The following is a 57,500-nucleotide window of genomic DNA, read 5'->3' on the forward strand; positions in this document are numbered from 1 at the left end:
GCTCCGACCGCGTGATCAGTCCCACCTCCCCCCCTCTCCCCATCCCTTGTTTAAACACCCTGTTGAGTTTGATGCAGAGGTTTGAGGCGATGCCACAGAAGCCGTCAAGCGGAACACCTTGTCTAACCAGTCGGCGCTTACGCAGACCCCGAGACCCACAGTGTTTTTATGAGATCGTGAAGAGGGAAGAGAAGTGACGAGGAGCCCCTTAGCTACTCTGGGAGCGACCGGGAACCAGCAAGAAGCACCGCAAGTCTCCGACTATGTTTTTCTCTGTATGGGTGGCCAACTCGAGCGCCTATTAGCCATCCCTACTGCAGCCATTAATCATCCATGGAAAAAGCCGACTGTGTGATGATTACGGGGGGTTATTGTGTAAATTAGGCTACTTAGGGCTAATCATCATAATGGTAATACGAGAACTCATCGCTAGCAAAGTGAAGAATGAGACCTCTGTAAGGGTGTGGTGGCCAGGCTGCATGCCCGGGAGATCAATCATTGGTTGACAGCCTTTTATTCTGTCTGTTCCTTGTGTGACGCCACCACCGACGAGCACACACACGCACGCACACACCTGGTAGCCTGTGAATACAACTAGGTCAACTAAGTGAACACACATACACTCACACACACACACACACTCATAACACACACACACTCACACACACACACACACACACACACACACACACACACACACACACACACACACACACACACACACACACAAGGGGGGCCTCGCGGCTGAGTGGATAGCGCTCGGAAGTCGTAGTCCTAATGGCCCGGGTTCGATTCCCGGCGGAGGCTGAAACAAATGGGCAAAGTTTCTTTCACCCTGATATCCTGTTCAACTAGCAGTAAATACGTACCTGGGAGATAGACAGCTGCAACAGGCTGCTTCCTGGGGATGTGTGTATGTGTTAGAGAGAAATATATATGTAGTAGATATAATAGAGTAAAAATTGGTTGGTTAGAAAGGTGGGGTCCAAGAGCTAATAGTTATATTCTACAGAGACAAATGGTAAATACAAATAGTAAATACACACACATCAGGCTCAGGAACCTGTACACCAGTTGATTGACAGTTGAGAGGCGGGACCAAAGAGCCGAATCTCAACCCCCGCAAGCACAACTAGGTGAATAAACACACACTTGCAATCCATCGACCCAAGTTCGAGTCCCGGACGAGACAGAAACAATCGGGCAGAGTTTCTTTCATCTGGTGCCTCTGTTTACTTAGCAGTAAAGTAAGAACCGGGGAGTCAGACAGCTATTGCGGCCGCCATCCCGCGAATATGTTTGTGTTTGTCTGTGTGTGTGAGGAACAGAAATACACAGTAGATATGACAGAGAAACATAAGTCGTATGTCATTTCGTTAAATAACCAACTGTTAAAAAGGCGGGGTCCAAGAGCTACCACCTCGCCCCAACAGGCACAAACAGGTATATTAATAAAAAAAATTGCACACGCGCACATAACAAATGCAATATTTCCGTAGGGTTCAAAGGGTTTAATATAGCAAGGGAAGGGAGGGGAGGACGAGAAGTGACCCAGCTTCATAATGCTAGTTGTACCGAGCTGTCCCGGGCTGTCCCGGGTAAGGGACAGTGGCAGAAACAAAAGATAAGATTAATGTAATACATACCCCCCCCCCCCCACACGACACCAAATGGCAGAAGACCCAGACAGGAGGTGGAGGATGATAGAAACAACATGGCCACCATTAATATAATAAAAAGGGCACCTTCCGTCGCCTGCAGGGATGGACCAGACTGTTACTCATTGGGAATTTCAAGCATAGAAGGACAGACTAGGAGAACAGAGAACCACACGAGGGTACAGATACGCCAAGAGCTAAACTATTGAACATGACAACAAGAAACCTTCTAAGCCAAAGAGTGCCGGACCAACCGGGCTGTGGTGGGTATGTGGGCCTGCGGGCCGCTACAAGCAACAGCCTAGTGGACCAAACTCTCACAAGTCAAGCCTGGCCTCGGGCCGGGCTTGGGAAGTACAAGAACTCCCAGAACCCCATCAACCAGGTATCAACCGGGTAAGCCAACATGTCAGGTGACCTACAAGAATGAAAAATAATGATGAACCAGCTAGATATGACCTGATATTCACTCTGAACGAGTCTGACACAAAGGAAGTCTAATTGGAAGCCCCCCATTACCTCAGCTTTGGGAAGATGCCTTAAGGGTACCTCAAGGTTGCCAACTTAAGAAACAATGTGTCACAGCTCTATGTAAGGAGTCGGCAGTCTTTAAGCACCTTCAATACGTCTTCCCTAAGTTGCTTGAGACAAGGGTCACAGCAGTGTTTGAGTGGAATGACGACCGTTTCCTACATTGAAAGCATAAGCAATCGGGAAATAACACTCATTACCCAGGACAAATTTTCGTGGCAGTGTATCTGACCCGGCACACACACTGAAGCAACCAGGCGATGAAAGTCGACTTGAGAATGGTCCAGGACGGACCGAAACGTCGTCGTCCCTTCACCTTCCAGTGTGTGGTCTGGTCAACACTCAAGTGCTGGACTACACAGTGGAGTGCGTGACGCAACACGCAACTCTGAGAGTGAAAAGACTCGGGCAGTGGCTCCCGGTGTGAGTGCAGGAGACACTGAACAGTGACGGTGACTTAGTTGAGAACACATAAATCGCGCTTAATCCTTACAAAATTTATAAGAAACTAACACTGCCCATTGATCTGAAACGTATGAAGGACAGTGACAAACTGAGCATGGGACTGAGGTGGAGGTTCACTGTGAACCAAGTAACGAGGCGTTACCTAACTTGCGCTAGTAGGGAATGGTACAACCAGTGAGTGGGGAGCTGCTTAATACTCATCAAGATAACGCGTGATGGGATGTTGGACAACGTGATCAGAATGTAGTCATTAGATAGAATATTAAAATTAATATTTGAAAAACAACCACTGAGACTCTGGCTATTGAAATTCGACCCTCAAGAGATAACAGTTCCACGGACATCTCTTGAGGTTATCTTGAGATGATTTCGGGACTTTTTAGTGTCCCCGCGGCCCGGTCCTCGACCAAGTCTCCACCCCCAGGAAGCAGCCCGTGACAGCTGACTAACACCTGCGAAAAAAAATATACAAACATACCTTAAATAAACCTTAAATAAAAAAAAGACTTGTTAATGACGAATGAGATGATAATGGATAAAATGTTTTCCCCTTTGCTCAAAAATGCTTATTGGAGGCGAGACTGTACTTCTGCCTAAAATTAATAATCATACGCTTACAGACGGTCTGGTCAAAGTACTTCACCTGGTGTTGAGTTAACGATGCTATTACGGGCTCACCATAGCCCGTGCTACTGGAACTTATTGTTCTGAGTAGCGAATCTTAAACAACATAACGATGCTGATACTGAGCATAACTTTGCCAGCAATTAATTCATTTCCTCACAATATTTGCTGCTATTAATCGTTATCAGTTTGCTTGTATAATGTTTGCTCTACGGAAACCTCGCTAGTTATTAATGATGTCAGCACAATATTATTGGAATATATATAACACATCTTTTCGGAAAATTATTATTTTGTATTGTATTGGCGTCTCTATGTAAAAACAGAAACTGGATTTTTTTTTAGAAGAAACGTGATTACGTGCCCACACACGCACTCAAAAGGCCACGTAAACACGCACTCAAGCAAATATATATGAACATGAAGGGATACATGCAGAAAGTTGAGAGGTTCGCTATCAAACCGGTTCTAGAGTTAAAAGACATGAGCTACAAGGGGTAAGCTGTAAGAACCTGTTGGGTCTCATAGCACTGGAGATTAAAAAAGAAGAAGGCATGTTCATGACGTACAAGATTTTTATTTGCATCAACCATGTTGTACACAGATATGATTAAGATTTGAAAGTGAACTAGAAAACAACATGACATATTGTGTATAAAGCTACTGGGATATTAAGACAAACTTCACCCTAAGTGTAAACAGATGATAGAGTGAACTAGGGAAGAGAGTCATGGAGGCAGACTTGGAACACCTAACTCTAAAGTAAATCTAATCAGACCCAAAGGGAAAAAGACCCGAAGGTAAGTACACTCAATTACCCTCTACTCCCCCCTCCCTCCTCCCCTAAACACACACACACTTGCCAACACAAACACAATTACCAACACTTAAGTATAACCTATGATGATCACTTCATTTTGATCAACAACAAATTGCTTGTTTTTTTTGGACAAGGTAGAGAGAGAGAGATCGAGTTGAAGCAATTTTTATATCATATATTTTGTATATTTTGTGGTATGAATGTGATGCCTAGCGGCCTTGCCCTGCGCTATGCTGTGCAGCTATGTGCCAAGGGAGTATGTGTGGATAGTGACCGCTAATTTATATTTAATACACAATCATGTTTGTGAAAAAAATATATAATAGAAGTAATTATAAGCATAATTTCAGGACAGCTATTGCGTTTGTGTCGAAATAATACTTACAGTAACGTTTTTTTTTAGCATTAAGAAGCATCATTGATGGGTCCTAAACTTGAGCAGCTACCAAGATAGTGACAACTCGAAATTCGAAAGTGCTTCGTTATTTTTTTGGGCCATGGCTAGCAATGAATGAACATCTGGAAACGTCTTCCTAACTGAAAAATACCCAGCCAATACCAGATGATTAGTTTAATGCAGAGATAAAAAAACAAAAAAATAAAATTGGAAGCGGTACCAGAGTGACAAGCACGTATATATCCAACAGAAAAGTGGTATTTATTTTAACGAGTTAAATTAGCCCTTTAGAATGTTCTTAAGAAGGAACAAAAAAGGGGCTTTTTCTTATCTTGAACGTGAGCATTATAGAGAAGATTTATGTTGTATTTGACAGTGAACTAAACCTCAACTTCCGGGCAAACATCTAAGACTTAACCTGTACGTGAGACATTGTTTCCCCTCAAGGTACGAAATAAAAAAAAACACTTAAACCCCTTAAATATATGTTGACCACACCACACACTAGAAGTTGAAGGGACGACGACTTATCGGTCCGTCCTGGACCATTCTCAAGCCCTTAAATATATGACAATACTGCAACCATTATTCATACTCATTAAGTGTTACAAAGTGGTCGGAAGAGTTATATATTAAAAATTCGTCTAGGCCAAAGTAATTACACCTGTGGGCTCAGGCCCACCAGCTCACCTTGGTCAAATAAGGACAAATACCAATAGCCGCAGGAGACGCTATGGGCCAGAGAATAATAGTTGCTGCTGCCTCTGATCGCTTGTGATAATCAGAAATCTGAGCCATTAAGCGTTTGTGTGCGTGTGGTAGCTTCTTGGCGTGCGTGTGTATTCACCTAGTTGTGCTTGCGGGGGTTGAGCTTTGGCTCTTTGGTCCCGCCTCTCAACCGTCAATCTACTGGTGTACAGATTCCTTAGCCTATTGGGCTCTATCATATCTACATTTGAAACTGTGTGTGGAGTCATGCAGCCTCCACCACATCACCTCCTAGTGATGTATGTGTGTGTAGGCTTGTATTCGTCTGTGCGTGTGTGTATGTGTATGTGTGTGTGTGTGTGTGTGTGTGTGTGTGTGTGTGTGTGTGTGTGTGTGTGTGTGTGTGTGTGTGTGTGTGTACTCACCTCACCTACTCACCTAATTGTGCTTGTGGGGGTTGAGCTCTGGCTCTTTGGTCAGAGCTCGTGTGAGTACACACACACATAGGTGTGTGTGTGTGTGTATGTGTGTGTGTGTGTGTGTGTGTGTGTGTGTGTGTGTGTGTGTGTGTTTGTGTGTGTGTGTGTGTGTGTGTGTGTGTGTGTGTGTGTGTGTGTGTGTGTGTGTGTGTGTGTGTGTCCACGTTATCTAGTTGCACTTTCCTACTTATCTTTGCGAAAGTTGGACTCCAGTCCCCAGGACCCACCTTTTAGCTGTCGGTTAAATGGTCTACCGTTTCCGAATCTCTGACTTAATATAAAGAATAGACTCATCTACTTCGTCTTCCCCGGCCGAGTATATTCCAATTATTATCTACCCGTACGATGAAGATATACTCTATTATATATCTACTCTGAAAAGGTAGATAAGAGTAGGTAGATGAACATGCGAGATGACAAAAGTCTAAGTAGATGAACATGCCAGTTATTGGTAGGCAAAAATGTAGATAGATGAATATGCAAGTAGATTGAGAGGTAAACTGCTGACTGGTAGACAGTAGAAAATTAACGAGTTAGGAAGCAATATAAGATTTCTTTCTGGAAAATATACGCCAAGGTTGAGCTGGTCGGAGTTCGCTTAATTGAGCTGGGTGGATCTGGGTGGATCTGGGCGGATCTGGGCTGGGCGTAGCTGAGTTAGACTGGGCTAGGCTGGGCTAAATTGGACTGAATTGGGTTAATCTCAGTTGGGCGGAACTTTTGGGGATGTGTTGGGCTTGCGTTTGCTTGGATGAGTTGGGTTTGGATTATCTGGGCTTGGCTTAGATTATCTAAGCCGGTCAGGGTTAGGCTGTAGATGGCTAGGCTGGGAGGAGCGGGGCTAGGCTAGGCTGGTGACGAATTAACACATTAACAAGGTCGTTGCACGCGCCAAAACTGATCCAATCACCTAACCTTTCATGTGGCAATTAATTCACAGTAATAAATCCTTTTATACCGAATGAGTTTGACTTTGGGCGATCAACTCCCGGTCATAAAAAAGCCCCATCATGAATATTAATGCCAATACCAAGATAGCGTTTTTATATGCTGATGGTACGTTCACAACACGTAAAAGCTGTCGACTGTGACAGATTTTAGAAGAGCTAAGAGGTGTGAGTTATATTTATTGAAGAGTAATATTGAGGTTCCAGTACTGAGACCAAGAAACGTTTTTTTCTTAATAGGAGAAAAATGTAAACAGGTTCTTTATGTGCTTAAGACCAAGTCACATTGAGTACACAAAGCGACATTGATGTGACGGGTGAAGCAAGGACAATTGATGTGCGCAGAATAATTTGTAGCTACCATTTAGTAAAATTGACGACAGTTTTCTACGGCGTCAATGATTAAGGAATTAATGAATTCCTGAGTTGATTTGAGGTCTCAAAGTCTCCTCCGGTTTCACCTGCTTATTTGAGTCAGAGGAACATTGGTTTATGTGTTGTATGTTTTCTTGGCCTGACCTTGTGCCTCGTGACCTGACCTGGTGCCTCGTGACCTGACCTGGTGCCTCGTGACCTGACCTGGTGCCTCGTGACCTGACCTGGTGCCTCGTGACCTGACCTGGTACATCTTGACCTGACCCGGTACATCTTGACCTGACCCGGTACATCTTGACCTGACCCGGTACATCTTGACCTGACCCCGGTACATCTTGACCTGACCCGGTACATTTTGACCTGACCCCGGTACATCTTGACCTGACCCGGTACATCTTGACCTGACCCGGTACATCTTGACCTAACCCGGTACATCTTGACCTAACCCGGTACATCTTGACCTGACCTGGTACATCAGTGCTAGAGGTGACCTGGAGGAGCTCTCCAATCTGACAACCTCACCCCCCCCTCAACCGGTCCTTGTTACCCTGTAGCGGCCTCTGCCAATTATTGTCAGCTCATTACACCAGTCATCATAGCAGCTGTCAGCAGCCATTACCAGCAGCTCACTTCACCAACTACCACAAACTGCCACTATCACCCCGGTACAACTTGAAATTGGTTGTACCAGCGCCTGGAACAACCAATTCTCCCCTCAACCACCCCTGACTGAAGCCGACAAACAAAACACCCATTACTACGGAGCCAAATGATCACACAGCACCTCATCACCTCTAAGGAAACCACCCCCATTACTCCCGCCGCCTTGCTAACACCCCTCATTAACACCCCACCCCCACCCACGCCCACACCCACACCCCCCTCCCACGCCCACACCCACGCTCCCCCCCTCACACACACCCCTAAGCTGAAGCCAACAAGAGATAACATCAAGAAATTGTGTCCCACTGCATACATGATGGTTAGATAGTGGGGGATGCTAAGTCGCAGATGTTCCTGTTATGCTGGCTGAGTCTACTACCTCCTTAGGGGAGGTGGTGAGAGAGGTGGTGAGAGAGGTGAGAGGGGAGGTGAGAGAGGTGGTGAGAGAGGTGAGGGATTAAACTATGATAGGTGTTTATTCACAGGTGTGTTTGTTGTGCTGGAAAATAATATCTGCTTGATAGATTGAGGGGAATATCGAGGTGGTTTGTCACTCTGTCTCACCTGTGGCCTTCGGCACCTGGCCACACCTGTGGCCCTCGGCACCTGGCCACACCTGTGGCCCTCGGCACCTGGCCACACCTGTGGCCCTCGGCACCTGGCCACACCTGTGGCCCTCGGCACCTGGCCACACCTGTGGCCCTCGGCACCTGGCCACACCTGTGGCCCTCGGCACCTGGCCACACCTGTGGCCCGCCATAACCGGTTCCTCACCCCCACAAGACCTGCCATAACCGGTTCCATTCTCGTTAAGCGAAACAGTTGCATCTTTTACGGAGTGGCAAATCATAAGAACGTCTGTACCTCGGTGGATCAGCTTCTACAAGATCAAGTTTACTCTTCAACCTGCCGTCTCTACGAGGCTAACATTTTTAATAATGGTAATAGGAAACAGCTTCAAAATGGGGACACTATTTCCTTATTTCATATTTATCCTTCGTTGCATAAAGGTAGAAATAGAGATAGAAAATGGGACGATGGAGAAATAAGAAATAAATATACGTAAACAAAGAGAAATAAGCGCAACGATATCGAACGATAGCAATTAAAATAAGAGTAATAAAGAGTGTGGAGCAATTGTAACCCTTCAATCCCTAATGTTGACAAGGCAAAAGGAATTATATGATTGCTCAAAGGTAAACAAACTTGAAGAACATATTCATCAAAGCTGACGGTGGCCAAGACGGTAAACTAATACTGTATACTTACGGGAAAACCCCCTCTGGAAGCCTGAGGTTATCTTGAGGTTATCTTGAGATGATTTCGGGGCTTTTTAGTGTCCCCGCTGCCCGGTCCTCGACCAGGCCTCTACCCCCATGAAGCAGCCCGTGACAGCTGACTAACACCTAGGTACCTATTTTACTGCTAGGTAACAGGGGCATAGGGTGAAAGAAACTCTGCCCAATGGTTCTCGCCGGCGCCTGGGATCGAACCCAGGACCACAGGATCACAAGCCCAGCGTGCTGTCCGCTCGGCCGACCGGCTCAGTGGTGGAGGTCAACCTCCACCACTGACGAATCACTCAGGAAGCCTGAGGATGACCTGAACCACTGACGAATCACTCAGGAAGCCTGAGGATGACCTGAACCACTGACGAATCACTCAGGAAGCCTGAGGTAACCGTCCACATCCCCTCCACTGACAGAAGAACCCGTCTGGAAGCCTCGGGTAACCCTCCACCACCAATAGGCTACCGCTCCCTCCCTCCCCCACGCAGACTCCACACACTAACCATCAGATAAATACCACAGGAGCTACAATTAAATAATTAAACCAATTATATAAATATAATGGAGCTAGTTCTTAACAAGTGGAGCGAGTTCACACCGAGTGGAGTCGGTTTATACTAACTGGAATGGGTTTCAGTGCGAATAAAGATAGTTTATATCGAATACAATTTGTTTACAATTTGTTTATGTAAAGTGAAGGGGAATTTACTTCGACTGCAGCTGAAATATAGAGAATACAACAAGTTTACATTATGGTGCTGACTTACACAATGTGGTGCTGACTTACATAGTGTGGTGCTGACTTACACAGTGTGGTGCTGACTAACACAGTGTGGCGCTGACTTGCACAGTGTGGTGCTGACTTGCACAGCGTGGTGCTGACTTGCACAGTGTGGTGCTGACTTACACAGTGTGGTGCTGACTTACATAGTGTGGTGCTGACTTGCACAGTGTGGTGCTGACTTGCACAGCGTGGTGCTGACTTGCACAGTGTGGTGCTGACTTACACAGTGTGGTGCTGACTTACATAGTGTGGTGCTGACTTACATAGTGTGGTGCTGACTTACACAGTGTGGTACTGACTTACACAGTGTGGTGCTGACTTACGCAGTGTGGTGCTGACTTACGCAGTGTGGTGCTGACTTACGCAGTGTGGTGCTGACTTACGCAGTGTGGTGCTGACTTACATAGTGTGGTGCTGACTTACACAGTGTGGTACTGACTTACACAGTGTGGTGCTGACTTACGCAGTGTGGTGCTGACTTACGCAGTGTGGTGCTGACTTACACAGTGTGGTGCTGACTTACACAGTGTGGTGCTGACTTACACAGTGTGGTGCTGACTTACACAGTGTGGTGCTGACTTGCACAGCGTGGTGCTGACTTACACAGTGTAGTGCTGACTTACACAGTGTGGTGCTGACTTACACAGTGTGGTGCTGACTTACACAGTGTGGTGCTGACTTACACAGTGTGGTGCTGACTTACACAGTGTGGTGCTGACTTACACAGTGTGGTGCTGACTTACACAGTGTGGTGCTGACTTACACAGTGTGGTGCTGACTTACACAGTGTGGCGCTGACTTGCACAGTGTGGTGCTGACTTACACAGCGTGGTGCTGACTTACACAGTGTAGTGCTGACTTACACAGTGTGGTGCTGACTTACACAGTGTGTTTTTCTGACTTACACAGTGTGGTGCTGACTTACACAGTGTGGTGCTGACTTACACAGCGTGGTGCTGACTTACACAGCGTGGTGCTGACTTACACAGTGTGGTGCTGACTTACACAGTGTGGGTGTGACTGGACAAGGGACTGGACAAGGGACTGGACAAGGACTGGACAGTTAGCTAATTGTGTCTTTAACTGTTTAACTTTTCGAGGTCGAGAAGTAACAAGCGCAGAATGGAAGCTTAGTGCGCAGAGCTTCTAATTGGCTTTTCAATACAATTGAATTTAGGAGAATGTGCGCCGTGCGCCTTTCCTGAGCTGGTCATGATTGTTGTGGGAGCGCTGAAGGGTGGTGGGGCGGTGAGCCCGGCAGTCCTCGCCTACCACAGGCGTCGAGGGGGGGCATTCGTCCCCCCTTCCACCTCCCGTACCTGGCGTCGAGAGCAGCCATAGCGTCCACCGGGGAGTTTAGAGCGGCCAAAGCGTCCACAGGGGCGTCAGGACAGCCATTGCGTCCACAGGGGCGTTGAGGGCAGCCGTTGCTTCCACAGGGGCGTTGAGGGCAGCCGTTGCTTCCACAGTGGTGTTGAGGGCAGCCGTTGCGTCTACAGGGGCGTTGAGGGCAGCCGTTGCTTCCACAGTGGTGTTGAGGGCAACCGTTGCGTCTACAGGGGCGTTGAGGGCAGCCGTTGCGTTCACAGGGGTGTTGAGGGCAGCCGTTGCGTCCACAGAGGTGTTGAGGGCAGCCGTTGCGTTCACAGAGGCGTTGAGGGCAGCCGTTGCGTTCACAGGGGTGTTGAGGGCAGCCGTTGCGTTCACAGGGGCGTTGAGGGCAGCCGTTACGTTCACAGGGGTGTTGAGGGCAGCCGTTGCGTTCACAGAGGCGTTGAGGGCAGCCGTTGCGTTCACAGGGGTGTTGAGGGCAGCCGTTGCGTCCACAGAGGTGTTGAGGGCAGCCGTTGCGTCCACAGAGGCGTTGAGGGCAGCCGTTGCGTTCACAGAGGCGTTGAGGGCAGCCGTTGCGTTCACAGGGGTGTTGAGGGCAGCCGTTGCGTTCACAGGGGCGTTGAGGGCAGCCGTTACGTTCACAGGGGTGTTGAGGGCAGCCGTTGCGTTCACAGAGGCGTTGAGGGCAGCCGTTGCGTTCACAGGGGTGTTGAGGGCAGCCGTTGCGTTCACAGAGGCGTTGAGGGCAGCCGTTACCTCCACAGGGGCGTCAGTACAGCCGTTACCTCCACAGGGGCGCTAAGGGTGAGGGGCGGTGAACGAACGCGGGCCACCTCCACCGTTTTACTTTTTATCCCCATCTCTCTTAATTAATATCTGAATTCATTAGTCGCGTATTGCGCGGTCACCGGCCTGCGCAGTAAAGCATGCGCCTCCCATATAAGACAGACGTAATAACAGCTTTACCCCCGCACTTCTTCATTAACTCGCCACAAAAAAACGAACGCACGACCCGCATTAATTACCCCCATGACCATAATAAAACGAGTATCAAAGACTTAAGAACTTGATACAAAAAAAGGCCCTGAATGGCGGTCCGTATAAATAATTTAATCTCGGTCGGTTGCTGGGCATATAATCACCGGTTGGGGGCCACCCGATAATTTTGAGACCCGGTCTTTCATATGGAAATAGGAGGACCCCTTCTATGGCCTGGCTGGGGGGACCGCTGAGGGAGGGAAGGTCCCCGTACTGTCACGGTGAGGGGGGGGGGGAGGTCCCCGTACTGTCACGGTGAGGCAGGGAAGGTCCTCGTACTGTCACGGTGAGGGAGGGAGGGAAGGTCCCCGTACTGTCACGGTGAGGGAGGGAAGGTCCCCGTACTGTCACGGTGAGGGGGGGGGGTAGGTCCCCGTACTGTCACGGTGAGGCAGGGAAGGTCCTCGTACTGTCACGGTGAGGGAGGGAGGGAAGGTCCCCGTACTGTCACGGTGAGGGAGGGAAGGTCCCCGTACTGTCACGGTGAGGGAGGGAAGGTCCCCGTACTGTCACAGTGAGGGAGGGAAGGTCCCCGTACTGTCACGGTGAGGGAGGGAAGGTTCCCGTACTGTCACGGTGAGGGAGGGAAGGTCCCCGTACTGTCACGGTGAGGGAGGGAGGGAAGGTCCCCGTACTGTCACGGTGAGGGAGGGAAGGTCCCCGTACTGTCACAGTGAGGGAGGGAAGGTCCCCGTACTGTCACGGTGAGGGAGGGAAGGTCCTCGTACTGTCACGGTGAGGGAGGGAAGGTCCCCGTACTGTCACGGTGAGGGAGGGAAGGTCCTCGTACTGTCACGGTGAGGGAGGGAAGGTCCCCGTACTGTCACGGTGAGGGAGGGAAGGTCCCCGTACTGTCACGGTGAGGGAGGGAAGGTCCCCGTACTGTCACAGTGAGGGAGGGAAGGTCCCCGTACTGTCACAGTGAGGGAGGGAAGGTCCCCGTACTGTCACGGTGAGGGAGGGAAGGTCCCCGTACTGTCACAGTGAGGGAGGGAAGGTCCCCGTACTGTCACGGTGAGGGAGGGAAGGTCCCCGTACTGTCACAGTGAGGGAGGGAAGGTCCCCGTACTGTCACGGTGAGGGAGGGAAGGTCCCCGTACTGTCACAGTGAGGGAGGGAAGGTCCCCGTACTGTCACGGTGAGGGAGGGAAGGTCCTCGTACTGTCACGGTGAGGGAGGGAAGGTCCCCGTACTGTCACGGTGAGGGAGGGAAGGTCCTCGTACTGTCACGGTGAGGGAGGGAAGGTCCCCGTACTGTCACAGTGAGGGAGGGAAGGTCCCCGTACTGTCACGGTGAGGGAGGGAAGGTTCCCGTACTGTCACGGTGAGGGAGGGAAGGTCCCCGTACTGTCACGGTGAGGGAGGGAAGGTCCCCGTACTGTCACAGTGAGGGAGGGAAGGTCCCCGTACTGTCACAGTGAGGGAGGGAAGGTCCCCGTACTGTCACGGTGAGACAGGGAAGGTCCCCGTACTGTCACGGTGAGGGAGGGAAGGTCCCCGTAGTGTCACGGTGAGGGAGGGAGGGAGGGAAGGTCCCCGTACTGTCACGGTGAGGGAGGGAAGGTCCCCGTAGTGTCACGGTGAGGCAGGGAAGTTCGCCCACTATCACCCTGTGTAAGTATTCACCTAGTTGTGCTTGCGGGGGTTGAGCTCTGGCTCTTTGGTCCCGACTCTCAACTACCAATCATCTGGTGTACAGATGCCTGAGCCTACTGGGCTCTGTCATATTTACATTTGAAACTGTGTATGTTTCAAATGTTCCCGGCCGGAATGAATTAGGAGCAGAGGTCTCGTAACACCCGCTATGAGGCAGGGCCCTAGAGTTGGACCCGACTTCTTGTAAAGTATAGCATTGTACGAAACTCATTCAGTTCCTTCATAAATAAAAGAGTCCTCTCTCAAGACGTTGTCAGTGCACCGTTTTCTATCACAGAGAAACACCACAGAGAACGTTCGTTTGTTCGCGTCAGGTCGACTGAACTAAGAGTATATAAGTACTAGAGAGAGCATCGCACTAATACTGGTAATGGCTCAAAAGGGCCACCACTTACGGGCTATTCATGCCCGTGCCACCTTTTGGGTGGCTTAATCTTCATCAATCAATCATCAATCATCACGCTATTTATGCACAATGAAATATTAACCTAGTGATGAGTTAGTCTGCTTGACCTAGTGATGAGTCTGTCTCCATGACTTGCTGAGGAGTTAGTCTGCATGACTAGGCTTCAGTGTAGCCATGATAATTCATTATACACATATAATAATAACCTCAGTGCGAACACACATGATTAACACGGAGAGAGTCAGTCTTTATCTACGGGCTCGCCATAGCCCGTGCTGCTTGGAACCTTTTGTTCCAGGCAGCGAATCTTAAACAACAACAACAGTCAGTCTTAACTCCTCGTCCAATGGAGTGAACACAATGTCAATCAAATTATTGATAACTTATCACTTTTTGTGCCTAATTTGATACTGATGATGATAATATTCAATGCAAAACCATTAAAAATAATAATTGTTTTACAATAAGTATTAATAACTGTAATTATTTTTTTCCTCAATATAGTCACAATAACTACTTTGGCAGTGTAGTGTGGACACACTAACTAGGAGACAGTGTAGGGTGGACACACTAACCAAGAGACAGTGTAGAGCGGCCACACTAACCAGGAGACAGTGTAGGGTGGACACACTAACCAGGAGACAGTGTAGAGTGGCCACACTAACCAGGAGACAGTGTAGAGTGGCCACACTAACCAGGAGACAGTGTAGAGTGGACACACTAACCAGGAGACAGTGTAGAGTGGCCACACTAACCAGGAGACAGTGTAGGGTGGACACACTAACCAGGAGACAGTGTAGAGTGGCCACACTAACCAGGAGACAGTGTAGAGTGGCCACACTAACCAGGAGACAGTGTAGAGTGGCCACACTAACCAGGAGACAGTGTAGAGTGGCCACACTAACCAGGAGACAGTGTAGAGTGGCCACACTAACCAGGAGACAGTGTAGAGTGAACACACTAACCAGGAGACAGTATAGAGTGGCCAAGGAGACAATGAGGAACTGGTTAAGCCACTCACAGGCTGACCCTTGGCCTCAGAGTAATCGTTTGGGCAGACGCCAGCTCCTTGTCTTGTCTCACATGACCTCCTCTCCACCTCTCACACTCTTCTCAAAGTTACTTTGATGCTGCCCCCTTTTGAAATGTGTTCTTATGTTCTCTTTCTAATAGACTATCTATACAATCAGCTTTCTGGTGCACTAAACGAAGCCATCAGACATATCCTCGGGCAGCGCTTGGTAACTAGGGCTTCCAATTATATCGCTCATTCTATAAGAAACTCGTATATTGTAATGCAGAAATGAAGCTCTTCTTCAAATCTAAGATATGGCCGAAAAGGCAACTATCCCGCTTTTGTGGAGTTGCGGCAGCAGGGTCAAAGTTATCGTACAGGAGAGAACAAAAGGGACGCAATAAAGAGGTCCGTGTGTCCGGTGATTACCCAGGCCGGGGAGCGCCTGCGGCCGACTGCCAAATCGTGTGTGGCGACCCCCTGGATTTTCACACAAGTCGCACTTATTACCAGTTATTAGACCTTTCAGACCAGTTGGCATGAGGTATCTGGAGCTTTGCAATTACTTTATTCACTCTCGTGTTCTTGAAGATATCCTCATAGTGCACTCAAAATTTGCCAGTGCAGGCTACTGAACATATGGCCCTGTATGACTAACCATCCTGCGAGATGGGGACTTTCAGTATCACTGCTGCCTTATTCACTCTTGTGTTGATGATATCCTCATAATGCACCCAGAGTCTGCCAGTGCAGACTACTGATCACATGCCTCTGTATGACTAACCATCTTGTGTGATGGAATTTATTTAGCAATACGTAGCTAGCTTTTTGACACACTGTACTCCCCATCAAATAGTCTAGGGTAGCTGCACAAATGCAGATGTACCTAATATATTAATAATAAAAAATAAAAGTGTCTGGACCAATGTTGGTCCCATACCAACAAAACGAATTTCTTGCATTCTATGACAACTTGGAAATTACTAGTGTTCCGGGACATTTATGGTATTCTATGCCACTTCTGGCGTTCCATAACACCTATGGGGTTCTATAACACCTCTGGCGTACCGTGACACCCCGAATTAAGGTAAATATAAAACGCCTGGATAAAGGCTTTATTTTTACGTCTTTTCCCAAGTGGATTAGCTGTTGAGCAGACTACTATTCTTGGGGTTAAGTTTGTGAGGTTAATAATTACAGTACAACACGGGCGATAAATCTAGTGCCGTAGACGGGGAGATATTGACATTTTTGTTGTATTTAAGTTTACCATAAGTATGTAATTCTGCTGCAATTACAGGAATGCAACGAATTTATTTATTAAGTCTTTGTTAATTAAAAATTCATATATATATATATGTCGTACTTAGTAGCCAGAACGCACTTCTCTGCCTACTATGCAAGGCCAGATTTGCCTAATAAGCCAAGTTTTCCAGAATCATTATATTTTCTCAAATTTTTTTCTTATGAAATGATAAAGCTACCCATTTCATTATGTATCAGGTCACTTTTTTTATTGGGGTTAAAATTAACGTAGATATATGACCGAACCTAACCAACCCTACCTAACCTAACCTAACCTATCTTTATACGTTAGGTTAGGTTAGGTAGCCGAAAATGTTAGGTTAGGTTAGGTTAGGTAGGTTAGGTAGTCGAAAAAACATTAATTCATGAAAACTTGGCTTATTAGGCAAATCGGGCCTTGCATAGTAGGCATAGAAGTGCGTTCTGGCTACTAGGTACGACATATATATATATATATATATATATAATATATATATATATATATATATATATATATATATATAGTGATGGTGGTGGTAGTGATATATATATATATATATATATATATATATATATAATATAATATATATATATATATATATATATATATGTCGTACCTAGTAGCCAGAACGCACTTCTCAGCCTACTATGCAAGGCCAAATTTGCCTCATAAGCCAAGTTTTCATGAATTGTTTTTCGACTACCTAACCTACCTAACCTAACCTAACCTAACTTTTTCGGCTACCTAACCAAACCTAACCTATAAAGATAGGTTAGGTTAGGTTAGGTAGGGTTGGTTAGGTCCGGTCATATATCTACGTTAATTTTAACTCCAATAAAAAAAAATTGACCTCATACATAATGAAATGGGTAGCTTTATCATTTCATAAGAAAAAAATTATAGAAAATATATTAATTCAGGAAAACTTGGCTTAATAGGCAAATTTGGCCTTGCATAGTAGGCTGAGAAGTGCGTTCTGGCTACTAGGTACGACATATATATATATATATATGTCAGAGGAGCATTTGAGCGACCACTCAAGAAATTCATGTCAGGGGAACAGCTGACAAGACTAGAGACGAAGGACCATTTTATCCCAGCTGGAGAAACACACTTCTTCATAAACTAATTAATATCTCAAAATCTTCTTTGGTTTTAAACGATTTAGAATGCAAATAAAATACTATAGAATTCACCCCAGAAATCCTGAGAATTATGTGATTACTTCCAATTCTTTTGATTAGAATTTGCTTCAAAATAAATGTTTAATATTCTATATCTATGAATAGACAACTAACATTCACTGTCTATTTCGTGTAATTCAATTAATTTATAAGTATTTAAGTCAAAAGAGACTTCATTGTTATCTCTACACGCGCATATTTGTTCAAGTCATTTTAAGTTTCGTGCATAATGTTGTTATATTTGTTTAATAAATTAACTGTCTTCCAATTAATTTTAATGAAAAAGATTAAATATTTATTAGACATATTTATGTATCCGTTAGAGCAGCAAATTACCACTTGTCTATTGGATAAATCATTTACTGGTGTGGGTTGGTGGTGTGGGTTGGTGGTGTGGGTTGGTGGTGGTGTGGGTTGGTGGTGTGGGTTGGTGGTGTGGGTTGGTGGTGTGGGTTGGTGGTGGTGTGGGTTGGTGGTGGTGTGGGTTGGTGGTGGTGTGGGTTGGTGGATTGGTCTACTGGTGGGGGTCTGGTAGTTTGGGTTGGTAGTGTAGGCTGGTAGTGTGGAATTCAAGTTTAATATTTTTGAACTGATAGACAAGTTATTTAAATATATCTCCAGTCACCGTGGTGTAGTGGTAAGACACTCGCCTGGCGTTCCGCGAGCGCTTTGTCATGGGTTCGTATCCTGGCCCGGAGAGGATTTCCTGGGCGCAAATCCTTAACTGTAGCCTCTGTTTAACTCAACAGTAAAATGTGTACTTGGTTGTAACAACGATTCTTCGCGGGGGTCGTATTCCAGGGACCTGCCCGAAACGCTACGCGTACTAGTGGCTATACAAGAATGTAACAACTCTTGTATATATCTCAAAAAATATACATATGAAAATAATAATTACAAACATAACCAGAAATAATTTGGAACTACACACAGGTTGTTTTTTTTTAATAAAATAGCACAAATATATACAATCATGTTGTATTGCATAGAGTTCACTATACACAAAGTTGTATACATAGATTCGAACCTTCCCCATTACGGCTCCTACGTATATTGTATAGTAAATATCTCTTGTATAGCAACACATCGCATTGCTCAATTATTGTATAATTTATGACATGCAATGTATTCTCATATATGGAGGTGGTCACTTGTCACAGAATAGATGATAATCTGGTAACTTGTGGAGGTTTACTATGTGTTGATGTAAACTTTTCTCCTTTCTTGTGGGGGTTTCCTGAGTGTTCAAGTTAACTATTCTGTTTACGTGTGGTTTACTTTGTACATTTGTAACACATTGCATGAAAGCTGTTGATTTTTCTTAGAAAAAAGCAGTAACTAGATATTGTAAACAGTATACAGACAATCAAGCTACAATATATTTAGAGACTTCAGAACACTCAAGAATACAACGAAGATACAGTTATTTACATTCACAGGAAAATAGGAAAACAAATTATACATCTAAGAACTAAGAATTCTGGACTAACAAATTCTGTTAGTCCAGAATTCTTAGATGAAGAGTTCAAGAATATTGATTCTATTGGTCTCAAGCTTTGTTATCCTCTGAGTTTTTTGGAAGTTTGCCGTAGCAAAGCACGTCGTACATATTATAATAATATATGCAGAGAGAAAATTCGCCCAAAGAATGTATTATGTTTTCCATATTTTTCTTGGTTTGAAAATATGGACAAGGCCTTGAAACTTTTTGATATACATGTATTGTTTAATTACGAAAATACTGTTGGAAAACTATTAGTTAAGAACAGCCCTCGTAGTGATAATTGTGTCATTTATAAAATACCTTGTAAAGACTGTAATAAGTTCTATGTTGGGCAAACATCTAAAGATTTGAAATGTAGAATTTCGCAACATAAATACTCTGTAAGACTTGGCCAATTGTCTAATGCTTTGTTTGTTCATTTGTCAGAAAATTCTCACCAAATTAATTGAGAGATGGCTTCTTCAATAACGAATTGTAAAAAACACTTTCAATAGGAACATAATTAAATCTGCTTTAATACAGATTACAAAATCATGTAACTGGAACATTTAACAGTGGTTTATATCATTTAGATTCATTTTTGATAGATCAGTTTAAAGGCGATTTGAGTAGGATCATTGATACACATTTGTCTCACTAATTCATTGTCAATATTCTCTATCTTAAGCTATTAAAATCCATATATGGGTCTATTGGCCCATAGGATGCAGCTCCTATTTATACCCACCCAATCCCAGTCATATTTTTATCATTGTACCTCACTTCACTTCACTCCTGTCTAATATATGTTCAAATCTTTGTATTTGTAACTCACCCATCTGAAGATGTATTATTAAATACAAAAGTTCTTAAGGAAATTCCTTAATATAAATATAATATATATATATATATATATATATAATTATAATTATATATATATATATATATATATATATATATATATATATATATATATATATATATATATATATATATATAGGGGTACCAATACTGGTTTAATTAAAGGGACCCACATCCTCGAAGAAGAAATATATATATATATATATATATATATATATATATATATATATATATATATATATATATATATATATATATACGGACTTGGCTAAAGGTATAACTGATAGATAGCATATGACTGATAATATGGACATTACGGCTGGCTATCTACTGTATCGTTCAAAGAGGAGAACTCTGCTCGTATATACTTATTATTATAAGCTTAGCTGGCAAGCACAGGCAGTGAAGGCTGGCAAGCACAGGCAGTGAAGGCTGGCAAGCAGAGGCAGTGAAGGCTGGCAAGCACAGGCAGTGAAGGCTGGCAAGCACAGGCAGTGAAGGCTGGCAAGCAGAGGCAGTGAAGGCTGGCAAGCACTGGCAGTGAAGGCTGGCAAGCACAGGCAGTGAAGGCTGGCAAGCACAGGCAGTGAAGGCTGGCAAGCACAGGCAGTGAAGGCTGGCAAGCACAGGCAGTGAAGGCTGGCAAGCACAGGCAGCGAGAACTTATAAGCTTAGAGACTGAAAGCTGGTAAGCACAGCCCCCGTGCAGGAGCCCGCGATGAAAGTACACATTACAGAGAAGATTAGTAAAAAATAAAAATCCCCTTTGAAAATTAGTTAACGAGGCGGCGGAACCAATTTTAATAATTAAACTTAGGAATAACAAAAGAGTATATGAAGCTAAGTTCAGCTTCACGTAACTGAAAACCAAGTTCAGCTTCACGTAACTGGAAACCAAGTTCAGCTTCACGTAACTGGAAACCAAGTTCAGCTTCACGTAACTGGAAACCAAGTTCAGCTTCACGTAACTGGAAACCAAGTTCAGCTTCACGTAACTGGAAACCAAGTTCAGCTTCACGTAACTGGAAACCAAGTTCAGCTTCACGTAACTGGAAACCAAGTTCAGCTTCACGTAACTGGAAACCAAGTTGAACTTCACGTACGCGAGACGCAGCTCTCCCACTGGCGTAAGGCACCGTGGCTGGCAAATGGGAGCTGGACGCCCCAGAGCAGCATCTGCTACATGGGGTAGGGAATTAGGGGTAGGGAAGATTAGCGTGAGAGAGTCTGCAGGAGCAGGAGGAAGAAGAGGCTGCTGGAGATGACGGGAGAGGAGAATCAAGCCTCACGAGAAGGAGGAGGAGGAAACCTGGGAGCTTGAACAGGAGCTGAGAGACGAGGAGAAGTTCAATCTGTCGGAGCAGGGTATTGAACTTGGGGCTGAAGAAGGGCGAAGGAAGATGGGACAGAGGGAAGGGAAGAAAATAAGGACAGAGAAGGAGATAGTGGTGGAAGGGGGGATGGTCTTCCTGCGACCCTTCCCTCCCTCCCCCCCTCCCATGATAATGAACCAAAAAAGTAATTAATAGCCAGTAGCGGGAGCGACGGCCAGTGTCTCTCGCTAAGAGGGGCTGAGTGCCCGCAAGACCCCAGAGAGGGACCCACTCATAAGACCCCAGAGAGGGGGCTTATAAGACCCCAGAGAGGGGGCTTATAAGACCCCAGAGAGGGGGCTTATAAGACCCCAGAGAGGGGGCTTATAAGACCCCAGAGAGGGGGCTTATAAGACCCCAGAGAGGGGGCTTATAAGACCCCAGAGAGGGGGCTTATAAGACCCCAGAGAGAGACCTGCTCATAAGACCCCAGAGAGAGACCTGCTCATAAGACCCCAGAGAGAGACCCGCTCCTAAGACCCCAGAGAGGGACCCGCTCCTAAGACCCCAGAGAGAGACCCGCTCCTAAGACCCCAGAGAGAGAGACCCGCCCACATGACCGGGAAGGGATGAGCTAGGCCCATAACATTAGACACGATGTCACTGGACATCGCCTGAAAACGTGTATATAAGAACAAAGGGACCGGACGAATGAGGTGACCGGACCAATGTGATGACCGGGCCATGGAGATGAACAAGTGAGGATCGACGTCAAATGATATGTTGAACAACGGGACTCATTGTCTTCAAGTGCCGGATGTTGGGGGTGTGAGGGGTGTGGAGAGGATGAGTAAGGGGGGTGTGTGGTGGTGATGAGTGAGGGATATGTGGTGGTGATGAGTGAGGGGTGTGTGGTGGTGATGAGTAAGGGGGTGTGTGGTGGTGATGAGTGAGGGATATGTGGTGGTGATGAGTGAGGGGTGTGTGGTGGTGATGAGTGAGGGGTGTGTGGTGGTGATGAGTAAGGGGTGTGTGGTGGTGATGAGTAAGGGGGTGTGTGGTGGTGATGAGTGAGGGATATGTGGTGGTGATGAGTGAGGGGTGTGTGGAGGTGATGAGTGAGGGGTGTGTGGTGGTGATGAGTAAGGGGGTGTGTGGTGGTGATGAGTGAGGGGTGTGTGGTGGTGATGAGTAAGGGGGTGTGTGGTGGTGATGAGTGAGGGATATGTGGTGGTGATGAGTGAGGGGTGTGTGGAGGTGATGAGTGAGGGGTGTGTGGTGGTGATGAGTGAGGGATATGTAGGGGATAAGAACAGCGGACTTTAAAAGATAAATTGACAGCATGCGCATGCACTCAATCCAGATCTTGACTTCTGGAAGTCAACTCTGATAAAGAAACATAAAGTTCCGGTAGCAAGATCAGTGTAATATGGAGATACGAGAAGATTGATTGATTGATGAAGATTGATTAAGCCATCTATGGGCACGAATAGCCCGAAAGTGGTATATGTTTGGAGTGAATGTAATCTGGGATTCCAGAAGCACTTAAAGTCAGCAGATACAGCTTCCCTGCACTAGGGTGACAGCGAAGCCTAGGCTAAAAACTACAGACCGCTCGCATTAACATCACACGCATAAATATAACTTTTGAAAAAGAGTGATTTTGGAGTCAAATCTCCAGTTTTATGGTGAACTTCTCAACAAAGGTCAATATAGATTTAGAGGGGAAAGTTTCTGTCTGTAAAACTGCTATTCAACGCATATGACTAAGTCACGGAAGCATTAGAAGAAAACAAAATGCAGATGTTGTTTACACTGACTTTGGAATGGTGTTTGATAAGTGAGACCATGAAGTGATAGCCCATAAAATGAGATCAGTAGGAATAACGGGCAAAGTGTACCGGTAAATTTAGAATTTCCTTTCAAACAAAAAACAAACAGTAATAAATAATCAATTAAAATCAAGTCCGAGCGCAGTGAAAAGCTGTGTACATCAGGGCATAGTCCTTGCAACACTGATATTTATCATTCTCGTATTAAATACACACACAGATACAAGTCACAGCTTCGTGTTATCCACTGCAGGTGATACAACAATTAGAATGATAATTACAACAATTAGAATGAAAATTACAACAATTAGAATGATAATTACAACAATTAGAATGAAAATTACAACAATTAGAATGATAATTACAACAATTAGAATGAAAATTACAACAATTAGAATGAAAATTACTTCAGTAGAAGATATTGATAAACTACAAGCTGGTTTAACAAAGTCTTCAATTGAACAACGGAAAATAATATGACTTCAACAGTAATAATTTCCAGGTACTAAGGAATATTAGAAAGAAAGAACCTACGCGAAATACATGGCTCAAGACACAATCATATCCACTCACAGAAGGAAAACAAGATGTAACATATCTGAGAATAATGATGTCTGACGACCTGACGTTTAGTGAACATAACTAAGGAAACCAAGCATCAACTAGGAAAATGATAAGATGGATTACGAGAACCTTCAACTCCAGGGATCCCAATTTAATGTTAATGCTATTCAAATCACTGGTGCCGTTCCGTCTTGAGTATTGTTCGCTACTCACTTCCCCCTTCAGAGCAGGAGAGATTGCTAAAATAGAGGGAATACAGAGAACACACACACAGCATAGACGCGATAAAGCACCTAAACTATTGGGATCGTCTCAAAGCTCTCAGGATGTACTCTCTGGAAAGGAGACGAGAGAGGTATCATATAATACCTGGAAGGCCAGGTCCCAAATTTACAAAGTAAAATAACAGCATACTTGAGCGAAAGAAATATTGCTGGAATGAACGTGGCTTCCTCCTTGAAACAATTAAGTTCTTGCAAGAAGTGCTGGACCAACCAGGCTGTGGTGGATATGTGGGCCTGCGGGCCGCTCCAAGTAACAGCCTGTTGGACCAAGTTATCACAAATCAATTCAAGTTCGAGTCTGGCCTGAGGTCGGATTCGGGGTAGTAGAACCAAAGATAAACGCCGTTGGTATATAGGGAATGAGGGAGAGGTATGGAAGGGCTGAGGGAGAGGTGTGGAGAGGAAGATGGAGGGAGGATAGGAAGTGGGCAAAGGTTGAGAGGGGGGAGGGAGGGATATTGGGGTATCAGCCCAAGAATGACCTCGGGCACCCGCCAGCCCCGCCCCCTCATGCCCACCAGTACCCTGATTGGCTGCGGCGATCACGTGACCAACACCGAGCACATATAAGCAGGCGGGCCGAGGTGTGTGTAACAGTTTACAACACAAACATGTCAGTGTCGGAGTGGCTGTACCCAGCGGCCCATCCGGGCACCTACCCGCACTACCCGGCACCCTTCACTGCTCCTGGGCACCTGAGCCCGGCTGCCACGCCCAGCCCCCAGTGCCAGCCGGCCCTCACAGCCTCGCCCGGATGGTCATCCTCACTCACCACCTCATACTCCGAAGGCCGTCCGAGTCCGTCCTGCTCTCCCATGAGCAGCTGTGGGAGTCTCGAAGTCGGATCACCTCGTTCCTGGACAGTTAGCGGCCCCGCGTCATGGTCGTGGGGCGCCCCTGGCACTACCCACCCGCTACTGGCCGCCGCCGCCGCGGCAGTAGTCAGCACCTCGTCAGAATCATCGGTGCCGTCAGCGTGCCGCCAAGCCAAGTGCAGAAGGAAGCCGCCGAAGTCCGTTGGTCGGGACGTGCTGAAGAAGCGACGACTCGCGGCTAATGCGCGCGAGCGGCGCCGCATGAATGGATTAAACGACGCCTTCGACCGTTTACGCGAAGTGATCCCGGCTCTCAGTGGTGACCAGAAACTGTCCAAGTTCGAGACCTTACAGATGGCTCAGACATATATTGCTGCCTTGGCCGAGCTCCTCCACTAGGTGCCTTGGCCGAGCTCCTCCACTAGGTGCCTTGGCCGAGCTCCTCCACTAGGTGCCTTGGCCGAGCTCCTCCACTAGGTGCCTTGGCCGAGCTCTTCCATTAGGTGCCTTGGCCGAGCTCCTCCACTAGGTGCCTTGGCCGAGCTCCTCCACTAGGTGCCCTGGCCGAGCTCCTCCACTAGGTGCCTTGGCCGAGCTCTTCCACTAGGTGTCCTGGCCGAGCACCTCCACTAGGTGCCTTGGCCGAGCTCCTCCACTAGGTGCCCTGGCCGAGCTCCTCCACTAGGTGCCTTGGCCGAGCTCGTGCTTCAGGTGTCGGCGCCGAACAGCCACGTCTTAATTATCTAGTCAGGTGAGTTGACAACTCAACCTTTGAGTGACTTCAACAGTACAGTAAATACTAATCGCTAAATATATTGAAATAATTCACACACACTTTGCAATATATATTATACATTTTATATATATATATATATATATATATATATATATATATATATATATATATATATGTCGTACCTAGTAGCCAGAACTCACTTCTCAGCCTACTATGGAAGGCCCGATTTGCCTAATAAGCCAAGTTTTCATGAATTAATATATTTTCTCTATTTTTTTTCTTATGAAATGATAAAGCTACCCATTTCATTGTGTATGAAGTCAATTTTTTTTTATTGGAGTTAAAATTAACGTAGATATATGACCGAACCTAACCAACCCTACCTAACCTAACCTAACCTATCTTAATAGGTTAGGTTAGGTTAGGTGCCCGAAAAAGTTAGGTTAGGTTAGGTAGGTTAGGTAGTCGAAAAACAATTAATTCATGAAAACTTGGCTTATTAGGCAAATCGGGCCTTGAATAGTAGGCAGAGAAGTGCGTTCTGGCTACTAGGTACGACATATATATATATATTAAAATGTTAAAAATTATAACTAATATGCATTGTTTCGCAATTGCAGAGATCTACTCACCTGAAAAAATAAGAATCTCCATAGCAATCAAATATTCAAAGCCGAGTGCCCGGCCAGGCACCCTGTTGACTCGTCGTGCCCAACGCTGAGTGTAAGTGTCAAGTGCCACGATCACAACTCTCCGTCTGTGTCATTCTGTGTCATACGCTATCTGGGATAACAAGCTCCCCGAAGCTGTGGTGGAGTTGGACGAGCGGGATGCGTGCAGTAGTAGTAGTGGCACTGGTGAGAGTGACGTCTGTGGCACTGGTGAGAGTGACGTCTGTGGCACTGGTGAGAGTGACGTCTGTGGTACTGGTGAGAGTGACGTCTGTGGCACTGGTGAGAGTGACGTCTGTGGCACTGGTGAGAGTGACGTCTGTGGTACTGGTGAGAGTGACGTCTAGGGCACTGGTTAGAGTGACGTCTGTGGCACTGGTGAGAATGACGTCTGTGGCACTGGTGAGAGTGACGTCTGTGGCACTTTTGAGAGTGACGTCTGTGGCACTGGTCATGTCTGCCGCAGGAGTAGCAGACGGTAGCCGTGTCTGCCTCTGGAGTGTCAGACGATAGCCGTGTCTGCCGCAGGAGTGTCAGAGAATAGCCGTGCCTACTGCAGGAGTGGCAGCACCAGTGCTCGTGGCAGACGACCGCTGCGGCTGCGGCAGACAGCGATCCAACACCACCGCGCTTCATTCTTCACCTTATGGAATCAATTACAAAGTATTAACTCTTAAGCCCTCCAGTCTACCTAAGCCAAAGATAGTGTTAAGAACCTGTTCTAGCAAGTATATGCGCTATACAAAAGACATTCAACCCCAAATGTTAGATAAATAAAGTTTGAAACCTATTTATACTGGATTTTACATTACGAATTATTCCTTCCCCTTAGAGCAGGAACCAATTCAAGGACTCGACAAAGGACGTTGTATAGAGCTCCAGAGGCCTCAACAGCTCTAATTACCTGGCTAAGACGAGGGGGTTACCTAGGCCTTTGAAGATCAATTTCTATTGATCCTTCGAAATAGTGCCGCGGTCCACCGAGGCCGCCTGGCACCCTACACGGCACTACAGGTGCCATAATCTTTGCGAAACACCTTTAATTTAGACGTTTTTGACTGCAGCTTCAACAAACACTCTAATGATGATTCTAAGATTAATTATAATACTGTGAGAAAGTCCACTGAATAACACTAATATTAATCATTCTAACTATTATCATATATATACGAATAATAATAATTATACACATTTTTATAAAAATAATAATTAGAATATTAAAACAATGAGAATTAATTTACTGATAATTCTGTCCTCATATACCTTCCATGTGTTATATAGTTATGCTGACCAGTTCTTTCTTCTGATAGTTATCTTAAATTTTAATAATAATAACATAATTAAAATGCAAATAATTAAAATGATAACAGGAATAATAATAATAATAATGTTTGTAACAACAACGATTTTTAAAATATATTAACAATAATAATATAGAATCCTTCAGATAAAGATAATTACATTAAACAATCCCTTACTAATAATAATATTCTTACTGGACGTATTCTTGAAAACACACATTCCTTGGACAGTTTGTCTCTCTTATGGACAGTTTCTCTCTCTTGGACAGTTTCTCTCTTATGGACAGTTTCTCTCTCTTGGACAGTTTCTCTCTCTTGGACAGTTTTCTCTCTCTTGGACAGTTTCTCTCTCTTATGGACAGTTTCTCTCTTATGGACAGTTTCTCACAACCTGATTATGGTCCAGGATGGACCGAAACGTCGTCGTTTCTTCATAACTAATAAGTTTGTGCTTTGGTCTCCATATCATCAGCCACGTTATTGTGTCTCCTCGTCTGTGACTCCTGTTTCCTATATTTAGTCAAAAACACATTTTGGTAACACAGAACACGAACAAAACTGTACCACTGGGATAACCTAGTACATCAGAGCGTGTTTACAGGGGGGAATGTTGCGGGGGAGGGGGGGGAGATGCTGCCGGGGGGGGGGGGGGATTAAAGATGCCGAAGAGCCGGAGATGAAGTCGCTCAAGAAAATGACCCAAACTGATAGTGAAGGAAAATATGGGGAAGATGACCCAAGACGATAGGGGGGGGGGGGGGGGACAGATATATCTTCACCCATCCCTACCTCCCATCCCACGGGAGACATCTCCCGTCACGCAGGGTGCAGTCGCACCTCCACAGATCTCCAGTATCATCTATTGATACTGGAAATGGCTCAAAAGGGCCACCACTTATGGGCTATTCATGCCCAAGCTACCTTTTGGGTGGCTTAATCTTCTCTCTCTCTCTCTCTCTCTCTCTCTCTCTCTCCCCATCCATTCGTCCCCATCAATCATGTGTCCGCGTCGTGGACGGGTGATCCTGGTGCCTGCTCTCCACTCCACCCGTCCGTATTCACCCGTTTCACTGTCCACTCCGTCACATGTGACTGTGAATGATTCAGTAATTAGCATCAGCTGGTCATGGGAGAGAGAACGGCCCAGAAAAATATCATAAACACATATATATAAATTTATGCATAGATTTTTCAACCCCTCTCCCTCCCTCCCCCCCCCCCACACAGGTTGTTTAGTTAGGTAATTAAAGCCGTGTACTCACCTAGTTGTGTTTTGCGGGGGTTGAGCTCTGGCTCTTTGGTCCCGCCTCTCAACCGTCAATCAACAGATTCCCTGTATGTGTTGCTGCTCTCGTTACCGTCACAGGGGACAGGAATATTGCTTCATGCAGGAAATAACGTGGTTGTGTATTTATCCCTTTATTATAATGAAAAGACAAAATGTAAACAAATAATGTCAAAAAAATTAATGGAAAAAGGAAGCTTAGCCGAATTGCTAGATTTTTTTGATGGGGGTGTGGGACACTGTTAATAATATATATATATATATATATATATATATATATATATATATATATATATATATATATATATATATATATATATATATATATATATATATATATATATATATATATATATATATATATATATATATGATTGCTGATGCAGCAGAATGTCCAGGATGTATTCATCATTTTTTTTTCCCAGTGTAATGACAAATTGTAATTCGAATGCACAGGCTTTCCATCCAAAATTATATACATTTTTTTTGTCTGGAATATATTTTTAGAGTCTATACTTTTGTCTATTTCCATTGGTCGGCCGGTTTTATTTGTCTCATTTTTTTTTTACAGTTCTTCGTAATGAAACCAATCTTGATTTTTTTGTTTAAAGGCTGCTGGTGAGTTTGGTAATGGTCATTATTCTTGTGGAGGAGTTGCCAGTCGCTACTCTTTTCTAGTACGACGATTTTGGGCCGTAGGTGGAGTATACGTCAAAATGCGACGCCCTGTTGGGAGATCAGGTTGAACTGTGCCTCACTGCGCTGGGTGAGGCTGGACTCATCATACCCTCACTGAGCTCCTCACTCAAGTCATACGGAACAAAGAACCATAATTGCAGAAATTAGTCATAAATATAAACTGTGTTATATAAGGCAGTCCGGTGTTATATAAGGCAGTCCGGTGTTATATAAGGCAGTCCGGTGTTATATAAGGCAGTCCGGTGTTATATAAGGCGGTAGCCTTCTATGAATATTGACTGATTAGTTTTACTGTCTAGACTTATGATTGAGATAAGATGTGATTATAATATAATTAGATATAGGATTTAAAGATTATAAGTAGTACTTGATAGTACCACTGATTCTTATTAAGGATTCGATTTATAATCCCTACCGGAAGCGATTAATGTTCCAATAGTTTTTTAATTAAGAAATCCTTCTAGAAGCTTCTGGATCCTTGAGAGATGACGCACAAAGTCACGTAGGCACCTATAGGGCCCTATGGTGAACGTGATCATAGTGGCATTGTCATCTAGGATCAAGATGTATAATGAATCTATGGTGATTCTATAATGATTCTGATACGATTTTGATTTGATTTAGATATGATATAGAAATAATACATTTCTTAGATGATAATATTGATAGGTGGGTAAAAATTTTCCACATATGCTAATTACTGAAAATGGCGATGGGTCATATTTTGCCCAAACCCCCCTGCAGTTTTCAAAATATCTAAAATGTCGGAAATTTGACTCTTGAGCGTGATTTTTCAGCCGAATTCTGACTCTTTGCACCTATTTTAATTTTCAAATTAAGATCTTTTATACCGAAAATATGCTAATTACTGAAAATGGCGATGGGTCATATTTTGCCCAAACCCCCTGCAGTTTTCAAAATATTTCAAATGTCGGAAATTTGACTTCTGAGCGTGATTTTTTAACTGAATTCTGACTCTTTGCACCTATTTTCATTTTCAAATTACGATCTTTTATACCGAAAATATGCTAATTACTGAAAACAGCGATGGGTCATATTTTGCCCAAACCCCCCCTGCAGTTTTCAAAATATCTCAAATGTCGGAAATTTGACTCCTGAGCGTGATTTTTGAGCCGAATTCTGACTCTTTGCACCAATTTTCATTTTCAAATTCCGATCGTTTATACTGAAAATATGCTAATTATTGAAAACGGCGATGGGTCATATTTTGCCCAAACCGCCCTGCAGTTTTCAGAATATCGGAAATATCGCAAATTTGTCACATGATCGTTAATTTTGAGCCGAATTTTGGCTCACTGCCCACATTTGAAGTTTGAAATTACGACTTTGTATACCGAAAATATGCCACTTAGTTAAAATGGCAATTGGTCACAATTTTGCCGAAACCCTCCTACAGTTTTCAAAATATCGGAAATATCGCAAAAAAAAAAATCCGGTTTGTCCAAATTCAATAGTACCGATTTCTACTTTGTATTTGTCTAGTACGTCATATAAGTACTATGGTCCTCATCGTTACTATAAGTACTAATTAAACAAGAGGATGGGCTGTGATGTAATGATGAAGGGAACGTCTACGACCACTGGCGCCATCGGGGATCGAACACCGAACACGTTGTTGTTGTTGTTTTAGATTCAGCTACTCAGAACAAAAAGTTCGAGGTAGCACGGGCTATGGTGAGCTCGTAAGTGGAGGCTCTTTTGAGCCGTTATCTGTATCAAAAGGTGTTACTGGAGATCTGGGGACGGATGTGAGTCTTCAGCCCTGGAGGGCTGGCTGTACCAGTTATGGAGCTGGTGAGGGTTCGAGTAGACCTCCAGGTCTTCCGTTTTTTCTTTGGCTGAGACGTGTTGTCGTTGGAGTTCGGTGAGGTGGCCTCCATGAGGAGGTCTTGTACGGAGTAGGTGCGGCGGTGGAGCTCCTGCTAAGATTACCTAGTCTAAGTCCGTAATATCCGTAGCTGGTGTTTTCGTCTTTAGCCTCGCAACCTGAGGTAGGCTCAGGTGTCGTGGATTAGCGGTAGAAGCTATTTCAGGAGCGTTGGTGGTGCTGTTAGCATTTGTAGACAGCACGTCTGCCAGCGCGGCTGCTGAGATGGTGATGGTAGGAGTGTTGGGAGCTGGAGAGGGAATTACCGCTGTTGGTGCCGCCCGGGTCATGGGGTGGTTCTGGAGTCTGTTTTGAAATCGACCACGTGATCGTCCTGGTGTAGTCTCCGGAGTGGTAGTGGAGGCAGTGAGACTTCCGCCAGGGGCTATGATGGGGTCCAGGCCATTGGCTAGGTATAATGCGTTCAGTTCACTGACAAAACGGTGATTGTTTGGCCCGGCAAGCCTCTCCGCTAGTCTAATAAGACCAGGAATAATGCCTGCACGTGATGCTGGGGGCTGCAAAGGAGCCTGTGGGGCCTTGGGTCCCCATTGTGAAGGCTGGGTCGCCTGGTCGGAGGAGCCACTTTTTGGTAAGACTGGAAAGTCTTCTGGTCGGTTGGTGGGAGTTGAGGTGGTGGGTTGAGCGGCTGGGGCTCTGGTCGCGGAGGTAGAAGGGTTGTTTCTCTTGGCGTCAACCTGGGCCTTGATGTTTTCCTGTCTGCGGGGGCAGCGGTAGGAAATTGCAGGGTGATTGCCATCACAGAGCAAGCAGCGATGGGCTGTTGCATATGGAGTAGTGATAGTCCAGTGCGCACAGGCTGCACTTCTGGACAGGGTGCTGACAATTGTTGGTGGGGTGGGTGAACTCGTAGCACTTGAAGCACTGCTCGATCTCATGGTATCGTTCCTTTCTTACTTAGTGGGGTTGTATTTGTAAGCCGAAGCATTAGAATCCTTGTGTGGCAGCCTGGGTGGCCGCAGCTATGGTGGTGAAAGTAATCTTCATTGCTGATTTGCCGGTGTTGCAGAACTCTACATTGAATACACCCAGGTTCGTATTTTCGTCCTCGGTATTGTCCATAATATTATGTTGCGGTCAGTCAGCGATCCACTGACTGGTAAAACAAGTTCTGCCGGCCAGGAACTGTCGTGGGAAGTAAGGATGTAGGTGGTGCTCCTTGCGAAGTATGGCATCGTTGGTCAAAAGTTGTTCAAGTTCTTCCTCACATGAAAAGAAGAGCACGATATCATCACCTTCCTGGCTAATGTCAGTGGGTGTGATGTCGGCCACGTCCTTCAAGACCTTAAGGATATTGCTTCTCTCGCAAGCATGACCGTCAAGAGGGGTAGCCCTAACCTTTAGACGTTTGGATCGCATTGTGTCCACACCCTCAATGGGTGTGTGTATGATTGAGGCAGCGAACACCTTACACATGCCATATGTAAAATGCAAAATTGCCCCTCATGTTTTCGCAAAGTTTGAGGCTGTGTTTGGATGACAGTAGAGAGGTGAAACCTTTCTCAGATCTTAGACCCTACTCCCGTCGTCTCAGCCAAGGGCACGATTCATTAAAAAAACCTCAAGTGTCTAAGTGTCCACTTACGAAATCTGTGCATCTTTCCTGAATCATGGCGGCATAGTTTGTATTTAGTAAACAGTTTAGGAGCTCCAAATCGTTACGAGGTTATCAATAACGATACTAATCGTATTGATAATAATCAATAATTGCTAATCAAAAATTTATAATAATCGATAATTGATAATAGTCAATAATTGATAATAATCAATAATTGATAATAATCAATAATATAAATATTTATCTACAACAGAGATACTCTGGCGTTGAGGGAGAACTCGTCGAGTACAAAGAATTTTCAAGCTGGTGGATTATTTAATCCAAATCCTCCATAATTGAGGAAAAAAACACAGGCCTTTTTTTATACGTCCTTTGACTGTTATATATATGACATTAGTTTAACATTATTTATAATCGTACTTCCTAAAGCTTCTGGGGGTAGATTAAATATCTCAACAAGTGCATTTATCATGATATCCTATTATGTCCCAGCGCACATATTTTATCACATACGGCAATTAATATTAAATATTATTTTCTCATTAGCATGCATTAAATTTAATTAAACACATTTCAGTTACATCAAAATGACAATATTCTTGTTGGCGAAAGCAATGCCGGTTCGGCGCTGTTAGTTCCTACTCAATATACTGTTAATGTCGGGTGATTACAATTAAATAGGGCTGAATTGACTACTTGCACGCTGTGATTAAAACGAAATGAATATGATGGCTATTTACATGTATAACTGTGCTTTTAAGCGAGGTGCCAGTCGTCTCTTAAGCGTGACATGGGCAGATTAGACCCAGCCATAGTGTTAAGGACAATGTTAGGCTCCTGAAGCCTCTTTCATGGTCTATTAGACAGGCGAGCGGGGAGGGGGACATGCATTCAGAGTACTTCCGTCAATACTACGACCTGTACAGGAATATTACGACCGTCTTCTGACATTATAAGGTTCTGTGTGCTGTGTTACAGGGACGAGAGAGAGTTCGAATCTCTTCAAATGCTACAAAATTTGAATTAAAGCCCGCGTTTAAGAATCTAATATTGTTCCTCCAGTTGATGGGCCAGATCGTTGCTTTTATCTAATTTTATTTCAATTTCTTTTCAAAGTGGATAAAAAAAGTTTTGGTATATTTTCTGGAGATTCTGTCGTGGACTCTTTATTAGTTTTGGAATGAAAAATTAAATAAAACAAAATCTGGCCTCCGGTTAGTAATATTAAATTCAATATGAATATGGCTAAAAGTTTACATAAGACACGCTGATAAGTCACGGTGGTCGCAGTCAGATGGATTACAACCACATTGCTCACAAGCACATTGGACTACAGGCTCACCATAGCCCGTGCTGCTTGGAACTTTTTGTTCTAGGTAGCGAATCTTTAACAACTGTCGGAAAATCCGACACCATTTAATAATCATACAGATAATAACTGTATTACCAACAAGTTACCCATAGAAAACGTAACTTGTAGTGGAATTACCGTCTATAGAAAACGGGATATCATCACCACATACTATTATAATTCACCAGCTATTCTGCTGGGAATTATTCTTAAATACATTAGTCTTTGGACTTTACCATCATAAAAACATCTTATATAAATTAACTTAATTATCAATATTAAAGTAGAGTAAATGTGACCCTTCTATCACCTTCTGAAATCTGGACAAAGTAGGCCAGGCGTCAGGGAGGAAAGGAGGGAGCCATTGTTGTGTCACCTCCGAGACGTGTGGAGCAAATTCGGCTCCTATCATTCTGGACAATGTCGGCCAGTAACGTCAATAGTATGGAGTGTTAAACAGCCATTGTGTATACGAGACCAGAGGCACACGGGAGCAAATACGGCTCCTGTTAATTTTACTTGGACGTAGTGTTATGGAAACCAAAGGTACCATCTCCAACACGATGTCTACAATTCAAGTTAAGTGTCTATCCGAAACCCGTTTATCATTCATTTATGGCCATTAATGTCAGGATATAGGGTGACCCGGTTAGATCGCGAAATCGCCTCAAACTAAAGGTAATTAAGCCAGGTCTTCATGTTCCATGTACTGTATAGTGTTTTCTCTGATATACTTGTCATATATAGGATTCTGGCTTCACAGCTAGCGCACTTTTGACAGGTCAAGACGAGGGAAGCAAGATTTGTGCACCAGTTACTGGGTGATATGGAAGCTACCTCAAAGAGGATAATTTGGTGTCTACACCCTAGTTATACCTGGTGGACTAACCTGCTGTACTATAAGATAAGGAACCTCTTCAATGTATGTAGTTACTGTAGTTTGATTGGCTGCATATATATTAATTTAATAACCCCCCCCTAATGTGTAGAGGATCGATTGTGAGATTAGAGATTATTGCAGAAATACAGTCCACTTATCATTATACAAATTGCTATCGAAGTATATAAATTAACGTAAATATAAATTCATATAAATTAAATAAATATAAATCTCACAGGTCGGTTCCCACATTATTTGGACCTTCGGAACCGGAATATTCGGTCCTATGAACCCACATTTGGTCATCTTAGTACCGGATGACCAGTTAACCAGTGGATTCATTAAATATACTAGTGCAGTGTTATTTAACAAAGCCAGCAGTCATAGACAGGCAGGCGTAGCCTCGAGGGAGCTCAGGAGCCTCCCTCAGCCCAGTTCAGCTTCGTCAGCGGTTTCATGCACACCCACAGATATTTGGTGGCGTGTTATTTCGTGAAATGACAGCGCTAATATAGAATCCAGCCAAATTAGTGACTGTGTCTTCGCAGATATTGTTCACGGATTTCGTGGTGTTACATTTCGCGAGAGATTATCTACGAATTTTGTGGAGTTTATTTCGCGAGGTCACTAATAATATTTAATACTTCTTGATAATATTAGAAGTTTCATAGAGGCTAATTAAGAGGCTATTATCAATAATTGTGTATATTATTTCTCCAAAATAGAGAATTATTTAATATATACTGCACTAGTGTTCACAGTATAATATTTACTAATTGCCAACCCACAACAGGGTAGGATATTTACCATTGACTAGTTGAACTATTATTGCTCATCCTAGTCCCATTACTTACCATAGTCAGTTGTACTATATTGAATAACCTAACACCATTAATGAATGGTGCAGACCCTATTTTGGGTGTAATTATTATCAACTCGAATTGAGTTGTGTATATATAATAATTTACTTATGATCATTACACCTTTGAGTGATTAATTAGTGTCTCTACCATCCTAGGGTGATATAGAAGAGCTAACCTAAAGGTACTTCCAGTGACACTGGTTTATCACTCAAATCATTAGTGTGTATGATTGTATATATATAATGTGTATTAATTTTAAGTGCTAACCTCTAGTAGAGGTAGGATTATTGCCTAGTGAGTGCAGAATTTACCCTAGGCTACCATTAGTGTTTGTTCAGTATTATGAGCAGCCCAAGTACAAGTCCCACAAGGCTTCACCAACGAGCCAGTATGGATAATGCAGGGAGAATGAAAAGAACCCTTGCAGGTCTTAAAGGCCACTTAACAAGACAGATCAAGAAATGTGAAGATTTGTCACAACAATCAACAGTTGATTATGCTGACCTGGAAAGCTATTATCAAGCAGCTGCAGGTAAATTTGAGCAAATCAAATGTCAAATAGCAACATATGTAGCTGAACTTGCCAACACTAATTTATCAGAAACAGAAATAGACGACATTATGGTTGATCTTGCGAATTATGAAGATCACACTCAGGCCACGTTACAGCCTTATGTCAAATTAATTGCCCAGAACAAGGCAACAGCAACAACAACAACAGTTGCATCTAATACGAGTCAAGCAGAAGCTCGACTCCCTCCAATTAATTTACCCACTTTCTCAGGAAAAGATGAGGAAGATTGGACGAATTTGGAACAAATTCGTTGACCTTGTAGACTCAAAACAATCTTTACCAAAGAGTAGTAAATTCTCTTATTTGCAAGGCCAATTATCAGGTGAGGCTAAAACAGTAGTATCCCATCTGAGATTAACTAATGACGGCTATGATCTGGCAGTAAAACTCCTCAAGGATAATTATGCTGATCCAGAAGTAAGAACATCACATTTAGTTCATGAGCTGTTGCATTTACCCCCACCGGAGGCTTCAGCTGATTCACTCCAAGTCTTCAAGCTGGAGGTAGAATCACTGATCAATGCCCTCAGCCTGACAGCAGATACAAACGGGGCTGAGTGGGTCTTGAAAATAATTGTCCAGGAGAAAATACCTAGGGACATATTGAGACAAATGAGTGCTCATTACAATAAAAGCATCTTATCCATGAATGAAATATCTGAAGGTTTAAAGTCAGTAGTTCATCAATTACGAAACCATGACAAATTAAAACCACCAAGTAAACCCTCAGAAACCAATAATAGTAAACCACAGAGTACCAAAGGTACTTCCAAATCAATCTAGACAATATAATTCAACACCAAAGTGGAACAGTAGCAGTGTGGGCGTATATGCAGTGGGACCCTCCAAGCCTATAGTTACTGTGTCATCCCAGAACGTGACACCAAAGGGTACTGGAAGCTATGGAACATGTTTGTTCTGCAATGAGAAACATTCAATGTACCACTGCTCTAATTTTCCTGATAGTGACGCCCGTGTTGAGCGACTCAAAGATTTGCAACATTGCACGAGGTGCCTCAGGAAACATAACATCAAGGACTGTGATACCCAATTACACACCTGTAATAGGTGTAACAAAGGTCAGCACCATGCAGCATTGTGCAGAGACACCAAAACAACGTCTCCAAGACCCAAGGTGGAAGATAGCATTCCCACCACAGTACAGTACTGCAAGGTGCAACCAACAAAGAGTGTCCAATCGGCAAAAGTCTAAAGGTAATACGACTTTGCCTACTGCCCAAATTACCATCCTGAATAAGAGGGCCAAGGTCCATACCCGTGGGTTGTTTGACCAAGGATCCCAGAGAACATATATCACTAAAAAGTTGGCAGATGAATTACAATTAAGGCCTGTAGCCCAGATGTCATTCAACATCTCAGGGTTTGTAACAGATGCAGGACCTCAAGTCTACCAGGTGGTACAACCATCAGTACGTTTAGGCAGGTACGTCTGTCGAGTACAAGCCATTGTGGTGGACAAAATACCAGTAGACCTACAAGTTCAAGGTCTGAGAGCAACAGCCAAATTCCTGAGAAATAGAGGAATAAAATTGGCAGATAATATTAAGTCTGAATCACCTCACCGACTTCGGTCTCCTTGTAGGGACAGACTATTGTCATCGATTCATCGGTAGCCCTACTAAATATCAGGGTATAACCATGTTAAACTCTGCAGGAGGTAAATTACTCTCAGGCCCAGTATCAAGCCTGAGGAGACCTATGCCTGCAGATAAACAATACTAGTAGAAATCTAAATTTGTCAGCTGATTATATTCTCCAGTAGCATTATACTAAGGAGATTACAGCTGACTATACCAACAGAGGTTGATGTTAGTATCATCATTTGAAGCTGAAGATGAGTTCATGAGGCCTCAGTGGCAAATCAGTGAACAGTAGCCTAACCAGCTACAAGTCACTGCGACCAATGTCACTGAACCCACTGCAGTCTCAGAACCATACTTTACTTTAATGATGAGCTATTCAATCTTCTGAATCAATTAACTAAATTAAACCCCAGTAAATCTGATGACTGATTTGATACATTTATTATTTAATCAAGATGTATTCCATGGGCCTCAGTGTTTATATATCAGTGACCAGTTACCTGAAGGAAACTTCAAGTTATATCTAATGTCACTGATCTCACTGCAGTCCCTGAATCATACTTGACTGTAGTACTTGATCACATCCAGTCTTCTGGGTTAAATAATATGTAATAAGGCTTGAATATTAGCCTTTCAAGAGTTGACAGGGAAATGAAATCGCATTAGACTTCTAACCCCTGCAACTCTAGTACGGGACATCCGTCCTGTACGAACAGACGCACAAATGTGTGATTACTAACTACTAACATCAAATTAATCTAATAATTCGAAGGAGGAGTATCGTGTTCGTCTGTTCTAATTAGGACTTCGACCCGTGAGCAGCCCCTGGGGAATTATGTCGGAAAATCCGACACCATTTAATAATCATACAGATAATAGCTGTATTACCAACAAGTAACCCATAGAAAACGTAACTTGTAGTGGAATTACCGTCTAAGAAAACGGGATATCATCACCACATACTATTATAATTCACCAGCTATTTTGCTGGGAATTATTCTTAAATACATTAGTCTTTGGACTTTACCATCATAAAAACATCTTATATAAATTAACTTAATTATCAATATTAAAGTAGAGTAAATGTGACCCTTCTATCACTTTCTGAAATCTGGACAAAGTAAGCCAGGCGACAGGGAGGAAGGAGGCAGCCATTGTTGTGTCACCTCCGAGACGTGTGGAGCAAATTCGGCTCCTATCATTCTGGACAATGTCGGCCAGTAACGTCAATAGTATGGAGTGTTAAACAGCCATTGTGTATACGAGACCAGAGGCACACGGGAGCAAATACGGCTCCTGTTAATTTACTTGGACGTAGTGTTATGGAAACCAAAGGTACCATCTCCAACACGATGTCTACAATTCAAGTTAAGTGTCTATCCGAAACCCGTTTATCATTCATTTATGGCCATTAATGTCAGGATATAGGGTGACCCGGTTAGATCGCGAAATCGCCTCAAACTAAAGGTAATTAAGCCAGGTCTTCATGTTCCATGTACTGTATAGTGTTTTCTCTGATATACTTGTCATATATAGGATTCTGGCTTCACAGCTAGCGCACTTTTGACAGGTCAAGACGAGGAAGCAAGATTTGTGCACCAGTTACTGGGTGATATGGAAGCTACCTCAAAGAGGATAATTTGGTGTCTACACCCTAGTTATACCTGGTGGACTAACCTGCTGTACTATAAGATAAGGAACCTCTTCAATGTATGTAGTTACTGTAGTTTGATTGGCTGCATATAATATTAATTTAATAACCCCCCCCCCCCCCTAATGTGTAGAGGATCGATTTGTGAGATTATGAGATTATTGCAGAAATACAGTCCACTTATCATTATACAAATTGCTATCGAAGTATATAAATTAACGTAAATATAAATTCATATAAATTAAATAAATATAAATCTCACAGGTCGGTTCCCACAACACACAACAACAACCAAATTGGTCACAACCACACTGATCGAGGCCAACAATCCACCGACTGCTTTACACATTCACAACTGTTGTATATCAAATAATGAAATCTTTCTCATTTGTCTCTCTTGTTAAAATCTGTTTTCAAATATTATTATGTTATTTATCTTTGTTAGTGTAAAAATTTATTAATATAAATTGAATCCATGGGTATTACAAATTAATATATATTTACAATTTAATATTATCATTAATATTAAAAGCATTATAAATTGATGGCGATATTTTCCGTTCATGAAGACCTGCAGTGTGAGTCATCAACTGTATGCATCACAAAATGCTATCAAGCTTAATTGTTGCGTAAAATTAATTACAAGCACGTGCATATGTATATTACTCGATTAGAGCCAATACACACAAGACCTATCTTGTCATTTACTTGAAATGGTGTTCGTGTGTGTGTGTGCCCGCACGCCCGTGTGTGTGTGTGTGCCCGCACGCCCGTGTGTGTGTGTGTGCCCGCACGCCCGTGTGTGTGTGTGTGCCCGCACGCCCGTGTGTGTGTGCCCGCACGCCCGAGTGTGTGTGTGTGCGTGTGTAGGTGGTTGGAAAGGGAGGCTAAGCTGTACCACAGACTCGATAGCTTACACAGAACAGGTACAATCATGTGTACTTGTGCTTGCGGGGGTTGAACTCTGGCTCTTTGGTCCCGCCTCTCAACTGTCAATTAACTGGTGTACAGGTTCCTGAGCCTACTGGGCTCTATCATATCTACATTTGAAACTGTGTATGGAGTCAGCCTCCACCACATCACTTCCCAGTGAATTACATTTGATAACTACTCTGACACTGAGAAATTTCTTTCTAATGTCTCTGTGGCTCATTTGGGTACTCAGATACCACCTGTGTCCCCTAGTGCGGGTACCACCCGTACTAAATAAAATCTGTATCTACCCCTATCAATTCACCTGAGAATTTTGTATGTGGTGATCATATCTTCCCTCACTCTGCTGCCCTCCACCGACGTGAGATTCAATTCCTTGAGGTTACCTTGAGGTGCTTCCGGGGCTTAGCGTCCCCGCGGCCCGGTCGTCGACCAGGCCTCCTGGTTGCCGGACTGATCATACAAACTTTTCTCGTAGTTCCTGAACCATACCTTCGAACCATCTCCAGCTTCGTCTTCAGCTTGTATGCTGGAGCCCCATACGGCCAGGATGGGTCTGACACACACAAGGTTCTAAATGTATTCTTTACACACATTTCTAACGTTCTGATGTTAGCCAGACTTCACAAATGGTCTATAAAAATATAACTTCACATATATTGTGTTATACCCGTCCTATGTGGGCTTCAAGCGGCAGGTATGATAGCAACTCTTTAATTTAATGATAATCATAAGCAACTCTTTAATCTAATGATATCTACTCCTTGGGGTCTTCTCTCTGATCATGGGCCACCAGATAACTGTTTCCTTTTATATTTTTGTGATAAAGAAGAGGAGAATGATGACAGTCATTTAAAGAAACTCCAGGAAGAGTCTACTTAAACAGATGACAGTCTGGCTGTTGGATTTCCAGGGCTCTCACGAGTATGTAATTTCCGTTGTGTGGGGACAGGAAGCCTGAGTGTATTTACACTTACCGAGGTCCTCCCTAGGTCAATTATTGACCTTCCATAGCATATATCATGAGATGATTTCGGGGCCAAGCGACCCCGCGGCCCGGTCCTCGACCAGGCCTCCTTATTTTAACACATCCCCCCAGGAAGCAGCCCGTAGCTGCTGTCTAACTCAGAGGTACCTATTTACTGCTAGGTGACAGAAAGGCATCAGGGTGAAAGAAAACTCTTCCAATTGTTTCCGCCTGCACCGGGGATCGAACCCGGAACCTCAGAACTACGAATCCCGAGCGTTGTCTGCTCAGCTATCAGACCCCACATAACTTACAACACTTCCCTAACTTCCGGGCACCTATCTTTACTGATAGGTGAACACAGTTATCAGGTGGAAGAAACGTGCCCAACTGTTTCTGTCCTATCCGGGGGGGATTAAACTCGGGTCCCCTCGGCTGTGTCCCGATACAGAGCCACTAATAGGAGCTGCCTCGTATGGGCCAATAGGCCTTCTGCAGTTACCTTTGTTCTTATGTTCTTAATTTGTTTCTTATTGGGTGGTTATAAATAGGAGCTGCCTCGTATGGGCCATTAGGCCTTCTGCAGTTACCTTTGTTCTTATTGGGTGGTTATAGATAGGAACTGCCTCGTATGGGCCAATAGGCCTTCTGCAGTTGCCTTTGTTCTTGTGTTCTTGTGTTCTTGTGTACTAGGCAAGCACTGCAACAAACCGTTGCTGTCGGTGAGCTGTGATACAACAATGCAACAAAAGACAATACAAATAAATGTTGACAGATGCAAAAAGATGTCAAGATGGTGCTGCCACCTGTTGGCGGGCAGCGGTGGAGGCGGGTAATACTGTTGTGCCCAACCTGTCCTCCTACCAAGCGCGTCGCTTTTCGCTCGTAGGCGTCACATAAGGCCAAAAATCGTCGTACTAGAAAATGAAAGCGGCTGGCGAAAGTGATGTACTATCTCGTTTTCTGTTTTGGCTCCTCTGGTAGGTTAGGATAAAGGGGGGGGTACTTTACAGTGTTTTCTTGACGTTGGGTAAACCTTAAGAGATTGCTTATACAGTGACCTTGTTGTGAGCGACCGTCGTCCTCCGACGTCGACGTCGTCCGTCGTCCTCGACGTGTTACGAACAGATACCTGCTGTCTCACTACATTAAATGTATACATAATTATACATTCATCACACCTTAGTTTGTTATGCATTACAAAATTACCATATACTGTTTTCATGGTAGTATTATTATGTTGTATTATTCTGATTACATGTGTTCTGGGATGCCATTGTATTCCCCCTATTGTATTGTGTTGTATGAGAGGTAGTTAGTGGTGCGTGTTGTTGTTGTATGACCAGACCCCGTATTAGACACGGGAATTACACGTTCATTGGTGTTGTTCCCTTGAGGTAACCTTAAGATGAATCAGGTTCGAATCCTCGTCACGGCCCTTGGGGATTTGTTCATTTGTTTACCTTAAGATAACCATCGGGGCTTAGCATCCCCGCGGCCCGGTCCTCAACGTATGCACATCACCAGTTGTATATTGTATTCCATTAATGATTATTTCCCTTTTGAGAAGCCTATTTACTGGAGCTGTTATTCCAGAATGAATAAAATGTTACACACTTGTGTTTGAGAGTGTTTACTCCGTATGTTAATGCGCTTGTTAAGATGTTTCTGTCATTACTTCTCGCTTCATGCAGGTCGGGGTTCAATCCCCGATCGTCCATAAGTGGTTGGGCACCATTCCTTCTACCCTACCCTACCCCACCGTCCCATACCAAATCCTTATCCTGACCCCCTTTTTCCAGGGCTATATAGTCGTCATGGCTTTGGCGCTTTCCCCCCTGCTAGTTCCCTTCCCTTCTGTCATTATTTCTCGTGTATATTATATTATTTACTTTGTGATCGCTGGATTATTATTGACGACAGACAGGCTACTGTGATTACAATTAACTGTGACGGGAGTTCGACCCATGCTGAGAGGCGTAGCCTTAACAGTGTCCCCCCCTCTCATCCTGGCTACTCTAATCCTAACCCAACCTAACGTAACCTAACCTAACCCAACCTAACCTAACCCAACCTAACCCAACCTAACCTAACCCAACCTAACCTAACCCAACCTAACCTAACCCAACCTAAGCAAAATAAGAGATTAAATGTTGTTTTTGATCCTGAAGGTGTGTCGTCACTGCTCCGGCTCAGGTTTTAGACCCGACTCGGTCAACGGACGCAATGTTAATCTTGGTCTTAATTTTGAATGAGAAAAGAAGTTATCCCAGACGGCATAATTACACAGCCGGCATTATTAATGCGTCGTTGAGATGGTAATGAGGCTGGGGAGAGGGGCAGGAAAAGTTAGCTTGGAGTAGATTAGAGTGGATACTTGTATGGAGTTGAGTAGATACGTGTAAGTATGGAGTAGATTAGAGTAGATACTTGTAAGCTTGGAGTAGATTAGAGTAAATACGTATAAGCATGGAGTAGATTAGAGTAGATACGTGTAAGCATGGAGTACATTAGAGTAGATACTTGTAAGCATGGAGTACATTAGAGTAGATACTTGTAAGCATGGAGTAGATTAGAGTAGATACTTGTAAGCATGGAGTACATTAGAGTAGATACTTGTAAGCATGGAGTAGATTAGAGAAGATATTTGTAAACATGGAGTAGGTTAGAGTAGATACGTGTAAGCATGGAGTACATTAGAGTAGATACTTGTAAGGCATGGAGTACATTAGAGTAGATACTTGTAAGCATGGAGTACATTAGAGTAGATACTTGTAAACATGGAGTAGATTAGAGTAGATACCTGCAAGCATGGAGTAGATTAGAGTAGATACCTGTAAGCATGGAGTAGATTAGATACTTGTAAGCATGGAGTAGATTAGATTTGTGTAAGCATGGAGTGGATTAGATACTTGTAGGTATGAACACCTGTATCTCTTTCTAAAGGTATTTCGTGACTTGGGTGAATATGATTATTGCTGATCAATACTTTATTGTTCTGATAATACGTGCGAGGAATGACGTTTATTAGCTAAGTACACGACTCAGTGGCTAACTCATTACCATGCATATTTGAAGCTTATTTGTTAAATGGTAAAATAATAAAAATGGGCTTAAATGGCTGTGTTTCCGGCAACCATCCGGAAATGGCCGCTCTGACACTGATTACAAAAATACAGTTGTGCCGTAATTTTCTGCTGGCATGATTTCACAGGAGAAAATAAACAAACATTTCTGTGATTTTATATATATATATATATATATATATATATATATATATATATATATATATATATATATATATATATATATATATATATATATATTCGCTACCTGGAATAAAAAGGTCCAAGTAGCACGGGCTATGGTGAGCCCGTAGTGGAGTTGAGTGATCAGAGAGAGAGAGAGGCTTTGTTCAGGCTGTTTTGTGGATAATTAGCGACCTTAGTGACTTGGTGAAAAACCAGATTGACATAAATTCTTATAAGCTTATATAATTGGATAGGCATAATGAGTTCCAGTGTTACAATTTTATATAAAATATTCGTTGCGAAATTTGCATATACCAGCTGTGTATTAATAATTGTTAACAATTAAATTGGTTTTAACAAATTTTTTAACAATTAAGGGCTTATTACACTCCCTAACTTATAACAAACTGTTACAATGACGCTTCTGACTTTCACATACATCATAACTTTAAAATTAAAGATTTAAAATATATCCAAAATAGAAAAAAAAATTATGAGAACTTTCGCCCTTACGTCTCTTCCTTCTCTTTCCTCTTCTTTTACTCAAGGAATTGTTAACACCTACAGAGAAAGATTCAAGAAACATTACGTGCTATAATCTTCGTTAGACCAAGGCGTGAACAGTCTTTACAAGCTAGTTGTGTATAATGTGTGAAGGGGTTGTGTATAATGTGAAGGGGTTGTGTATAATGTGTGAAGGGGTTGTGTATAATGTGTGAAGGGGTTGTGTATAATGTGTGAAGGGGTTGTGTATAATGTGTGAAGGGGTTGTGTATAATGTGAAGGGGTTGTGTATAATGTGAAGGGGTTGTGTATAATGTGTGAAGGGGTTGTGTATAATGTGAAGGGGTTGTGTATAATGTGAAGGGGTTGTGTATAATGTGTGAAGGGGTTGTGTATAATGTGAAGGGGTTGTGTATAATGTGAAGGGGTTGTGTATAATGTGAAGGGGTTGTGTATAATGTGAAGGGGTTGTGTATAATGTGTGAAGGGGTTGTGTATAATGTGAAGGGGTTGTGTATAATGTGAAGGGGTTGTGTATAATGTGTGAAGGGGTTGTGTATAATGTGAAGGGGTTGTGTATAATGTGAAGGGGTTGTGTATAATGTGAAGGGGTTGTGTATAATGAATGTGTGAAAGGGGCGGATTTGCTGCACTTAACCCGGAAGTGCCTAATCGTTTCAGACTGGGATATGTAGTTCTTGTTTCCTGTGCATTAAGTGCTATGTAATTACTGCTTGGTAACTAAAGTTTTTAATGTTTTTTTTTTTTTTTTGGTACGAGTAATTTGATGTCGGTTAATTACACGACATGACATTTCTAGCTCTGTGATGTTTGTGTGTGTGTGTGTGTGTGTGTGTGTGTGTGTGTGTGTGTGTGTGTGTGTGTGTGTGTGTGTGTGTGTGTGTTCCTCTTACACTCACACATTCTTGTGAGTGTACATGCCTACCCCCCCCCCTCCACTCAAACATTCTTGAGAGTGTTCACGCTCCCCCAAACACAATCACACACATTCTTGTGTGAGTGCGCGCGCGCACTTAATCACGTTTGTGTGTGTGCACTTCCCCGCACATTCATACACTGTATACTTAGGTGTGTACACAGGCTCCCCGGACATACATACACACACACACACACACACACACACACACACACACACACACACACACACACACACACACACACACACACACACACACACACTAGAATGCTTGAAGGATCACCCCCTGTGAATGATGCACTCTTTACATACCCGTCACACTATCCTTCACATGACATTCTTGCGTCTGGTGCGTCAGACTACCTAAGTTCCTCCTGCATAACTCAAGTCTCTTAAAATAAAATCGATAAACGACCGAATCTTACGACACTCACACACACACACACATACACACAGGCTCCCTGCACATACACACAGGAGTATATGTGTGTGTATGTGTACGCATACAACACACAGAACATTTGCTCTGTTCCCCCACATACAAAATTCTCAGGGGAATTAACAGGGTACACAAGGATGGATTATTTAACACGGGTGGTACACACACAAGGGGACACAGGTGGAAACTGAGTACCCAAATTAGCCACAGGGACGTTAGAAAGAATTTTTTTTCAGTGACAGAGTAGATAATAAATGGAATGCATTAGGTAGTGTTGTGGTGGAGGCTTACTCTATATATAGTTTCAAATGTAGATATGATAGAGCCCAGTAGGCTCAGGAACCTGTACATCAGTTGATTGACGGTTGAGAGGCGGGACCAAAGAGCCAGAGCTCAACCCCCGCAAGCACAACTAGGTGAGTGTAACTAGGTGAGTACACACACACACACACACACACACACACACACACACACACACACACACACACACACAAGGGGCCAAAAAGCCAAAGCTTTAACCCCCCCCCCACCCCACCCCTTATCCTAACCTACCAGAGGACCCAAAACAGAAAACGGGGCAGTATGTCACTTTCGCGAGCCGCTTCCATTTTCTAGTACGACGATTTTTTGGCCTTAACGTAGAGTATACGTCAAAATGCGACGCTCGATTAGGAGGACGAGTTTCCTTAAAAGCTCAGCACCAAACTAGAAAACGAGGAGTGAGATCTCTCCTGGGCACGAAAATACTGCTTGACTGGTGGGAGGTTTGGGACGCACGATTGAGCAATCATAGTGCGGTAACTCTGGCGGGCACCGAACGGCCTGAATATTGAATGTCGACGACTGGTGCTGGCTTGCCTTCACCATCCTGCCCGGCCTCCTAAGGTCTCAAAACGTCAAGAAAACGGTTAAATTCACCATCCTGCCCGGCCTCCTAAGGTCTCAAAACGTCAAGAAAACGGTTAAATTCACCATCCTGCCCGGCCTCCTAAGGTCTCAAAACGTCAAGAAAACGGTTAAATTCACCATCCTGCCCGGCCTCCTAAAGTCTCAAAACGTCAAGAAAACGGTTAATTTAACAACCTGTTCTCTTATAAATTATGTCTGAATTTGGCCGTTTACTCGTATGGCCGAAATTGGACGTAATTTGAAAATGTAAAAAATTGAAAATTAATTTTGGATTTTTTTCCAAAATAGTAAGGTATTAAGGGTCCTCTGGTAGGTTAGGATGGTAGGAAATTTTCTAAAAGTTTATAAACGTCATGAAAAACGTTAATTGAAAGTTTCCTCTCCTAACTTTACCGAGTAAGCCGGAGGACTTAAACAGAAAATGGGAGAGTACGTCACTTTCGTGAGCCGATTTCATTTCAAATTACATCCATTTTTGGCCATAGCGCGCATACGAGCGAAAAGCGACATTATTTTCAAGAGGACGGGTAGAATTTAATATCCCCTCTTCTAACCTACACAGAGGACCCAAAACAGAAAACGGGACTGAACGTCACTTTCCCCAGCCTTTTCCATTTTCTAGTACAGCAATTTTTTTGCCTTATGTAATGCCTACGAACGAAAAGAGACGTTCTTTGTTAAAATACACGTTGCCCCATCAGATAAATCATCGGTTATAGTTAACGGCGCCACTGCAATTCTTATTTTTTTTTGAGATATATACAAGAGTTGTTACATTCTTGTACAGCCACTAGTACGCGTAGCGTTTCGGGCAGGTCCCTGGAATACGATCCCCGCCGCGAAGAATCGTTGTTACAACCAAGTACACATTTTACTGTTGAGTTAAACAGAGGCTACAGTTAAGGAATTGCGCCCAGTAAATCCTCCCCGGCCAGGATACGAACCCATGTCATAGCGCTCGCGGAACGCCAGGCGAGTGTCTTACCACTACACCACGGAGACTGTATTCTATTCTATACAATTCTGCACAAACATGGAGAGTACACTGCAGCAACATTTAAAAACAAAATCCTTTACAATACCTACGCTTTCGGGTTTCCATTGACAGGCCATTTTTTTCCCCCCCCTCGGAAATCATAGCTTTGAATTAACTTCAAATCTAAAATATCGTAAAAAAATAAGTGCAATATTGTCTATTGAAATCTGATCAGTGCAGCGCTATAGTGGCGTATCGTGATAATGTTAAGGAGTTATCCGATCTTCACAAGCACCCCCCCCCTCCCCCTCTCCCACACACACACGTAGAGCGGAGGGGCCTGATAGCTGGGTGGACAGCGCTCTGGACTCGTAATCCTAGGGTCCGGGTTCGAGCCCCGATGATCGCAGAAACAAAAATGAGCAGAGTTTCTTTCACCCTGATGCCCCCCCTGTTACCTGACAGTAAATAGGTACCTGGGAGTTAAACAGCTGTTACGGGCTGCTGCCTGGGGGGGGGGGGGGGGTGTGTGTGGGGGGAAAAAATTAGTTAGAGGTTAGTAACAGTTGTTTGATTGTCAGTTGAGAGGCGGGCCAAAAAAGCAGAGCTCACCCCCCCCCCCCCGCAAGCACACACACACACACACACACACACACACACACACACACACACACACACACACACACACACACACACACACACACACACACATACACAGCTGTACGTGCCAATAATCACAAATTAATCTGAAAGCCTCAAAAAGAGTTTTTACTGAGGCTAATTTTTTCAGCTTTCACTTTACATGCTGCTCGATATGCAAATTTAAATTTCTATAATTTGGTGCGTATATTCCTTGCTATCACACAGATCTAAAATAGTCATTGTCAACTGTGTGTTATATAGTCATTATGGCTTAGTGCTTTCTGGTAATAATTGCTTAGTATCCCAAACTTCAGTAACACTTATGAAATAATATTAATTTTGCATTACCACACTGCCAACAGCGTCCACCACCACACTACCAACACCACCACCACCACACTACCAGCACCTCCACCACCCCACTACCAGCACCTCCACCACCACACCACAGGCAACACAATATTTTGCCAAAAACAGTGAGTGTCCATTTTCTGTAGCCATTGTTAATGTGTTTATGGTATAGTTGGTTAGGGGGGGAACTAAATTATATTCACAGTCCATGAGTAATTCATGAAACGTGAAAATAACACTCATTAAGATCATTATTCACGGCGAATAACTGGAATATCATTAAATGTAAAGCGAATTCTCGTAATCAATACTCCCCAAATTTACTCAGTTAAATCAGGCATAATACTCGGAGAATTTCCTTGTACAGGTATTGACTGAGGCAGTAGGATAGTCGGAGCAGTACGAACAACACAATTCCTGCCCCATTAACCCCCAAAAAAAGATCATTCGAGTTCGCAATATAGTAATCCGATACTATAATTAAACTCTACACAAGCTAGAATTCTGACTAGTAATACATATGATCGAGTTCGAAGCTTCGGTTAGTGACGCCTCAATCACTTATAGCCAACACAGTAAACACTTCCTAAATCAGTGTAATAAATAATACCTTAGCTAACCTTATCTATGTCGAAGTATATCAGATATATACAAGTTAATACTGATATTAAAATTTACATAAATCATCATTTGACTTATTATTTGGGTTAGAGGACAGGTTTGAAATATGAACTGAGCCATTCGGTGATAATCCTTATCTTCTATGTGTCAATCTTTGTTCAGAATTAAGACACGATCATGTTCACATCCAGTCTGAACTGTAAACACTCCGTACGTCAAAGTAACTAAAACGTCGTACCTAACGGCCTGTTCTACCTGGGGACCGCCGGAACACGGGACGCAACTTTACCCATTGCGTCTCAAAGGGACGCAACTACACCCATTGCGTCTCGGTACTGCCGTCAGGCATTCCAGTTCAGCGGTCCGGACTGTTACGTTGCCTGGCGCGCACATCTCCTGGGGGTCACAGAGAAGATTCATGTTTTCTGGCTGATTCTTCAGACACCGTGGCGACGGTGTCTGGCGCCAGCTTGGCAGTGAGGTGCCGGCTGTTAGCAGGTCTGGGTGGGCTCCTGGTGTGTCTTGGGGACGGGGGTGGGCGTCTGGCTCCCGGTGTGTCTTGGGGACGGGGGTGGGCGTCTGGCTCCCGGTGCGTCTTGGGGACGGGGGTGGGCGTCTGGCTCCCGGTGCGTCTTAGGGACGGGGGCGGGCGTCTGGCTCCCGGTGCGTCTTGGGGACGGGGGTGGGCGTCTGGCTCCTGGTGTGTCTTAGGGACGGTGGGTGGGCGTCTGGCTCCCGGTGCGTCTTGGGGACGGGGGTGGGCGTCTGGCTCCCGGTGCGTCTTAGGGACGGGGGTGGGCGTCTGGCTCCCGGTGCGTCTTGGGGACGGGGGTGGGCGTCTGGCTCCTGGTGTGTCTTAGGGACGGTGGGTGGGCGTCTGGCTCCCGGTGTGTCTTGGGGACGGTGGGTGGGCGTCTGGCTCCCGGTGTGTCTTGGGGACGGGGGTGGGCGTCTGGCTCCTGGTGTGTCTTAGGGACGGGGGTGGGCGTCTGGCTCCCGGTGCGTCTTGGGGACGGGGGTGGGCGTCTGGCTCCCGGTGTGTCTTGGGGACGGTGGGTGGGCGTCTGGCTCCTGGTGTGTCTTGGGGACGGGGGTGGGCGTCTGGCTCCTGCTCTGCTGGAGGTCACTACAAGACACTGTTGTTGTTGATAAAGATTCGCTACCTGGAACAAAAAGTTCCAAGTAACACGGGCTATGGTGAGCCCGTACTTCAAGACATTTTTGCCTTTTTTAACCAATTTAGTCCTAGATTAGGAAGGAGCCACAGCAGTTTAGCCGTGACTTTCACTACCGAGTATTGTGTGTGTGTGTGGGGCTGGGGGCTGTATCTGTCTCCCTGACGGACTCCTAGGCTCTCCGAACACGACGCCTTCTACTGTATTTATCCGCCGCGAGACCCACTTGTATCCGTCGACAAGCGACGTCATTATCGCTGCAGGAACTTTGAGTTTTACCTTTCAATGGGACGCCGGGCCACATCCAGCACCACTGGCGTCGTGGCCTTTTAATCAACATCTTAGTAACATTAAGTAGCAACATGGTCGGTATGTGGGCCTGCGGGCCGCTCCAAGCAACAGCCTGGTGGACCAAACTCTCACAAGTCGAGCCTGGCCTCGGGCCGGGCTTGGGGAGTAGAAGAACTCCCAGAACCCCATCAACCAGGTATCAACCAGGTATCATTAAGTACTCAGTCGATTAAGGCAGCGTCTGTGATGCTCTTGGACGTAGGTTCGAATCCTCGTCACGGCCCTTGTGGATTTGTTCATTTGATGCATCACGTTATTGTGATTTCTGCGTGTAACATTAAGTAGTCTTACTTAACCCTACTTACGCTTAACAAGGCATAAACAATATACAACTATTTTAATTTAGATTTTTGAGAAAATATATTTTTTTAATACATTATACGGAGAATTTTAGTTTTAGTCAAATACTGACTTATTAATGGCTGCGATAATCAGCATGTGTACTCAAGCGTCGAGGTGAATCAGTCAATATTTGTGTATGTAAGTGTGTACTCACCTATTTGTACTCGCCTATTTGTGCAAGCTCTAGCTCTTGACCCCGCTTTTCCGGGACACACACACACACACACACACACACACACACACACACACACACACACACACACACACACACACACACCGAGTGTGTGTGTGTGTGTATTTGCTTGCTTGCAGGGTCAAGTGTCAGCACATTTTACAATATAATGCAGCTGTTCTATCTAACATCATCTACTCAATTGGATTTGTTTAAGACTTTTCCTCCCAAGTTCTTCCTGACATCTTTGTAAATCCTTTGTTTCTCGAGTTACCAACTATGTCCCTTCGTTCTGCTGTCTCTGGCTGTGTACATGGCTTCTTTGTCAACTTTCTCTAACCCTCTTCAAATGTTCTATGTCGTTATCATTGCTCCTCATTCCTCCTCCTCTTTATGTGGTGTGATCCAGTTCCCTTAGTATTTCCTTGTAGCTCATGCCTCTCAACTCAGGAACGATCAGACGTATTGTAAACATTCGGCAACCTGTCCTCGGGCTAGGCTCGTGCAAGCGGCAGTCGAACTCAAAAACACAAATCTTGAATACCAGTAAGGTAATATTGAAGAATGCGTCTTTGGGGTCGGCTTCCGGGTGGACGAGCAGAGGCTAGCATAGGCCAAAGTTTTTCGTCCCATCATGTCACCCCACCGTGTCACCCCACCGTGTCACCCCACCGTGTCACCCCACCGTGGCACCCCACCGTGTCACCCCACCGTGTCACCCCACCGTGTCACCCCACCGTGTCACCCCACCGTGTCACCCCACCGTGTCACCCCACCGTGTCACCCCACCGTGTCACCCCACCGTGTCACCCCACCGTGGCACCCCACCGTGTCACCCCACCGTGTCACCCCACCGTGTCACCCCACCATGTCACCCCACCGTGTCACCCCACCGTGTCACCCCACCGTGTCACCCCACCGTGTCACCCCACCGTGTCACCCCACCGTGTCACCCCACCATGTCACCCCACCGTGTCACCCCACCGTGTCACCCCACCATGTCACCCCACCGTGTCACCCCACCGTGTCACCCCACCGTGTCACCCCACCGTGTCACCCCACCGTGGCACCCCACCGTGTCACCCCACCGTGTCACCCCACCGTGTCACACAGCCACCTGTGCAAGCATAAGCATGTGCCTCCAGCCCTGTCCGCGGAGACAGATGTCACGGCTGTGAGAGGACACGGAGTGGGCTGCGCGGTTAGACATTAATCCTCCCAGACACGACCACTGCTATCTTACTGCTGGACACGGCACTGCTGCTCTCTCTCTCTCTCTTTATCTCTCTCTCTCTCTCTCTTTATCTCTCTCTCTCTCTCTCTCTCTCTCTCTCTCTCTCTCTCTCTCTCTCTCTCTCTCTCTCTCTCTCTCTCTCTCTCTCTCTCTCTCTCTCTCTCTCTTTATCTCTCTCTCTCTCTCTCTCTCTCTCTCTATACCTTGTCAAGCACAAGACGAAGTTGGAGAGGGTTCAAAGGTGTACCACTAGACTAGTCCCAGAATTACGTGGAAAGGCTGCGTGCATAGCACCTCACGTTACTGGAAGATAGAACAGGTCGTGGAGACATGATCACCACATATAAAATTCTCAGGGGGAATTGCCATGGTAGATAAAGACAGGTTATTTAACACGGGTTATACTCGTACAAGGGGACACTGGTGGAAATTGAGTACTCAAATTAGAAAGTAAGTTAGAAAGAACTTTTTCGGTATCAGAGTAGTTAACAGATGGAATGCATTAGTAAGTGATGTGGTGGAGGCTGACTCCATACACAGTTTCAAGTGTACATATGATAGAGCCCAGTAGGCTCAGGAATCTGTACACCAGTTGATTGACAGTTGAGAGGCGGGAGCAAAGAGCCGAAGCTCAACCACCGCAAGTGCAATTAAGTGAATAGATAGGAACTAATTCGCATTTACATATGTGGTAATCAAGTGTTTAAACTAGCACAATATAATGATCTCCCTCGACCCTGAGCCTCACATAACCTCCCACAACTTGTCTTCTAAATTTCTACATTTTGCCCCGAGGGGCGAGCATATTGGGCAGCGTCACTCATCCTGTGAGTGGACACACCGCCATAGTGACAGTATTGGGCAGCGTCACTCATCCTGTGAGTGGACACACCGCCATAGTGACAGTACTGGGCAGCGCCACTCATCCTGTGAGTGGACACACCGCCATAGTGACAGTACTGGGCAGCGCCACTCATCCTGTGAGTGAACACACCGCCATAGTGACAGTATTGGGCAGCGTCACTCATCCTGTGAGTGGACACACCGCCATAGTGACAGTATTGGGTAGCGTCACTCATCCTGTGAGTGGACACACCGCCATAGTGACAGTACTGGGCAGCGTCACTCATCCTGTGAGTGGACACACCGCCATAGTGACAGTATTGGGCAGCGTCACTCATCCTGTGAGTGGACACACCGCCATAGTGACAGTACTGGGCAGCACCACTCATCCTGTGAGTGAACACACCGCCATAGTGACAGTATTGGCCAGCGCCACTCATCCTGTGAGTGGACACACCGCCATAGTGACAGTACTGGCCAGCGCCACTCATCCTGTGAGTGGACACACCGCCATAGCAGCAAGTACAACAGCTACACTCCCCAATAGGAAGAAAACCCGCTGGGTTGCTATCTCTCACAACACCAGACTGGCTTCCTCCTAACTGATGTGTTGTCAGGAATATTAATTAATAACACTACATGTCCGTCCCCCCCCCCTCCCCACCCCCCCTCCCCCCCCCTCCCCCCACTCCCCACCCCCCCACCCCCCCGGTCGTTCCCCGCCGACAATAAAGGGGGTTCGAGCCCCGTTAATCGGATGTAATGGTTGTTTGACCAGTGATGATGATGGATGGACCAGGAGAGGTATATATTGGGAATGGGGCCCCCCGGTAGGGTGGCCTGTAGTGGGAATGGGGCCCCCCCCGGTAGGGTGGCCTGTAGTGGGAATGGGGGCCCCCCGGTAGGTTGGCTTGTAGTGGGAAGGGGGCCCCCCCGGTAGGGTGGCCTGTAGTGGGAATGGGGCCCCCCCGGTAGGGTGGCCTGTAGTGGGAATGGGGCCCCCGATAGGGTGGCCTGTAGTGGGAATGGGGCCCCCCGGTAGGGTGGCCTGTAGTGGGAATGGGGGCTCCAGTAGGTTGGCCTGTAGTGGGAAGGGGGCCCCCGGTAGGTTGACCTGTAGTGGGAATGGGGCCCCCGGTAGGTTGACCTGTAGTGGGAATGGGGCCAGCGTGATTTCTTGTTGACTTTGAGGTGGATGGAGAGAAAGATGGAGTTTAGCATGATGGAGGATGGAGAGGCAGGTGAACTTCAAAAAGAAACAGAGAGAGAGAGAGAGAGAGAGAGAGAGAGAGAGAGAGAGAGAGAGAGAGAGAGAGAGAGAGAGAGAGAGAGAGAGAGAGAGAGAGAGAGAGAGAGAGAGAGAGAGAGAGAGAGAGAGAGAGAGAGAGAGAGAGAGAGAGAGAGAGAGAGAGAGAGAGAAGAGTAACGGGTCATTTAGACAGAGATGGAATTCAGAGAGAATAATTAGGCATGAAGAGAGAAAGAAGAATGGCCAGAACTTCGAAAGTGAAGTTTAGTTTCAAAAGAGAACTAAAATTTCGAAAGAAGTAGGTATATCGAATAGGCCCGGGGAAGATTAGAACGGAGAAGCGTTTCGAACAGGGCCGCGGAGACGAATTTAGATACATGGAAGGAAGAGTTTAGATAGATGCAAAAACTGTTTATGGATGAGGAAGATAGTTTAAATAGGAGGAGAAGGAAGCCCATAGAGTGCGAGGGAGCTTGTGAAAAATAGAAGGGGGAGCAGAGTTTATTGAAGGGGGGGGGGGGGGAAGATAGAGAGTTGGCTCTTAAGAGCTATGAGTCTACACAGGATGAGAGTAACTTCCCGCCAAACACATACCGAAACTACGACGTTGGTACAACGTTCGAACAAGTTTTAACCCCTCCTAACCAGTTATAACAACCAATATAGCAAGTTGTAACAACGTTCTAATACGTCATAAACACGTTAAGCCAAGATGTAACAACTTTATTACAAGTTGTAACAAGGGGAAAATAGAGACAATTACGGTTTGTGTTTCCAGGGCATGTGGAGTTTGAAATAAAAAGTTGAAGATTTCGAGAGAGGAAAAATGGAGGGGAGGGAGGGAGGGAGAGAGGGAAGGAAGGGGCCGGTCTAGACACCGGAGGGGTATACCAACACACCACTGGACCCGGCAACAAGCGGTTAGGGCTCCACGTCAGCCCCGATGCTGATGCACTTGGCAAACTTAAGTTCCACTTTTTTTTCTCAGTATTTTTGGGCCTTTGTTCCGAAGCTCGGAGCCGTTTGCCTGGGAGAGAAGCCCAATGGGAGGGGCGCGTGTCCCCCCCCCTCTCTCCCACACCTCTGGCTGGGCCCCCTTCCCGGCCTTAATTGATTAAATAATTAAATAACACCAAATTCAATATTTATTTTCAGCTGGATACTAGAGATTCTGAGGTGTGAGGATATGAGATTTCTTTCCCTCTCCATTATATGTAATGGGAAACAGTTAGCTATGTTTGTTGACCTCTAACGTATACGATTTTGGGTGAAAACATTCAAGGAGTACATAGGGGTTTTATATGTGTATTTAACATAGCCATGGTCCCGGGCCCCGGCGAGAAACAACGGGCAGAGTTTCTTTCACCCTATGCCTCTGTTACCTAGCAGTAAAATAGGTACCTGGGAGTTAGTCAGCTGTCACGGGCTGCTTCCTGGGGGTGGAGGCCTGGTCGAGGACCGAGCCGCGGGGACACTAAAAGTCCCAGAATCATCTCAAGATAACCTCAAGATAACGTGTGGTGATAGCTGAGACAAGAGCGCTCGTGCGAGACCTGGAGCCCCAGAACAGACAGCTTGAACAAGGCCGGGGATAAAGCGCTCGAATGCGGGGTGAGCGCGCAGAGCTCAAATGCGGGTCGAGAGCACAGAAATCGAGTACGGCCGGAATTTGTGCCTGCTCTGTAGCCAGGTTGCAGCGTGAGTCACATCG

The 57,500-nt window shown here is 44.8% G+C and overlaps 2 protein-coding genes across 2 annotated transcripts; one reads left to right on the forward strand and one right to left on the reverse strand.

Annotated features, from left to right (window-relative positions):
- Window positions 1–11,096: 11,096 nt before the first annotated feature.
- LOC138352198 (streptococcal hemagglutinin-like) lies at window positions 11,097–21,987 on the reverse strand. Its single transcript, XM_069304473.1, has 3 exons — window positions 21,932–21,987; window positions 20,828–21,179; window positions 11,097–11,873 (listed from the first exon to the last, which is right to left on the reverse strand). The coding sequence occupies exons 1-3, from the start codon at window positions 21,985–21,987 to the stop codon at window positions 11,097–11,099; spliced, it is 1,185 nt and encodes a 394-aa protein (XP_069160574.1).
- A 2,486-nt stretch (window positions 21,988–24,473) lies between these two features.
- Window positions 24,474–26,402, forward strand: LOC138352241 (basic helix-loop-helix transcription factor amos-like). The gene is made up of 2 exons (XM_069304530.1): window positions 24,474–25,562; window positions 26,168–26,402. Exon 1 carries the CDS (start codon window positions 24,608–24,610, stop codon window positions 25,208–25,210), a length of 603 nt encoding a protein of 200 aa, XP_069160631.1. The 5' UTR covers window positions 24,474–24,607; the 3' UTR covers window positions 25,211–25,562; window positions 26,168–26,402.
- Window positions 26,403–57,500: the final 31,098 nt, after the last annotated feature.

The sequence above is a fragment of the Procambarus clarkii genome, chromosome 52 (assembly GCF_040958095.1).
Source record: "Procambarus clarkii isolate CNS0578487 chromosome 52, FALCON_Pclarkii_2.0, whole genome shotgun sequence".
In the NCBI taxonomy this organism is placed as follows: Eukaryota; Metazoa; Arthropoda; class Malacostraca; order Decapoda; family Cambaridae; genus Procambarus; species Procambarus clarkii.

Coding starts and splice junctions, on each gene's coding strand:
- LOC138352198 (XM_069304473.1), bottom strand. CDS start 21,987: ATGTCCAGTGACATCGTGTCTAATGTTATGGGCCTAGCTCATCCCTTC. Junction 21,180..21,931: donor GCTCATCCCTTCCCGGTCAT/GTGGGCGGGTCT, acceptor CCCATGTAGCAG/ATGCTGCTCTGGGGCGTCCA. Junction 11,874..20,827: donor TTAGCTTCATATACTCTTTT/GTTATTCCTAAG, acceptor CCTCACCCTTAG/CGCCCCTGTGGAGGTAACGG.
- LOC138352241 (XM_069304530.1), top strand. CDS start 24,608: ATGTCAGTGTCGGAGTGGCTGTACCCAGCGGCCCATCCGGGCACCTAC.